We start from the raw sequence: 50,724 nt of genomic DNA, 5'->3' as shown, positions 1-50,724 counted from the left end.
CAGATCAATTACCAAGAAATTACCATTAAAAAAATGAAGAATTGGAGCTAAATGGAACCTTCTACCAGCTTTCTAAATATAGTTAAAGAATCAATAACTGCGAAATTTGCATTAAAACAAAAACGAGCTATTAGTAACTAAATATGATCTTCTAGCTTTTCCAGACCAAGCACCTCAAGGTAGTACCTATATAAATAACTCTCTCTGTATCATATATCACTCCCCCTTCCAGCATTTTAAACCCCTACGCTAAGTTGCACAAGATATCGTAGTCAACCCTGTAATACAGTAATTTTTCTTGGAACAATTTTTTTTTCAATTACTTTTTAAACTATGATACTCAAAAGTTCAGCCCTAAAATCCGCTTCACCAATTATACCTCATAACCTGCAGCATGTACATCAGAGTGATATTCGAAGCACAAAGACAAAGAAAACCATATTTTAACCTTTCAAAATACACACCTTAAAATCATGGAACAAATGTGGAAAAATACTTCATAATTAGAATTCTAACAATCTCATTTCTCCTTTTAACACTTACCTTAAATCCATGAAAAGAAAAGAGATTTGCATAATCATAATCTAGCTTAACTGTTCCAAATCATCTCACTTACAACTTCACTATAACAATTGAAAACATTTCGTAAGAATAATAATAATCATCAAAAATCAGAGAATTATACTTTCCTCTAATCATTAAATCATAAACATGTTAAAAAAAATTCAATCGGAAGATTAAAAAACAACAATAAAGTCTGTAAATGGGAGGTTACGGATCTTAGAGATAGAGAGAGAGAGAGAGAGCGAGTTAGGGTTTTCACCTGAGAATTTGCGGAAGAAATAGTAAGAATAATAGAGTGAAGAGAAATAGACGAATAAAGGGAGCCTGAGCCCTCGAGAGAAATTTCTGAAACGAACGCGAACTTTTTGAAGAACTGAATTGGCGAAGGAAGAAAACTGAAGCTTTCAGGGTGGCTCGGAATCGGATCGCGGGTCGAACTTGAACCCGTTTTGAAACGGAAGAATTTTGAGGATTTTGAGAATTTTATAGATTGAGATGATGCGTTTTGGCACGTCCGATTTGAAGATTTCTTTTTTTTTAGTACAATTAAGTAGTATTTCTCTTTTAAATTTTTTTTACTATTCATAAGGTTGCCATTTTTCATTAGATAATAATAATTAAATACTAATAAATTAATATAAATTATTAAATAAACATATCTCAATCACGTAAATTCTTTCTTAAAAAGCATAATTTTTAAAAAAATTTGTCAATTATTTTACAAAAAAAATCAAAAAAATTCTTATTTTTATTTTAAAGTCAATCAAACTTTTATTTATTTTGAACCAAATAAACTTTTATAACCAACAGTTCATTAACTACTATTAATCAAAATAATATTTATCATTTTATACCCATATAATATTAACGTGTCATTAAGTTAGCGAGTGAAAAATGTTTTGTGATTATATTATCATATATTATGTTTATGATTAATAAACATATATGTATTTGTATTAGAATTCTGACACATTTAATTAATCGTATCATAGTCGTATTTACGTATATAACTATTAATTTTTTATATTTACAAGATACGATCGAAACACATGAACAAAAAAAATTAGATTTCCGTATAAATTATTAAAAGTTTTTATACTTCTTTAGCATTTAAAATTTCTTTTATGATATTTTATATATTTTTCATAATCTAAAACTATTGAAATATTATATACAAGTTACCAAAATTTTAGATAATTTTTTAAATATATCATCCTTAAATATCTATATAATCATAGTAACCTAAATTATTGAAATATTATGTATATGTTACTTAAAGGTTATATTGTATAATCAACTTTAAATATGGTTTTATAATATATATATACATATATAACATATTTAAAAAAAAGTTTTAAATGGACTTTCTCGATTTTAGAGGGCGTTTAAAAACATTGAATAGCATTTTCAAAAAGAGTTTGAAATTGTTCACTTAAATTGTAGAAGTATGAACTTTACGTGCGTTACATACATAAGTGTTTATATTTGATCCATATAAAACGCACTTGTCATATTCTAATATATATATAATAACAAACTTAATATATGTAATAATAAATAAGTAAAAATAAAAAATTAACATATAAAGATACCTTGAAACTGAAAAAAAAAAAGTTTATGATATAGAATGGAATCTTTTTATTTAAAAATATATTTAATCAATTATTTTTACAATATTAAAAATCAATACGTATGGTAAATCTTGGGCCTGCATGAGATTCGACCCAAACCCGTTAGAGCTCGGTCCATGTAACTTTAAATACTGAGTCAAAGAAACAAATTGGGCTTTCGTGAGCCATTCAGTATTTGTAAATATGGGCTTAATGTCCAATATCACATTATTTTGGGTTTTCTTTCTTGTTAATAGGTAATTTTTTTATGATATATATATTTAATAAAAATTAGAGTAAAATAATTTGAAGACAACTTTATGAAAAAAAATAATAATTTGAAGACAAGGATACATATTATAAAATAAAAGTAAAATTCATAAAAACTTGACGATATCATTCAAAAATAAAAAATTAGGGATATTAACAAATAGGCTATTATTATTTTTTAGATATCTTAATTCGAATTTTATTATTTAATAAAATATTCTAACTATATATAGAACTGATTAATTTTTTTGAATTGTTATCTAATTTGTACTTGGATAGCTTAAATACTACCCGGTCAATACTCATATCTGTTAAAAATCATTTTTTACGTGTATTATTAATGGCAATAAAATTAATAAATTAAAATTGATTCATAAAAAACAAATTACAGTTTAAAATCATATTTACAACAATTAATGTAATGAATTTTATTAAGTATTATATTAATTATAAAAAAGTTATAAATAAATAATATAATATATATAATAAAAATTTAATATTAAAAATCATTATTTATAATAATTAGTTACATATTCTAAAATCATTAATGAAACTTAATTATAAAATAATTTAATCTTACTTAAATAGGTCAGATAATACAAAATATTCGATTGTAAGGTACCCAAACTACCCCTTAACATCGTTATTAAAAATAGTCCGTTAATTTAGAAATCCAAATCGGCCTAGCCTTAAAAGGAAAATAAAAATTTCCAACCATATCCAACAATAGAAAGTTAAAACAGCTGTATGTACTAAAAATTTATATACTAAAAATAGAAAGCAATATACCCAAAAAAATTGGCAATAATTGGTATAAAACCAAAGATCTTTTCCCCTTACTTATCTGCTTCCCAATTCCACCTTTCAATTCCATTTGTATGTCCAAAATCCTTAGGCTCAGAGATGGCTGCGGCTTCTTCTATTAAGAAAACCCCTGGAGGCTTCATGGCTATGTTCCTAGCGACCCTCATATTGTGCCAAGGGTTTGCAAATGCCGAAGATAAGCAACCAACCTTGATGGTTATGGGCAGCGAAATGCCCCACGTCGGAGAATCCACCGCAGGTATGCCTCTCTATAGGTCAAGGTCCGATCCCAGTGTTCTTATACCCGAATCTATGGTCCGGTCAACAAGCTTGCAGAGAAAGCGATCGCCATAAAAGCCTCAAGAGTCATACTATACACGTCTCATTCAGGAGTGGAACCAAGAATGATGTCATTATTGTCATCATGTCTAAAATTTAATATATATATATATATATATATAATATGATTATTTTTATAATTATTTTTTATGTGAAATTATGTCACATCAAAAAAAATAAAATATCGATGATTTATGTTTGCTTACTTTGTGTTCTTGACGAATTTAAGTGTGAATTAATAAATATTTACATGATAAGTTTAAAAAATTAGATTAAATTTGATGGGTCAAAGATGATTGCTTTAACAAATTCATCATGGATGTGTGGATGATGATTGTATTGATGAAATTGGTGGTGGGGTTTTATCAATGGTGTGTAAAGGGTGGACATGATTATGATGATGTATCAAGATTAGAGAAATTGGTTGGGGATTATTATTATTATTATGTATATGAAATTGTGCTTTGAGTTTTGTAATCTTGTTCATACCTTACCTTTGTAATGTACAAGAAATAGAATATCAAAATGCTTGGAAATAAATCGAAAGCATTGATTGAAGTTTAATTTCCAAGAGCAATGTTTGCAGGTACATGTTCAAGAAAAGATTCAGTCAAAAGACTAATTAATTGATGTTGAATGTTATGTCAAATATTTCAAAAGAAATAGGTAAGATATTTCAATCTTATATCAAATAATTAAGAGAATTTTGAAAAACTTATAAATATGGCGTTGGATATCTTAATCCATATTACGTTGATTTTTTAAAAAAATTAATGATCGGTGACAAAATAGTATCAGAAGAGACTTTACTTAATTTGACAGAGTTAGCCTATCCCTACTTTGTTTGATGCTGTTTCAGCTACTTGAACATGTAACCTCCATCTCCATGTCAGAATGGAGCAATTTTTTACCATTTACAGTCAAGTTAATGGTCACCCTCCTATCACATGCAGAAAAAATTTATCTGACATTTTGCTGCAAATGCATAATACATTCAGTCATTCACATCTACACAGTTGGCCTTCTAGAAAAAGTAGACTTTTCATCACCACCTTGCATTTGGGATTTGACCTGACCTTTCAAAAATGTTGAAATTTCCAATGCCAAATCAATATTTCAATCTCTTTGCATTCCCATGTTGTTTTTGAGGCAAGCCTGGACTCTCCACTTTTCTATTCTTGACTAATGACTAAAAAAGTGCAGAAAGCAGACAAAAAATAGTCAAAGATACCTCACTCTTAGGTAAAAAAAAAGGAAAGAAATGGTAATCATTAGTACAAAGGCTTATAAAGGTGAAGATTACTTAGCCAAAAAGAAAGCAAAGAACTACCTTTTTCTATTAAACCATATTCTGTACTATTGATTCACATGTAATTTTGAGCTTTTATTCTATTAATTACATCATTGCAGATGCCTTTCTCATTAAAAAAAAAAAAAAAAGAAAACTGGGTTTTGACCTCTGTCTCACATTGAATTTGTTAACTGATGAGTCTCAATCATAACATTTAGCTCTTGCCCTTTAACATATAGAAACAAGATTCCTTCCAGCTTTTAAACGAAAGGAAAATCCCATTTGTTTACTCAAATTCTGAAGGTTACCAAGGAGGTGTCTTTGTCAAAGAAACCATCCTATAAATGTAAATAAATGCAGCAAAAATTCCTCTTGCAGTTACCCTTAGTGTTATTTTTCAAGCACCAACAGGTTTATGTTTTTTGGGATAAAATTTCACAGAGATACTAAGCATATAGTTTCCACACGGCTCTAGTGGCCAACAATAATTGTGACAACTGGAATTGTAGTTATCCCTGGCTAGATATGGTAGGAGAAATTTACTTTAGATCTTTGAGGTTCAACCCTAGTAATTAGGGTCTATTTCTTTTACATTAGTTTACTATCTATTAACATCTGAACTAAGACTTTAAATTGTTTTATCCCTTTTAACTAAATTTTCCATATTTTTCCATGTGCCTATCACAGGCAGCAGTCAAGGGTTGTCATGCTGGCGTATTTGGGGTCTCATATTTCTCAAGCTTTCACATTTCCATTTTTATGAGTCACTGGCAGACTGGAGCAATTGTCGTTGTGAGGACTGAAAAAAAAAGGGGGGGTTAAGTAATACTTTTGGCATGGAAAAAGACCCTTTTCAGATATGCATGAACCTGTTAATTCCAAGGAAATAGCAGACTTTGACTCCCTTTGGGCTGTTCTTTTCAATCGACAATGAACTTCAAAATCTGCATTTTTTCCTCATTTCCTGAACAAATGTCCAGTTTTTCCACTTATATTCTCTTGGCAACTGATTAGGACACAAATGGTTCCGAAAGAAGAAAGAACAACAGCCTTAAAAAAAAAAATACAATTTGCTGAATGGCAATCAAAATTACGCTTTGTAGGCAGGGCATGATAAGGGGAAGATAGAAGATGGAATAGGGAGAAATATCATAAGCTAGTCACAATTTGGACTATACAGTTTCAGATTTTTGGACTCGGTATTGATAATGAATCAATGGACTTTAAGTATAGACATTAGATTAATACCTGGCATGACATATCTTAAGAAGGTCAGATCCCAGTTCCTGTACCAGTTCACCAAGGTGAAAGATCAATTTCTGGTAACTTTTTGACTAAGCCTTTTGGCCCCAGTCAGACCATAAAATATGAGAAAAATTATCCACATAATGATACTCACATATTACTAAATCACTACATCTTTAAATTAGGATAGCTGTCTTGACAGGTGCTTTTGATGTTTATTTAGTATTCAAACAGCCCCGTTCACACTATGACTGCATATGTAAAACCTTCTGACCACTACGGCTTGTTCTTTCATTGCACTATATATATGTTTGTTACCAGTCCCTTCTCCTAAATCTTCTCTTCTTATATTTTATAGTTAACTGTCAAACTCTTCCATTAGTTTCTCTTTCTGTAAGAAGCAAAGCAGATTTTTCCTCTGCTTTCTTCTGTACTTCTAAACAGCAATTCTTTAGCTTTCCAAGACAGTTTCAAAACCATGGAACATAAAAAGACCCCAGAAAGGAAGCCAGAAGTAAGGATCCCTCCAAAGAGGGGTCAGATTAAGGTTAAGATGTTTAGACAGCTGGCAGAGAAAGTAATTAGTTGTTTCACAGGGAAAAGAAGGTGATGGAAGTGGAAACTCAGCCTCAACAACACCCCCTCCTAGCACCAACCCATCAGAGGGGCATTCAGGTGCCTGACCAAGATGATAAAGTCATCCAATATCTTTATTTCTTGATTTCTGTAACAACTAAATGAAGCTTTTCTTGCATTCTTCCTTCCCTCTCTCGTATTACCCAAGCAGATAAGCTTAGTTGTTTAGCCTCAGAGTTCAGTGTTTCTTAGTTGGGGTATAGGTGGAAGGAGATTGACAATGGATTTAGTTAACTTAGTAAATTATTGTTTCTATGTATGTTATAGGATTTCATGGCTATGGTGGATATTGATATTTTGTAAATCATGGTTTGGTTGCTGGTCTTCCAGTTCTTTTCTCAGTGAAATCTACACTATTTCTTTAACTTGGCTTCTTTTCCCAGTTTTGCAGAAGATGACAACATTTTACGAGGATGCAATGTTGCAGAATCCAACTGTTTCTTTCTTTTCATGTGTTCTATAGCTATGCTCATTTAAATCATACAATGAACAATCATATCTGTTACTGGTGAATGTTTTCCGAAAGCTGCCGAAACTGAAAGATAAAATACTGTTGTTGGATTCTGATGAGTCCATTAATTTTTTCTCCCCTTTTTCTTATTCTTCTTTGTATGTTTGTGCTGCCTAGCGTGACGTTAAAGGCAAAGATAAACCTTTTCCTCCATTTTTCTGGTCATTAAATGGACAAATTAATATGTTATTGTTGGAGGCCGGAGGCTGGTAGTAAGAAGATTTAGAATGGGCCACAGACGTTGATTAGTGGTAGATATGAACCAACTCTTGTATCAAATCAATAAGGAATATATACTTGTTTCTTTTCTCTTTTTTTTTTTTTTTTTGGTTAAAGAAGAGAAAGAAACCATGACTACAATAGATGGTTATTCTACTAATCTGAATATAATATTTTAACTACTTGATGATTCTAGGAGGATGACAAGCTTGGTAGTATATGTGACGCGATTAACAAGCAAAAACCAGAATCAGATGAACATTGGGATTGAGATAATGAATGGAAAGATTATACTTCAGGAGAGTATTGTCTTATAGCTAGAATGGAGGTGAGTCAATGACGAATAGAAACTTGGAAAGGTTCAATGAGACTATTCAGTCAATGTTGATGAAGTGGAGCAAGGTGCAAATCTCACTCTTTTCAACAATGGTTTTGGAATGTTTCAAGGAAAATCAATGTGAAATTGCCTCAAATAGTGATGGGAATGAAAAACCAAAGCAATCAACAAGCACAAAGAATGAGATATTGAAGGGATGAGATGAAAGAAAATCTAGTCCCTTGTATGCTAATTTCAGCCCTGATTTAGTAGATATGTAGGGTTTGGGGGCTCACCTTTTGGCAGTTAATGGAAGTTTAGATTATACTAAACCCCCCACCCAACCCCACTTACATAGAAAAAAAACCTTGGAATTTTTCCCCTTTTTGTATCTCTGCACATTGCTTAAGGCAGTATATATTATCAAATTCAAACAACTTTTGGTTGTGGGCTGGAAATATATCAGTCCGGGTTCTATTTGGTTTTAGTGTTGGGTCATTCTAAATCTCTACAGCTAAGCAGCTAGGATTGAGTGGGGTAATGGTGTCAGAAAGAAAGTACCTTCAGTTCATGAGATAATGATGCCGGAGTCTCAAAGAAAGACTGTCTGTTCAAACTAACCTTGTACAGAATTTCAGTATAGTTTTCTCTACTATTATTATAACAATACTTTTGGTCTTTGCTTACCAACTTTGAAGATTCTATATTAGTGCATGGATTCTTATTGTCTGGATGAGAAAATAGATGGGGAAAACAAAACGACAAGGATAAATCTTCAATCAAAGTCCCCAACAGTGTGAACACTTCAGAAAGAGACAATATTTGGTCATCATCTGAACCAACCCATTCTGTTTTATAAATTTGTTAAGTAGTCATCAGCAGACAATGAATCTTATAGTGTTTTGAGCCTTCTGCTATTATATTGGGCTAAATAAATACTAAAAGATTGGTCTATGACAGTTTATGAGTAGGATGTGCTATGCTGCCAGCAAAAAATAAGAAAAACACCTTGTAAACATTGAGTTTTGCAGTGCCAGCCTGTGATAGTTGAACCTGTTCCTAATCATGATCCCAAAAACTTGCTATACCTCTGATGCAACCTTTTACAAGGTTCTGACTCTTCGTTTTTTGTGAAGTATCCATGTCTCGCACATAATCTATGGACATGAATATGGAGGTCCGACCCTCCATATATAAGGAAAAACTTAGAAAAAATTGCCTGGACCTGTACCAGACACATACATATCCAATACTCACCTCTGAATCCAAGTAACATAGACTAATATTACATAAGGATTAATATGCCAATGTTTTGTGGAATAAGTGGCCACTGTTTATATAGGTTTTTACATCAAATAAGGTACATGTATGTGCTTTGCAATGTTTTCTGTTTGCCTTCAGATAGAATTTATCTTGAATTGCTTTTATTCATGTGCTTTAGAGCTTCCTTTTTGGGTTCAATCCTGTCCCATTACTTATGTTAGAAGCAGTAATCAAAGCAAATTTACTAAGGAAGAACAATCCGATGAAAACCAAAATTATGAGCTGTCTATTGCTTGCTTTTTTGTCTGATTTTTTATAACCCCAACAAAAAGTAGTACCATCTGTCTATTTTAGAACTCTTTTTGCTTTTGCACTCACTTGCATGTGGTTCTGTCACTGCGTTGGCTCGTGAGTGTTGTGCTACCCCACTAGGATAATATTAGACCCCACTGAGTCCCTAAACTCCCGAGTCTCATCTGCACTTCTTTCTTATCTTTCTTCTTCCCATCTCTTCTGTTTCTCCCCTGACTTTGAAACTATTCTCATACCTTTCGCTTTAAGTTTCCACACCATCCAACTACTCTTTTTCATAGCAGAAAGCATGGATAGCAAAGTCACGAGGCCAGTGAAGCAAGAGAAATCCCTTCTTCCACCAAAGAGAGGAAGGATCAAAGAAAAAATATTTGGGGAAATTGTGGAGAGTCTGGGGACTATGATCACTGTCACAAAAGGAGGACAACGCTGGGCGAGTGAAGAAGGCAGCCAACAGAATCTCAGCAACCATGAATCCACCAGGAAATAGCAAATATTCTTATTAGAGAAGCTGCATATATTCAAGCAGGGTGATTAGGTAGTTGAGACATGGGGGAGGGAGAGAGAAAGAGAGAAGAGTAGTTAGCAATGGGCTGAAGAAAATATTCCTATATCTTCTTCTTTCTTTGTTGTTTCTTGACTTCATTGTAGAAAATGAGTATATGCATATATTAATTTTCCCTGTTTCTTAGTCTGAATGTTATCTCTATGTTGCATCTTAATGTTATTTGCTTCTGTGAAAAGAAAATAGCATAAACTTCCTCCTACTTGCTCTCTTTTTCTCTATCATTTGTTTCTTTTTTCTTTTCCACAAAGTTGGCTTGGCAGTTAGCATTAAAAACTTTGTTTTGTAATCATTAAAGGTCACATCAGTTATTCAAGGCTTGAATCTGCTTATCTGCAGTTCACAGTTTCATATGGTGGCAGGAAAAAGGATTTTAGGGGTGAAAATAAATGTAGAAAAGTGTACGGAAATACTCCTTAGCTCTGTTCTTTTCTGTCTTGATGGGATTCTTGCTTATCCATACAGGCAATTTCCTCTTAAACCCAGATAACTTCCCTGAAATAAAACAGTGAGGGAACAATTTCAACCACTGAAAAACAAGGGATTTCAGTCAAAATTCAACTCATTGCATTTATGACACCTGATTGATCTGCTCTATTTTGATTGGAATGGACCTTCAGGTTTTCACTTGGAATGACCACTTGAACATGTCTAACATGGTGAAAAAGGGTAGCTTAGGGGATAAGGACAAGACTCCCAATATTTTGAACCGAATTTTCTGGTTGAAATTAGGTCTTGTATTCAACTGTTATGCCTGCTTCTTTAATTTTGAGTAGTACACATGTTGAAGAAAAAAAACCCCAAAAATACACATGTAAAACACATGCATTTAAACAATAGTCCCTCATTTGTTGAGCCTGGAAATTTTATTGTGGAACAAAATGACAGAAAAAGTGACATTTGTTCCCTGTTGAAAAGAAATTCAATGAATCTGCTGCAAGTGGCCTCGTTGAATTAAATATTCCTTTTCTTAATAACTCATTTACATTTTCTGAACCAATCCTTAAGATACTACTCAATGATCGAATCTTGTTGACTAAATCCATTCATTTGTCCTGCATAACTCCATCCCCTTGCTTTCCCTATGGCTCAAAGATGGAAAAGGGTTGGATAAGAACAAAAGCTTTCAAAGAATTTGAATTTGACCAGCTTTCCTCCATGGCTAGAATGTGACCTCTCATCAAACTAGGATTATAAAAACAGTCTAGTGGGACCATTCATCTTTGTTCAGCTTAAACCCTGTGCACAGTTCTTCTCAAATGCTTGGAAAAGAACAGTAAAAACTCAGTCTCAAGGTTGAATGAGATGATTCTGGCCATTGGGAAAAGGTTAAATAACTTACTTCTTCATATTGAGTTGGATTATGGTAATGGAATCTGACATATGCAGCTCAATCAAATTCAAAGTGTTGGGGAAAGGAGAAAAGGAAAAAAAAAAAAGGGTTTGATCAAATCAGAGATCATTTTTTACATCAGTGTTCTTACATCATCATGCTTATATCATCAACATATCATGCATCCCAGCCCCACCTTCCTGGCAAAACATGGCATGTCTCCCGCTCTTTCCGCACATGATGAAATAATACGATGGTGACTGCAGCAACCTTTGACTGTAGTTCCTTCTTCTTTTGTTTCTTCACCTTTTTTTTCCCTACTCTTTGACTATTTTGGTTATGAATGGTGGGAAAGGTATAATCCTTTTAATTCTTTCCACAGTCAAAAACAGAAAAAGAATCATCAATGATGTCATAAATCATACATGCATAAGATTTCAGTTTTAGAGATAAACTATATGATTACTTAGGCTAAGGATTAATACATATATATATATACTGCTTAATCTTGTGCATTAGCATTAAGTAATGATAGAGCAAAGGGTGATAAAGAGAGGGTGCAAGTGGTAATGCTTTTTCTTCATTATTAGGTGATTGCTTGTTATTCTTTTCCACATAATTGGAATTTGAGAAACCCATAGTTTTCATATCTCACATCATAAACCTGCTTTTGATTTGAATGACTCCCAGAAGAGATTCAAATGATGGTTGAATTGACTGAATTTGATTTCCTTAGCTTGAATGCCAGTCCCATACATCCATTGGATCAGAAACGGACTTTTTCAGGCCATTTGTCTTTTTATATTCACTTTCTTCATCTGAATTTTCTTTGGAACTTTATGATAATAAAAAGCTAACCTACCCTGAAATACAAGCCAAGATTGTCTCTTATCTTTTTTGCTTAGTCTGTATCAGTACTTATAAACTATGTTAGCCTTAATCCAATTAATGAGACAATAATGAAGTAATTAATTGAAGAGTTTTTTTAATCAAAGATCGATGAACAAGCCGATTATCGAATACTTTAACATATCTCCTCGTCCAAATCTTACTTGTGTTATTAATTTATATAAAGGATATTCAACCTTATACCATACATAAACATATACTATATATTGGCCTTTGCTTGCCAACTATATATAATTAGTAGATTCCATGGTGGTGCATGCAGCATGTATGGATTCTTTCAGTCTAGATGGTAAAAAAGAGGAAAAAAATATATAAATCTACCTTAAAAAAAAAAACCCTAACAGTGTGAACTGATCATAAAGAAATATTATTTTTGGTCATCATCTTATAGACAAAACCCTCTTTTAAACTCTATTTGATGCTGTCACTGCTCTAGCAAAAACAACATGAATCTTATTATAGGGTTTCGAGTCTACTGCTTAATTAAGTATATGATTAACTTTTGGAATTATTTTACTATTATAATTTCATCAAAAACAAGCTGTATTATATATATATATATATATTAATTAATATTATTATTTTATGTAATAAGAGTGGGCTTTTAACTATTCTTAGAAGACGGTTTTAATCCATATACATTCAATCAAGTTCGCATATGAAATTTAAAAATTTTATTGTCGATTTGTGTATACGTATCCATAATTTAAATCCCACTTTTCTCTTTTTGAATCCCTCTTTTTCTCTTTTGAATAATTGGTCCAAGGCCTCCAAGCTGATTTAACATGCTATCTTTATTTTGGGGAAATGCCATGATCTTCCCTCATTGCAGCCTTGTCTTATTGGCTGTTTCAAACATCAAAGCTGGTCTTTGGGGGAAGAAGAAAAGGAGGAAAGAAGGGGTTAGCGAACTGCAACTTGCATGCAGACAATTGTGAAGAAAATTGCTTCCAGCTATATGTTCTCTCTTTTAGTTTTTGTTGTCGGTTGAGTTCTACTTTTATCCTTCTTCCCCATTGATTCTTCCTTATCCATACAAGTCAAACTCCCTATGCATTTGAAAACACATGTCTTAAAAGGCTAGTAATATTGCTTTACATTGAAGATAAGATCTTTGGGGTATATTTACTTAGCCAAAAAATACTTTGAAAAATCTATTGTCTATGTTCATTTTGATCTGAATTTTGCCATGGAATTTTCTTTAAGTTAAAAAAAAAAAAATTGTGAAAAGATACCTTTGGGATACTAGCAAAATAGCCCTCTTAATATGTAGTAACTATTATTATAGATAATTATTACCATCCTTAATCAACCAATCATATGTCTAGTCTGTTGTTTTTGGTAATTTTTTCAAAGGTTTAGACTGTCAAAATGTGAACAAAAAAAAAACATATGGTTAAATACAACACGTTGAGGGATGTGATGGGGTCCTTGAATTGATTAATCCAAGCTGTGGAATTTTGACAGGAAGAAAGCTGTGGAACGTTCTTTGTATTTATGGCCATGTCTCTTTGACTCAAATTCTAAGGAATAATACTGGGATCCTGTCAACAAGGTTACAACTCCTCCTCCTTTCTAAGACTCACCAAAAGGCCAAAGGTTTCAGTTAAAGGTTCAGTCTGTCTCAGTAATTTTAAAGTTTAATAAGGGGTCAAATGATTAGTTATAACATATTTTAATTCATTTTTTAATATTTTGTTTTATTCTTTTAATATAATTTATCAAGATGCTTACATGAGTTATTATTTTGATTTGAATATATGAAGAATATGTACATATATCATTAACTCAAATGCTTCAATGCGACAAATTTTTTTGATATATTAAAAGATTTGTTTCGATACGACAGATTTTCTTAATATACTTAAGGATTTGAAAACAAATGTGTTAATGGCTCTACTGAAATTTAAGATCAAACTCCATTTCTTAATCAGAGTCCCCCTGTTGCTTGCTGCAAACTTCCTTGTAATTTGACAAGAAACCACTTGTGAAGAGAACAATTAAAACTTGACCAAATAATTGTTTTACCTCCTTTTAGAGGGTAAAATCCAAATCCCAGAGTAGGGTTTAAGAGGAAGATGCATTACTGTTCAATTAGGCTTAGTCATAAGAGGAAAAAAAGCTTATACTATCTCATTTGAAAGTAGGAAATATGTACTGATTTCAATGACTTGACCAATTGAGTGTTCTACAAGTTGTAATCATGAAAGTAATTAAAAAAATGTGCTTAAAATGAGAAAGAAAATAACAAGGTTAGGTAGTCTTTACCAAATCTTTAAATTTGATTAGTCAGTGATTCTAGGCTCTAATGTTGTTTTAAATGATTGGACATGTACACTAACGTAGAAGTGGAAAACTTTGGTTTTGGGATTTGCTCATGCCTCATTGTCATGATTTGCTTATTGCTTGCATTTCTTTGACTTTGAAATTTTGAAAGGGTTGGATAAGAAATAGGAGTTCATGAGGGGATTGAAGTCTCTCAATGTATCAAAACAAGTTTTCAGTCAAAATTACACTCTCATCCCTTATACTACCAAAACCATGGGTCCAAAAATCCAAATAGAGACAAAAAAAAAAAGAAAAAAGAAAGATAAGATTCCCTTGGAGTTCAAATTGTTCCGAGTTATCAGATTGAAGAAGGGAGGAATGAAGAAAGAGATTATGGAAAAAGAGAAGAATAAGGAACATTAACTTTGGGGCTATTGTTGGATTATCAAGTCTTATTAGTTCAATGTGCAAGGAGGTAGCCCATCAACAATGATTGGGTGGTGCACATTGTGTCATAACTCATAAGCCTAAGATTTGATTAACTGTGGTATCAGATTCAATAAGAGGCAATTCTTCATGAAACCATTTCAGTCAATGTACTAGCAAAAACTTATATTTTCAAGTGAGAGTGTTTATAGCCTTTGATTGAACTATATCATGCAAGAAAAGCTCCAATTATGGGATAGACAAGTTGGCCACTATAGCCCAATGACTAGATTATGTGGCTCAACTAAGTTTTCTGCTAAAGACCACCATATATTAATCAGGAAAAGGCTACAAGAAGCAAAACTTGACACTGCCACATTAAAGAGCAGAAAAGGTGCGCAAGAGAACACTTACCAGCTTCAAACAAAAATATTTTCCATTGCCGGTTAAAAGCTAGGTTACAAACTCTTAATCCTTCAAGAATCTTACGGCTGTTTACCACATGTTTATCATTTCAATATGACGCTGGAATACCTGGCTCCTGAATATGAATAGATGTTCTAGACAAACTAGCTTCAAGCTCATTTAGCTCATCCATATCAAGCTCATCATCTTCATCATCAAGAAGGATGTCATCAGAATCAGCAACTGCACTAGTTGCATTACTTGGCCCAGCTGCTGTTGAATCATCCTTGACCTGAAATTGAAGACAATGAAAATGAGCTAAGAAAGCATAAATAAGATGTATTTTAAATTGTCATGATGCTTAACAGAAGAAAACCCCCATATACTATGAGTTTCTACCCACTGTAAATCAGATGATCGAAATAGCAGTGTTATCAGTTCAAACTCTAAGTTTGCAGATCCGATATAAATAACATATTCTGTTCCAATCCATATTCTCAAGCATTTCCAAAATCCAAAGAGCATCAAAGTGTAGGGCACCGATAATCAATACATGCATAGCCCACTACTGACTTCATGCCAGATGAGTGGAGCTTGTTTTTGATATGCTGTTCAACCATGTAGGATGTGAAGCAGTTTAATTTTTCTGTTCAAAGTCCTACTGCCAATGACCTTTCAAAAAAAAAAAAAAAAAGTCCTCCTGCCAATGTATGGTTAGAGTATGAATTATATACTAAAGGGTATCCAAGATTTCAATATGACGCACTACACTGTGAAACATGATAACTCCAGTACTCCACTCTACAAGTAACAACCCATGGTAATTAATGACCATGCATGTACGCATGAAAAAATCTATGATGCATGCTCTTCTGTTCTGTTCCAAAGCAAGCAGGTATACAGAAAGCAGAGGAGAAGGTAGGTGATCGAAAAAGCTAGAGATAAAGACAAGCATGAGTGGACAGCCCAACACTATCAGGAAAAAAAATTGATAGAGATCAGAGGAAGCATTCATGTACTGGTCAATGCATGCCAACCAAAAAAGAAAAGTGAGCTGATATCAAAGTAAAAAAATGTATAAGGAAGACTCAAATAGAAACTTGAGGCTCTAGATTGCTGTAAGTTGGAATCAGAAAATTTAACCCATGGGGGAATAAGAAGGCCTTTTTCGTTTTTCTTTTTTCTGTTTGTTTGTGGTGAGTGGGGGGACTGAAGAAGGATGTTGATTTACCAGAAAAACAAGTTTCCAACTGCCAGAGAGTTGTCAATGATACTGAAAATTAATAGTAGAAGAATTACCTTCTGCTCAGCAACCTCAGGTTCTTCTCTCTGGTATTCCTCATATGCCTCAGCATCATCCACAAACAAACTTGCATCCAAGAGAAACAACTCACGACCACTGAAATAGACGAACAAATATATAATAACATTCCAATGTAATATTTTTAATACAGAGCAACCTGCAGGAAGATAATACCTCATGCGATCATTCTTAGCCCTCTCTGCTCGTTGTGCAGCCAAACTAGCTTCTCTTTCTTCCATCTTTTTCGTCTTCCATAGCATAAATAGCTCAGGAGTCATTGGAGTGGATGCTGTTAATTTTGAGCGCTGAAATAAACAGACAAACAATTAGAACAAGAACGAATATAAGCACGGAAAACAAGAAAATATTTGCACATATAAGCTAAAATAGTCCATTTATTGAGGGAAGAAAGAAAAAGGAAACTAAATGGCCATTGTGAGTTGTGATACATAAAAAATAGAAGCAAACTACAACTAGGCAAACTTAAGTATGATTTTTTTACCTGGTTTTCAATCTCTTCCTCGATAGAAATCTTCTCACTCTCTTCCTCCAAAAGTGTCTTCATCTGAGACTTCAAAACATATCCTGGAGGAAGAGCATGTCTGTAGTGACAATCTTTGCCACCATTTGGGCATTCCCAGAACCAGCCATACTGTTTCTTTTCCACAGCTTCCAGAAAGTATTTGCAAACCTGCACAGAGGTATTATAAACAATCAACAAATAATGATACATCGCCACATGTATAACTGCAGAAAGTAGTTATCAGATCACAAACAATGAATCTTATTGAAGAACAGTAGACAAAATGTAATTTGTTAAGAATGGCTTGGGCAGAATAATGGCTGAACGTCACCTAAGGCTATTAAGCTCCAAGAATGATCTAGGGGATCTACTTTTCTTTCTTCCTATTGAAATCAGCCAATCATTATCAGCCAAAATTAAAATTAACACCTAATGATCATAATTAGTATAAAAATCTGAGCCCACTTGACAAAACCTAATTGCCAACATAATTTTCTACCTTCTAAGTTTTTGCCCTTAGTCACACTAATTCTTAGCGTCCAAAATCATTCTTTCATTGCTATCCTTCACCACAGGGAAAAAGACAGCAGAGCAGAAACTGTAAATGTCAAGATATGATTAGCCAAAATACCATCAACATCTTATGTCTATAATAAATTGAGCAGGAAAAAGATTACATACAATCTCAGTAGGCTTATTCTGGTTATACTCTGTTTTTTTTGATTCCACAACCTTCTCCAGTGTCTCCTGGTCCCAGTCCTCCATTGTTTCTTAAGATAAAAACACCGCAAAAAAATCATAATCCCATTGATACAGAAAAAGAGAAGAGAAAAAACAAACATGAAAAAAGGGTCAAAATATTGCATAATAACTAAATGTCTATCAGAATCAACTACCTTGATCACGCTTGTCACTGTAAATATCAATCTTCTCACCCTTCCGCTGAACGTTCAAATCGTGTGAAAACTTGCACTTAAAACCCTTCATACATTGTCCCACCTTAAAAAATTCACACACTATGGACTTGGGATCCACACCTATTCAACATGCAACTTCCATTATCAACAAAGCCAACCCAGTGTTTAAATAAGAAACATAAAAACAACAAATAACTCAGTTTGAAAAAACCATCATACATACCTACTGGTACTTTTGGTTGGGTAACAGCAATTTTGAACAAATCATTTAACTCTTTCTCTCTTGCTTTCTCTTCCTCTTTCTTTTTCTGCTCACAACATCCATAAAAGGAGTAACCCAGTTACTATAATTATCAGCTAATTCTTTTTCCTAAATCAAAAAGGAAGAAAAAAATCTGAGCTAATTTTTCATTCTACCAAGCACAACCTCCTAACTAAATTTCCAAGCTTTTCTCTAATCATAGCTAACAAATTTCCATCCAAATACACCCACTTTCAAAATCCTTACATTACAATTATAATTATAATTAATTATTCAGAATTGATTTCATTACTGTTTTTCCTACTTACTTTTTACTTCCTTGAAAGTTGCTAATAAATAAAACATAAATAATAAAAAACCAGAACTACATTTAGTAACGATGAAAACATTAACTAAAAAGCACTTTACATTCATATGTACTACTAATATTTACTTCAATATTCAATCTTCAAATAAGCAATTATTCCATATAAAAATAAAAATCACAAATTTTATTATTCAAAAAAGTTAAAATTTTCAAAACAAACAAGGAGAATTTAATTAAAAAAACTTTTTAAAAATAAAAATAAAAATAAAAAGAAGGGTACCTTAGCGGCGACTTTAGACGGGTCGGGTTTGGCTTGAACCGTTTGCTGGAGACTTTGGACATATTTCTGAACGTTTTTGCTTTTGTTTTTGTTCTTCAGACCGAAGGTTTTGTCTTCTACGATTTTTTGCTTCTTCGCCAAATCGGCTTTCGATTTCGCTTGCTGCTTCGGGGGCATTGTTTTGGGAATCGGCCAAAAAAAATAAATTAACTAATTAAAATCAAAACGAAAAATTGGTGAAAGCTTGAAGCTTTTTTATTTTGCAGGGAAGATTAGGAAATAGGGTTTTAAAGAGAGTTTAACAATGGCGTGGAGATGGAGAAGCGACACAGGACAGAGGGATTTTGTTTTATTTATCTGAAATGACGACTTTGTCCTCGCTCAAGGGTTATGTTAATGGTAACTGTTTGCTAATATGTGAAAAAAAAAAAAAACACACAAAATTGTTTATTAATCATTTTCATAAGTTTTTATTTGAAGTATATTTTTATGTATTTCAAATAGCGCTTATTATAGGTGTCACGAGATTATTATTTTTTTTTTCAAAAAACATCTACGATGTATAAATTTTTTAAAAAATTTTTATTTATTTCGTATGAAATTAAAACATCACACATATTTTTTTTGAAACACTTGATTTACATTCTTCTCTACTCAATTTAAACATGTTCACGTACCGTTGATCACTTTAGAGATGATTGGTGTGAATCGAATTTAAATCAAATTTATTTTAATATCAATCTTTTTAAAAAAAATTAACTTAACGAATCATATAATGTTTATACTTGTAAGCTTTTCGAAATCTAGCTTAAAACTCGACATAGGATTAAATATTTTATTTATTTCCTTTTAGGCGTCTGACATGACATAGGATTTTACCTATTTGAAAATTTAATAATAATGGAACACAAATTAAGACAAAAAAAAAAGAACTACAACAATTTTGGTAATTTTCACTTTTTAAGAAATAATATAATTAAACGATGTCGTTTTAATAAATCGTAAAATAACGGCCAAGAACTCCAGGGAGGATGAGAGAGAGAGAGAGAGCCACCGGCTTCAAGCTTCTGGTGACCACGAGAGTTTTCACTCTTCAGAGAAGGAAGGAAGGGGAGAGAGCTAGGTTTGGAAATGAGATTTCACGCAACGACGATTTCTAGGGTTTCCCAATTAAAAAACAGAGCTCCAGTTTTGTTTCAATCGTCTCAGCTTCGCTCCAACCACCAAAAAAGGTTCATTTTTTAGGGAAAAAAAAACGAAATTTTGTTTAAAATTCTTGTTTGGTTCCCTAGAAATTGCATGGAAAATGAGAATGAATCAGAAATTTTGAAAATTGAGGTTGTTTTTTCAATTTCAGGTGTAATTTTGGAATTGCATTTGATATCGATGGGGTTATTCTTCGCGGCCGTGTTCCTATTGGAGGTTCTCCGCAAGCTTTGAGAAGATTGTACGGAGATTCTGGTACTATAAAAGAATTTTATTTTTTTGACTTTCATTACTGTCATGAATTTTATTTTCTCTGTATTAAATTTGTTTGGTTGCCTTCCAATGCAAGAAAATTAAGAAAAAGAGGAAAAAATAACTGTTGATCAGTACGACTAATTACTAATATATAGTATATTTTTTAATGAATTCTTCAATAGGTGAATTGAAGGTTCCATACTTGTTCTTGACAAATGGTGAGTCATTTTAAAGTGAGTCTAGTTTATTATTAATATTGATGGAACCATACGGGTTTGCATTGATTATAATATTTTACATTTTTAGCTATAATTTTATAAAATGATGCTAAACATATATAATTAAAGGTCTAAATTGGTGTTCTGGTAGTTGGAAAACTGTGAACTTATTCAGCATTATGTGGCAATCCAACTGCAATGCCAAATTTAACCTACGGAATATTTATGTGAGAGTAGTATAAGGAGTATTATATTATGTCATTGGTAAAATGACAGGGCTGTTTGACTTAAATAGGAGGTGGTGTCCCAGAAACTAAGCGAGCCAAGGAGTTAAGTGAACTTTTGGGAGTAAATATTTTGCCTTCTCAGGTAGGGTGTAGGTGTTTTTATATGAATGTGGAGTTTTCCATGTTTTTAATGTTTGTGTGTTTGAAAAATGGATTGCTGACATTTACTTATGATGCAGGTTGTACAGGGTCACTCACCTTTTAGAAATTTATTGAAGAAGTGAGTAGATATTGATTCTGCATTGTATTTTGACTTACCACATGCTATCACTAGATTATCAATAAATGAGATCATGGTTACTTGAGGTGTTGTAATTGGATTTATGCAAGCTAACTTTGGATTGGTAAATATCAACATTTGCTTCTTCTGGGAATTGCAATGAGGATGACTTTGATCTCTTCCATATAACGTGTTGGAAGAAAGTAGTTGGATTAGAGGATCAACTGTGGAGTAGCTAAGTTTCCAAAAATCTTAAGATTTCATAATTGTATCAGACATTATAGGTTTTTGTTCTTGATATAATTATAGTAGATAAGACTTGGGTGAATTGCGCATCATCTTGTTTTCTGAAAGATATTCTATTTTAACAAGTTTAGCATGATCAGTCTAACTGAAAAGGAGGAGATTTATATTAATTTCTAGAATGTGGAATCCTTTTCTTTTGCTTCTAGAGTTCTTTTCTCTTGAATATTGACATCATTAACTTATAGTTAACATACAACCTATGTGCTACTCTAGTTCTTTCCAATTGCCTTGATTTATTTAGATGTTCATGATAGAGTTTGCTGATATTTGTTTTTTCCAAGTCAGATTTGAGAATGAACTCATTATTGCTACTGGGAAAGGGAACCCTGCTTTGGTGATGTCTGAGTATGGCTTCAAGTAAGGGCTCAGTTTCATGTTTAGGTCTGGAAAAGTCCTGATTTCTGTTGCATAGGTTTTTAATTTTTTTGGAAATATATACAGCTAAGTTATTTTGGTGCTAGAAAAGTTCTGTCCTTGGAAGAATATGCATCTTACTTTGAGAGCATTGATCCTGTATCTCAATATAAGAGATGGACAACTGCACCAGTGTCAGATAGGAAGACACCAGCAGTGCCAAGATATGATGTTTTCTCAGAAAGGATTAAGGCAGCATTTGTTGTCAGTGATCCTGTAGACTGGGGCAGGGACATTCAGGTATTTCTTATTCTACTTTTGAATTAGAACTGTAAGTCTATGTGCATCTTCAAATCTCAACCAAAAGTGCCCTTGAATGGTGTACTTTCAAACTCTTTATTAAGCGATTTTCTTGTTTGGTTAATTTGATATTGCACCATAACTTATTCTGGTGTTCATGATATTCAATGTGAAATGAAAGCAAGTTGTGAAATTGTTGAATTACATGCTTCTGTTTACTTTACTTTAGAGAAAGAAATCATTAACAGAAATGTTGGAAACATTTCAATGATAATGTCTTGTTCGTTGCTTGATGACATACCCTTGTCCCAAATTTGTGAAACAGTTTCATGAAATCATTTGCTTTAAGATTTGAAAATGTTGATTTCATGCAATAATGTGGCATTTTGAGTTTCACATTTTAGATTAGATTATAGTTTGAACTGCATTGCTTTATGAGGACTTGGATTGTGCTTTTCCTAAAAGTTCTAATTAACCTCTACTTGTGACAGTGGAAAAACTTTAATTACTCAACATTCTATTAGAAATGATCTTGTCCTTCCACAACATCTTATAAATTGATTGCTTCAGGTGCTATGTGACATTTTAAGATCTGGAGGCCTTCCTGGAGATGCAAATAGAAACCAACCACCTTTATATTTTGCCGCGGATGATCTTGAATATCAGGTTTGTTGTTGTGCTTATTTATGTATAAGAGAGTTTCATGGAATGTTTCATAGGGACTCAGCGTTGAACCACATTATGCAGATGGACAGAGAACAATCCTGAATTCAAGGGGCTCATAATAGAACCTCTTTTCTTTTGCTTACAAATATCTGTAAACCGGAGAGTTTGAGATTGAATACATAAGGTTACAGGCTTACAACTGCCTGTGCCTATGCTGTGCTCTTGGCATCAAGCATGTTGATAACTATATTATTGACTATTTTAATGTAGTTACTAGAACTTCCACTTCTTTTGACTTGGCCTTACCCTTAAGCAAACTTCTGCTCTCTGTTATGGGATAGGATTTAATTCTTTTAGTACTTCTCATTTTCCGTGAAGTGAATTTTGCACTAAACTTACTAGTGCCCTGAACAGGCTGCCTTTCCATCTGAGCGTCTTGGATTGGGTGCTTTTAGAATTGCACTGGAGAGCATCTTCAACATGTAAGGTTAATGTCTCATTGCATTAGATAGTTCACATCAAATTGAGAATTCAGCTTGAATCACCACCTGGGTTGTATATAACTCCGTTGGCTTTTTTAAATAGAAAAATGGAAATACATCTCCAGTATTTTGAAAAGAGAATTTTGTTTGAATATTTTCTGTTTGTTTACTACCCAAGTCAGGGAAGTGACTAAGACATTGTCATAGTAATACTTGTACTTTCTGGTGTGACTGTTTTTTCATTTCAATAAACTACGAGATCATTCTTTTTATCTAGTGAAATACTTATCCTTAGATTTATAAACTAAGTTGTAGATTTTCCAGTAAGAAGATCTGAAGAATGATCTCTTCACCTGCAGGCTTTCAATAAACTCCATATGGCAAAAGACTTGACGGATCATACATATAACCTCTTTGTAAACAGTTGTGTCCTCTATTACAACTTTTATGTTTGTACTTTTTGTAGAATCAACCCCAAAGGTCTAGAGTATGTATCTTATGGGAAACCAAATCCATTTGTCTTCAAGAATGCTGAAGCAATATTGAGCCAACTCCAGTCATCTTCTTGCATAGATCATTCTGAGAACAATGGAGTTTCTGGATCACATCCTTTTGAAACACTTTACATGATTGGTGATAATCCTTCAGTTGATGTCAAAGGCGCAAGGCAGGTTTGTCTACATACACCTTATAATTCCTCAATCGTGTGCACAAAACTCACAGACAGAAGAAGTCCATTCAGTTATACTTTTGTTTGAGCCTTGAGGATCAAAACTTTTGTACATCTTTTAATTTCCAGTCCGGGCATCCTTGGTTTTCTATCTTGACAAGGACAGGTGTTTTCCGAGGAAAAGATAATCATGCAGAATTTCCAGCAAACCTGGCAAGTTGACTAATCAATCTTAATGCTGTCAAAAAGAAATCTGTCATACTTCTTTGGTTTACCGTATTAGAGGCTTCCCTGTTTGCTGTGCAGGTTGTTGACACTGTTGAGGAGGCAGTAGACTATATTCTGAGAAGAGAGTATAATTCTTAGCAATCTGCCCTTCTTCCAAGTGTTTATTCATATTGTCCTTTGAAACATATTTTTGGTAGAACCAAAGCTCATTGTCCCAACGAAATTTTGTGGTTTATTTGAATGTAGTCATAGATACCACCATTGGTAATACTATTTTCTAGATCCAGTTTGACATTACAATGAGATCGAAGGGATTTTCTTTCGTAATTGAGATTAAATTTATCGTAATCGAGAGTTAATTGTAATTTATATCTTGTTTAACCATCGTAATCTGGATTTTCTCTTTTATTAATGGATATCTTGTTTTTAGAGGAATGTCATTTTATGGATAAATTTATTTGTTAAAAAGTAAATTTATTTAATTTAAAATAAAAATATAAAAATTTAGTTGAATATGAATTTTATATAAAAATATTATTTTAATAAAATTTTGACATATAATTAAAATTTTTTAATTACAACGACTTATCGATTTTGATTTTTAAATTATTTTTTATATAATCATATTTAAAAAAACATACTAACTTGCTCTAAAACAAAGGGTAAAGTGAATTCTGATAAGGTAAAAGTATTTTTGATTCGTATTAAACCAGTCATCTAAATATTTAGAAAAAAATAAAATAAAATTCTGAAGGTCTTAAAGGTAATTTTGCTTCTACCCTTGCGGTTTCAGTTCCTCGACTCTGCTAACTGGATAAGCCCCCTTAAAACTCCATTCCCCTTCTTACGACCAATCTCTCTCTCTCTCTACAATGGAAACCGCTCTCCTTTCCTTCCCTTCATCCAAGCCTCCACCTTCCCAAACCCAAACTCTGAAACCCACAAACCCATTTTTACACTCTTCCAAACCCAAGTTCCCTTCCTTCAAACCCACCACCCCTTTCCCTTCGATCAAAGCAGCCATTTCCCGTACCAAAAAGGAAGAAACGGTTGAAACGGTTAAAAGCCAATTAGAGAACTGTTACCTTATAGCAGCTGTAAAATACACTGGTTTCACTGTTAAGCAATTCCAGGAATTACGTAGATCACTTCCAGGGTCATCCAAGCTGCTCGTAGCTAAAAATACTTTGGTTTTCAAGGCTATTGAAGGAACTCCCTGGGAAGCCTTGAAACCTTGCATGAAAGGCATGAATGCTTGGCTTTTTGTTCACAGTGAAGAAATCCCAGATGCTATTAAGCCTTACAGGACGTTTCAGAAGGAAAAGAAGGTTGAAAATGACTTCACAGGGGCTGTTTTTGAAGGGAAGTTTTATGGGCCTGGAGAGTTTAAGCAGTTGGAAAATATGCCTACCAGGGCTGAGATTTATGCTAAGCTTCTGGGAAGTTTACAGAGTCCTGCTATTGGACTTGTTGGGACACTCCAGGCTCCTGCCAGGGATGTTGTAATGATTTTGCAGGCTTATGTGAAGAAGCTGGAGGAGGAAAGTGGTGGGCAATAGTGGGGTTTTCAAGATTCTTTGGTAGAGGATGGAGATTTCTTGTACTTGTAAGTGTAATTTAAGAACCCCTCCTTTTTTTTCTCCTTGTTGTATTTAAAGTGAGAATTGTGTCAATTGTGCTAATATGTTTTTATTTTTGTAGAATTATGTAAAATTGGGATTTGAATTGGTGATGTTGAACCTCATTGCAAGATAAACTATTTAGTGATTCTTTTGAATTTTGTCATCTTCTGGTGTGTTGGATTTATGGTTATTTCATTTCTCATTGTTAGTGCCTACATTTGATTTTGCATCTCTATCTTAGGAGCTCACATCTTTATCCCCAATGGAACATCCCGGTTGTTAGAAACTAGGACTTTTACCCTAGATATCTCTGGCTCAAATCTTGGAGATGGAAAGATGTGAGATTTATGAGATATAACAGAGAATTACTTCCTGTTTTTGTGTAGCTCAAACTTCATGGACTTCGATACGCACAGAAGAGAGAAAAATAAAACAACAATCAGCATTTCCTAGTGAATTTGGTTACTGCTGCAAATCTTGGTCTTGTCTAAACCAGCTCCCATGCATGACATTTCTTTAGAACTGAAGTTGAATGGTAAAGCTAAAAATTCAGTTACTTCATCTGAGGGTTCTTACTCCGGTATTTTTGGTCATTTATCATTGTATGCATAAATTAAGCTTGCTAGATTATGGGGAACTTGATCTTTTTCTCCTCATGAAGTCTATTTCTGTCCTGGATCTACATGTAAATGGATCTTTTGAGATGCTTGGGCTGTCTTTTAAGTTAGTTAGATTGGAGATAGGCAGGCCTGATTTTGATTGATACCTGTTTTGTTCCTGAAATTTGTATCTAACAATTAGTACTAGTTGTTTTCATCTAAGCTCTTACAAGCTGCAGAAAGGAAAGGTTTCATTTGATTGAATGACTTAAAAGCTGTGTATCAGAATAAGAGAGTAGAAGAAATGATTTTGTTACTGAGAGTTGTGTTTCCCATTGATGTCAAAAGTATTTCAATCTGTTAATGGGGGAGATTTTTTCCAAATCAAAAATAGAGCTTGCACTGAGCATTATATTGTGTTAAGATCCCTCGTACCAACTTTTGCACGGATGCTTTGTGAATTTAAATTGCTGAATTTTTTCCCTAAAATTGTCTCAGAGATAAAAATAAGACTTGAAGAGACTTTCCTCCACCCTACTCATCTATCAACAGATGCAAAGGAAACCAAAAATCCTTTCCCTGTTACAGCACTTGCCAACCTCAATTGGATCAGAAATGTAGAAACAACCCTGCACATAGAGCTTTTCACCAACACCCATTAACTCCCAAACAATTGCCTACCCCTTCTTGATGGTGAGGCTAGTACACCAGCGTCACAGAAGTAGCCATGTCAAGAATCATTCCATACTAACCTCAAAAAGGCATCACTAGCAACCTGCAAATGCTGGCATCTTCTTGAAACACAAGTCCAAAAATATAACTGCCATTATTTGTAATTGTTAATGCTAAAATCTGGCTCTGGAGTCAACATTTGTGCTTAGCTGAATACCTGCAAGACAGAGGCTGTTAGAAAGGCTGGAGCTTGGCTCAACTATCTGACAGTGAAGTCAGAAAATATCAAGAGTGTAGTAAGAGAATGTATTGAGAGTGTCTGAAAGAGAGAAACAGGAGCCTCCTTAGCGAGGCCTATAGAAAGGGGTATGGAGATTGGCATAATGCCTACAGTGTCTTTTTTTTTTCCCCCACAAAGGGTTGCTTTTACAATCATTTCTTAGCTCGGCAATGCAATTTGAATCCACAAACAATTCTTGCTATATTTTGGCAGTAACTTTCCAACAAAACGGCACAATTTCAACAGGGATGGCCAAACCACTCCTCTCCCCCTCTCCCTCCCCAAATACTTCACCAACTTGGGGTCATCAACAATAAGAACAAACTTCTGGCAAGCACCCTCCCTCCACCTTCTTCTATCTGAGAAGCAAAAGGGACTCTTGTTTCAAGAAAGATGAAAGGGACAGATATTCGTAGGGATGGTAGTTTTCATGGTAGAACACATTTATACAAAATAGTACAGCATAACAACAATTAGAATATAAAGCATTTCTTCATTATGTTTGCTGATAAGAGAACAACTACAGAACATTGGTGGTGAAAGTCGTGCAAGTATGTAATTGCAAAGAAAGTTGTTGAACAACCTTGACAGGAAACAACATGCACTTTCAGCATTCTAGCAATTTGGAGAGCTATGGCTCCAGAAAAAGGAAAGAGAGTGAGAGCTGCACTGACAGGTCCTTGCAACAAATTGAAGAATGTTGTAAACAGTGTATAAGTCAAACAAAGCTGGACCAAGTTTAAGGCTAAGGCTCAAGTTTTGCACAACCAAAAAAGAATTTAAAAAAGAAAAAGATCATGTTCATTTTTGGTAACATAGTATATGAAATTGACATTTACCAGCAAGCTAATTGGAAGGAAAAGAATCTTTGCTTAAAATGGGGTTATAAAAGAACTTGGTGGGTCAATTATTCTCTTCAAACAGAAATCAATGGGCAAATTTCTCCCTTTGCATTGCTTGAAAAAGACAAAAGTAAAAACCATGTTCATCTTTTAACATTTTGCTCTTTGATTTGCTTAAATTTTGCAACTTCTCAAAGCTAAAAGCTGTAATCAAATGCTTTTCCAGTGCCAGCGTGTAATAGCTGGACCTTCTCAAAACACAATACCTTCTAACTTTTGGAGATTTAATTCTCTCAAAAAGGTAAATTTAGATTCAAGTTGCTAATAATAAAAAAATTGGAGCTTTCAAATACAACTCATCAATTATACTACTAGTCAAACTCAGATGGAATTTCATATAATGATTCATTGGAACCATAGCTGGTGTGCAGATTGATGAAAGGGAAGGCCACTTCAATTTAAGCAATTGTTCTTTTTATTCTCTTGCAATGCAGAGCTGAAGATTCACATCTCATCTTCAATGAACTCAATGCCATTTCCTCAGTCCAATTCCAAATGCAGACCGATCTCATGAGGCTGACTAGAAAACTGCAAAAAACCTCCCTTTCAAATCCCCAGTTTCTGTTTTTAAAACCCACCACCAGTTGTCTCAACCTAATGAAAGCAAACGAGTGCCACTTCCATGGTGAGGAATGAAAACCATCTGATATGATACCTTACCTTGGCTGTGAAATTCAGAGGATATCCTAGATTATCCCTGTGACAAGTTATTATAGGCCAGCACCTTTAGATTGTGAAGGAACCACCCATGGAAAAATGTATAAGGAAAACTAGTATTCTAAAACTTCAAGGACAAACTTATGTAAATCATGAATTACGCCAAACAAAAATGGAAAGAAACATTACTATGTTAAAAAATTAGAGGTATAAAATAATTGAATGGCTTCAGACATGTCTTATAACATGTGACAAAGGACTTGCTTTAAGTATAGCTATACTAATCTTCCATTCCATATGGGAGATCTCATGTTTGAAATCCCTCTCCCTTGATAGCATAAAGTAGCAGGAAAAAAACCAAATCACAACCAAGTTTCACTGCTCACTAGGGCACCAGTGCAAACAAAATGAAGAAGTAATTGCCTCTCACCAGTTTAATCTTTGCCATCCTTAGTGTCTCACGAGATTGAAAATGTGAAAGAATAAAGAATAAAAGCACAACAGCTTGGCAAAGGACGTAGACACCAAGGATAGAATTATCACTTTTAAAGTAAAGTCATAAAGCTACGGATTCCCTTCAATCTTTAGATTAATTATGGTTAAAAGCATCAGAATAGAAACAACATTTGCCAGGCGTTGAAGCACATAACAGTAAACTTTAAGCATAGCATATTTCTCAAGCACTATCTAAAAGGCCATATCAGCCAAGCAAGAAGCATCTATCAACAAAATCAGCAGGCATGATAATGCCCACTAAATCTCCAATCTCAGCATTATAGGCCTCGATCATCTTTGATTAAGATTCTAATATACTATTTATTACATAGTGTTATGTACCATTCTAGAGGTGCTTGGCAAAGATTGACTCAACAACTCCTTGAGCTATGGGGTGATAACAGTCACGAGCCTCAGCAAACACCCTTTTGGCCAAAATCTTCTCTTCCTCTTTTCCAATACCTTGTACAAGAGCAGTATAAAGTGGACGAAGGTACTTCATCCTCCCAACTTCCTTCAAAGTTTTCTCCACCTCACCATAGAAATCTCTGCACTTGGACAAAATGGCTAGTTGAAGAAAAGCCACTTTTACCTCATAATCATTTGATTCTGATAGCCTGTAGCGTGCATCCAAGGCAAAGACCTGTATAATACACAAAACAGTATCATAAGCTAACAATTGAGAAGAGAGCAGAATACAATGACTTGAAGTTTGCAACTATGAAAAGTGGATCTCTCTTTATATGTTCTCCAAAGCTTAAAAATTCATACACACACACACATATGCCATAGGCTAAGGAAAGTAGAACATAACAGATCAAGTAATTTTATAACCTGAATTTCAAGAAAACATTATACAGTCAAGTCGTCTTAAAAAGCAGAAGAGAAAGAAGCTTCAAGAGAGAAACAGCACTACCTGGGAAGCCTCTACAACTTTAGGCAGGTTCTCTAAGTAGAGCTCCCATTCCTGCCCTTGCCAATCAGCAACTTCATCCTCCCTCGGCATCCTCCCAAGTTTGAATTCATTTGCCAATGACACAATTTTGGTGTAAAGGTTGGATACCGGTTCATATGCATCGGGTGGGATACCTGTCCCTTCAGTCCACAAGACCAGGTCAATCTCTTTTTCTATTCCAGGGGCATTTGCTTTCAGGAAGTCAAGAAATGTCTCAGTGTCAATTGATTTGAACTTGAAGGTGGCAATATATTTCTTGAGAAATTCATCAAAGGCTCGTCTTCCAATCTAAGCATTCCAGAAAAAACACATAACGGTGTACTAAAATTATTTACAAACAACATGAAAACTTAAAAAAGAAAAACATAAGAAGAACATTTCAACACACCTGACGTTCAATGCACCATAGGAACTGAAAACCTTTCTCATATGGAACTTGGGAATAAAATGTGTCCGGGTCCACTCCTTCCTGATTGGTTTTGAGCTTGGTGAATTCCAAGTTGTCCTGGAACCTCTTGATTTCATCATTTAAGCCCCTCCAACCAATCCCAATACTCAATACAGCTCTGTCTTCACCCTGCACAGCCTCAACAATTCTCCTCTCTGCATATGTTGTAAATCCCTATAACCACAAAGAGAAATAAGGTGAAATCAATTGCATCAAACTTGCAAAGATAACAAATCCCTCTCATTTCAAATATTTATCGCCAACAAGAACAATATCTGCTTGATGAACCATAAACCATTCAGGTGATCAATAAAACACAAAATCATTCTTTTACAGCATGCATGGACATACAAAGACACAAGCATGAGAAAGTAACTACCATAAAAAACCAGTATCCATCTCCAAACTTTTCAGTTTGTAAATAAGATGAGGGATGTTGAAATTGAAAGACAAAGGCAAACAATCAACCAATTCATCAGTGTTTCCATTTTCGATAGCAAAAACAACAAACCCTTCCCACTACCTCAGGTCAATTATATGGATAATACTGCGTCACTATTCCCTACTATACCCTCACTAAGCTCAGTTAACAAGAGACGCTTTTTTTTTCATACAATCAATCACATCATCAAAGTTTCCATACATAACCATTTCACAACAGCACAAAAACAACATTTTAAAGATATACATATAAATCAAACACCTACAAACAAAAAACCACCATATTACCTCATTCAACCAAAAATGTTCATTGTTCTTGTTAGTAATCAAATTCCCAGTCCAACTATGCGCGAGTTCATGGGCCACGACCTGAGCCCCACTAGCATCTCCTTTAATCACAGTTGGAGTCAAAAACACCATCCTCGGATTCTCCATTCCACCATAAGGAAAACTCGGCGGCAAAACAAGCAAATCAAACCTCTCCCACTCATAATCCCCAAACAGCTTCTCCCCTTGCCTTATCATATCCTCCGTCCCCGCAAACTCCTTAGCAGCAGCCTCCAAAACACCATCCGCCGCCTCTGAGTAAACCCTAGTCCTCGGCCCCACTTCCCTGAATCCTAACTCCCCAACTGCAAACGCGAACAAATAAGGCGGAATCGGCTGGTTCATATCAAATTCCTCGACTACCCTCGTTTCAGAACACCATAAAGAATTAAACCCATTGGGTAACAAATTCGAATACCCTTCACCGGAAACCGGTAACCGCCTGTCGACGTGGCGAGCGGACATAACGGCGGATAATTCTCGGGGAACATTGAGTAAAGCAGAATAACGGATTCGGGCTGCGGGGGTGTCTTGGCAAGGGAAAACGGAGCGCGCGTGGATGGATTGGCATTGAGTGTAAACGAAAGGGTGTTTTTTGTTGAACGTCTGCGGCGGAGAGAGCCACTGGAGGGCGGAGGAGGAAGGGGAAGTGGAGAAAGTGATCAGGAAAGAAGAGAGGGCGGCGTCGTTTGGGAGTGAAAGGGAGAGGTGGGTTCCTTTGATGGGGTCGCAAAAAGGCGAGAGGGAGTAAGGGAGAGGGGAAAGGGTGGAAGGGGAGAGGACTCGGTGGATGGAAAGGGAGCGCGTGTCAAGGCAGAGCGGGCCGGAGTGAGGGGAAGAGAGAGTGAAGAGAGCAGCGCCGTGGATGGTGGCGGAAGGGAAGTCGAAGTAGAGGGAAAGGGCGATGTGGGTTGTCAAAGTGTGGGTCGAATCGGTGAAGGAGTGAGGGTCTAAGGGTGCCATCGGAGGTAAAAATAAAGGGAAGACAAGGTTAGGGTTAGCAACGAAATGGGGGAGAATGGAGACATCAAAATGGAGGATTTGGGAGTGCGTGCTGTGTGTATTTTAAAAATGGAGGGAGAATCAAACATCGGAATCTACATATAAAAGGTCAAATTTGGATCTACCCCCATTTTTTGCACCTATTTTCGATGTCTTATTCTTGTCTCATGTCCCAGGGCTAGGAATATTTGCTATCTGCTCCTCCAAAATTAATCTAATAGAGTTTAAACCCTTTGCATTCTTCCTAAGATTGAAATATTCTATTTATTGTTTTAATCGCTTGCTTGACGTTATATATACACCTAATTTTCACATAACAGTTTATAAAATTATCAAATGTCAATTAAAAAATTATATAAATTGATTTTTTTAATATAATTTATTGGTTTTGTGGCAATCCTTGTATCTACTTTATATATATATATATATTGTGAAAACATAATGGGATTTTATATAGTGACATGGGGAAATTGCAAGTATACGGGCCAATGCACGATCCATTAAGGTCATGGGCCTTGACCCATGTTGGACTAAAGAAGAAAGTTTTTTTTTTACTTTCTTTTACTTGTGTAATAGATATTAACTATAAGGAAGTATTTAATTTAAAAATATATAAAAATTTGAAAAAATATAATTAAAAATAAAAATTTATTTTAATTTTTTAAAGTATTATTCTGTGTAAAAATAATTTCAAATTTGATTATTTTTTATATCATTTGTTGAGAGGAAAAAAAATAATTCTTTCTTTGTTTGTCATCAATTTGTTGGCACACTAGAGTTCAAAAAGGCATCATTATAATAAAATTTGAAACTGAAAATCCCCTGTGGGATCCACTCTCATTATACCTGATCAGGAAATTGAAGGGTTCAGATCACACTTTCTATCTGTGGGATCCAGTCCTAAAGGACCATAATCAAGAAAATAAACGGCCAAGATAATCCCTTACCCGCCAGTGGATCCCACATTCACCAGAAAAAAAAAACAATTTTTATTATAATTTGCTGCACCCATTTCCAGCACCAGCGGCAAGCAGCTTCATTTTTTGTTTCTTCGAACACAAAAAGAAGAAGAAAAAGAAAGCTCGTATTTTTTCTGAAAAGTTTCTTGGGAAACAAAAAAGCGATGGATGATTACACGAGAGAGATGATGGATTTGAAAACCCTAGTTACACGAACCCTAGAGAAGAAAGGTGTTCTAGCTAAGATCAGGGTAAGAAAAATTTTCAACTTTAGTTTCAGTTTTTTTCCTTTTTTTTTTTGGAATTTCTTGTTTGGTTCTCGAGAATGTGAAAGAGAAGAGAAATGGGTTGAAGAATTTGGCTAAGTTAAGCTAGATAGTTGAGTAAAGAGATCTTCTTTTGGCTTTGGATCTCGTGTTAAGAATAAAAACCTAACATTTTTTGTTTATTTTTTAGTTTTAGTAATAAATTGAAGCGGTGAATTGGGTTTTTAGGGTAGATCTTTAGCTGTTAATTTCAAACCTACGAATTAAAATTCATGATTTCAAAGCACTGAGGTGTGAGTTTTTTCTTTTTTTTTTTTTGGGGGGGGGGGGGGGGAGAAATTAGATAAATTGGATAAATTTATGTATTTTTTGCTAATGTATTGAGGTGGAATACTTGAAATTTTCTGGAAGAATGATGTTTAATGTGGTATACTGGAAATTTTGAATTTTTGGTATGGAGTGAGATGCTGGACTTTTTTTTTTTTTTTAATTTTGTTGGATTGCAAGTTAGAATCTTCGAATTAGCTGTGGCTTTTAGTATGGGGAATTTCTGGTATTTATTGTTGTGCACTTCAATGCTTGGAAATTTACTGATAACCTAAAAACTTCTTAATTGGCTTCAGCTTTTAGTCTGGGGATGTTTTGGTTTATAGGGAAGTAGTGGGGTTGCAGAGGGAAAGCTAATATTGGGATTTGTGCACCACTTAGTTGCCAAGGAAAAGGGCAACTCATTTTAAGTGATAGATAGCGGAGTATCTACTACTTGGTATTTATGCATTTTATTTTCTTAAATCTGTAAGTGAGCTGTTTCTAAAGGAAATAGAAGAGAAATTTGTGTCTTGATTTTTCAGAAATGTGGAGCCTAGTTAGTGGTGAGTGCCAAATTCTCTTTTGAACTTAAACAGGACTCCCGGAAAATCATTTTTCTTGTCTGCCTCCTTTTATCCTTTTAGGGCTTCGAGGTGTGGTGAAGAAAAGGGACGGGGGTTATAACAAGTGTCTAGCGAGGTCATCATTAAGTTTTGTATGCGGTGGTAGTATTACTTTTACCTATTTGGGCAGAAGCGGATCAGTAGTGTTATTATCTTTGAATAATTGCTGCTTGTGAAGTGTTCAGATCAATAAAGGTGTTTTTCATATGGTTTTAGTTTTCTCTTTTCTCACTTGGATTTTTAATGTTAACATACTTGATATTTCATTTTCCAAATGAATTAGGCACTTTAATTATTTTTGTTTTACCATTTTTTTCCCTCTTCCATCTTTCTTGCTAGGCTGAACTCAGGGCAAGTGTCTTTGAAGCAATAGAAGAAGAGGATCGAGTAATTGAAAAAGAAGAAGGTTTACCTCCTGCATTATTGGGCAGCTGCAATGATCGTGCTAAACAACTTCATGCTTCTCCTTCTGGTCAGTCTATAAATTTGAGCATTGTCTTCTTTGTATTTTTATATGGAAGTTATAAAAGTAGCCTGCATTTGCTGCTGACTCTCCTTTTATTGCCAAAAAATGAACTAGTATCTAGTTTTCCTTTTCTTTTTTCTTCCTCAGGAGTGTTCCTACCTTTTATTGGCTTGTTAATCTTGCTTTTTGGGGGCTATTGTTTGATCCTCTAATGGTGTTTCTGCATCCACTAGGGTTGGTAGTGTATTTAGTTCTGTGAGAAAAGTATAACTAAATTACTCTAGTTGTGCTTTGAGTTATAATAGAGCTTAGTGGCATGGTGAAACAACTAACAAGTCCCAGATTGTTTTGATGCTGATTTTTGTGCTTCTTGAGATAACATTTTTTTTAAAAAAAATTCTTTTTGTTATTGCATCTGTAATCTTTAGAATCCATATCCATCATTTTATATTGTTGTTCCTCGAGTGTATTCTTTAAATAGTTCATTTCAAAATTTTGAACTCATGCTCATGTTGCATTTTCATCTTCAAAATCTTCTTTACATCTGCCTTTCCTGATCTCCTTTATAATGTGCACCTTGAAATGCAGGAAGACTATTAACTGCACTAATATGCGAGTACTTAGACTGGGCGCAGCTAAACCACACACTAAAAGTTTATCTGCCAGAATGTAATATGGTAATCAAGGAATTTTCAATGTATCATAGTTCTGATCATTGCTTTAATAGTTTATTTCTATATTTTGCTTTTCTTTTTTCTTTTGAAGCTTACATGTGAATCATTGGATATCTTTTCTTCTTTTACGTTGTAGCAAAAAGATTTTTGGAAAGCTGAGTTGAAAGACTTTAGTGGCAAAAATGCTTATGATCTTAACAGAAACGGGGATAGTGGTCCTTTGCTTTTGGATGTTCTTGAAGGCTTCTTGAAATTTGAGGTTAGTTAATCTTTGTTGCATATATTTTCATACTACACATGAAGTTTTTGGCTTATGAAGTTCAGGCCAGTACAGTGTTTCTGTCATCTGAAGCTCATCTGTTCTTTTGTTTGCTTTTGAGCAGCGATCAGTGTTATCTGGAATCTTACATGTTGGATTGAGAATGATGATAATTCTTTTCAGCTAAGCTGTAGCTTGCAATATTATTTGAATATTTTTGTATCACAGTGTTTCAACTGTGGTTTGATGTCATGGATACATCAACTTATTGGACAGAATAGAACATTAAGTGCTCTTGGATATCCATACATCAACTTATTGATACCTTTAGTTTGTGCATACATCAACTTATAGGACGGAATAGTAAAACATGTAGTTGTCTTTTGCTTTATGCTGGTTGAACTCCTAAATGAACCAAGGGAAGGGTTCCTAGCTAAGAAAAAAGCCATGATAAATGCTGAAAGTACTGGAGACTAGGGGAATAAGTGTTGTGTATCTTCAGGACAGAACATGATCATTGATGTGTAATGTGGTGAGAAAAATAAATCCATGATGCTAATTTAAGGCTGTGATGAGTATAGGTGAAAGACTAGGTTGCATCATGTTGTAAGGAGATCCTAGTTGTCTTGAGTGGGAAGAAAATGCTCTCAAGGTCCTTGAACCCTTTAATTGGATGAGTTGGACGCGTCAAGCTGAGGTTGATATTAAATGGTAAAACATTAGACTTATCCTAGCAGTTGGGTTTGAGGGGTTGTTTTCTAGGTCCGAATACAAGCCTTTGGTAAGAACTAGTCATTTTCATATATTGTTTTTCAATTTACTTTCTGCTTTCATTATACAAGGGAATTTGAGTTGTATTGAAGACGAGATGTTATTTGTTTTATCAAGTTTTGGGTGTTGTGTTAGATGCAATGTTATCCCACATTGCAATGGCATCTTTCATTATTTAAATGTTCTTTATATAATTTATATGTTGTGAAAAATAATGCTCCCTGTGTTCGATCACGTTTTGTCAGAACTTATCCCAAGCAAAGGGAACTGGAAGGAGGCCACAGGAAATTGAGTCGTCATCTAGTTTAGAGTCTCGAAACACAAGAAGACCCTCATCATCAACTGTTGCTGGTGGCTTGCCCCCATTAGGAAGGTGCTGGACTATTGTCACCTCCTGAAATCATATTGTTATCTTTCTTGTTTCCCTCTTTTCCTCCCTAAGGCTGCTAAAAGCTGACTAGTTTTGTTATTTTATACAATAGGCCTGTTCCTGTTTCGCAGTCATCTGGTAAGTGATTATCTTATTTATATTTTAACATTCATACATATCTACCTTTTTGCTGTTTCCATCGCCTGATACCTTTGGCCAATTAGATAGGAGAGCAGGATCCTCCATGTCTGGCTACAGGAAAGATGAGTACAGTTGGAGATATGACAATGATGATATCCCAGAAGATGTGATCCGAGCTTCATCTGCCCTGGAAAATCTTCAATTGGACAGAAAAGCTAGGAATCTAACTACTTCTTGGCGGTTTGTTTCTCAACCCTGCTAAAATCCTTGCCTCCTGGTTCAATGTTTACTAGGAAAAATTAAATTTGTGATTTGGCTCAATAAACATGATTTTTAATATTAAATATAGTTTACTTGTGTTGACCTTGTTCCTTGGAATGCTGCCGGCTAATTTGCATTATGGTTGCGATGCATCCAGCACATTTCTTTTTCTTCCATAGTTATGACCACTTTATCATCCACTAGTTGCAAAATTTTATGGCATCCTTCTGTCTCTTCAGAATTCATAATCATGAGAATGGATAAATGAATCTGCATTTCATGCAATTTTGGATTAGTGGCTGCATCACCATTTAAGCTTTTTTATGACACTTCCATCGTACTGAGATTGTTCTGATATTTTGGCATGAAGACCAATGCATCTCTGTCCATTTACTGGTTTTGTAAATGATTGATTTTAGATCCAGAGCAGTAAGATGAATGCCTGTCACATATTCATTAGTCTAATAACTGTAGAAATAGACTATCAGTATATGCTTAGCCAGTAAATATCTGAAGTCATATCTGCTTAATTTGGTCACAGGCATGCCGGGGATGGAATCAGCGAGGATGATGGCAGACCCGATCATATGTAGCTGAATGACATCTGTTGAATTACGGCACGTGTAGTTTAGTGTGTATTTCAAGGTTTCAACAATCCAAGTTTTTTTTTTTTTTTTTTTTTAAGTTTCAACCATAAAAGAAGGATATGTAAGTTCTATATGTAATTGTGATGTGATTTTAGTGTTTCTCTTTGAGCTTTCTCTCCTCTCTTTCACTTCTTATCTTTCGGATCCATTTTAGTCTTTTTAAATCAGTTACTTCTTTATTCGAAGACCTTTCAGTGTATCAGCTGTTTTCAGGTTTTGAATTGGATGCTTAGATCAATTATTGTTCTTTCAGGCTGAAAAATCTATGGCTGTTATCATTGTTGAACTTTACTTTTCTCTTTTCAGTGAGAACCAAAAGGGTATATTGCTGAAACTTACAAGTTACCAAAACTGTCTTGAAATGGTCATTAAACCATTTTAAAAAATATGTTTTGCTTCTCTTCTCAGAGTGGATCTTAGTCAGCATTCTTTGTTTTTACTTTGTTGCTTTGCACTAAAGAGAGGGCAATAAAATAATAATTGAAATTCCTATAACTAGTCGTGGTTAGTTAAATTGTTTCGTGTTATTTTATATTTACGTGGTATTAATAATGTGTTAATATGAAAGGTTAAAAATTGTCATCGGGTTTAGTTATTATGACATACATCTATTACAATATGTTAGCGTATTACGGGATATAAAAATAGTAAATGAAGTTTAAATTAATAACAATTAGTTGGTTAAAATAAACATATAAAAATTTAGTCAAATGTAATAAAAAATTAAAAATTTATTTGAATTTTCTTAATTTAGAATTTTTAAGTATTATGCATTTTATTTTGTTTGCTTTATGTGGGTAGTCTAAAAACTAGTGGTTCAAACATTATTGATTCTAATAATTGAATACAAACATTATTAATTCCAATAATTGAATAACCTATAATAAGACAAGTTCTTTTTTTTTTAATATTTTTTTCTTTTTGAAAAAAAGGGAAAAATAATACATGTTTACGTGTTACCATAAATTACAACTATTTTGTTTATAAAGACTATTGAATTTTGGTTTTTGTATTTTATTCCCTTGATTATTTTTCTTCAAAAAGAGACCTTGTGTTGTGATGCACAAATATTCTTTATTTATTTGTTTGTGAATGAATATTCAACTTTAAATATAGAATTAATAAAACCATTAGTCAAAATTCTTATTTTCTTAGTTTTTTTTTTTTTTTTTGAAGAGAAGTTGAGGCAACAACACGTAAACAATCAATAAAATAATTTTGGGTATTAGAAAAAACTAATTGTCAATAAGAGTTTTTGTTTATGCTCTACTTAATCTAATCAACAAAGAGTTAGTTGACAAAAATCTATTAAAAAGCAAGTATTTAATTAAAAAGCCAACTTCCATCCAGAACATGTCATAAGCTAACTTAATTTCTGATTTTTCTCAATAAAGAAACCAAAAGTATAATGTTTTAATTTTTTCATTATGTTCAATCACATTTTTGTTTCAAATGAGTTTTATAATTAATTATTAATTCATTTTTATTAATTAAAATATCATTCGTTACTTTATATCCACGTGATGTTGATGTATATTGATGTAAACAGTAAAAAATATTACATAACAATATCATTATTCACATCATTATATCACGTCATTGTTAATAAAAAAATAAATTTTGTTAAATATAAATTTTCTATCGTTTCTTAAAATAAGTAATGTTTGCAAACTTAAAGATAATTAAATTACTTTTATATTAAAATGTAACTTTTGAAAATTATTTCTTTCATTAAATAATATAAAATCTTAAGGTAAAATTCAAATTCAAAATCACTTTCATGAATGAAATTTGAATTCTAAATCATTGAATTAAAAAATCTATTATTACTTCCACTTTGCAAGTACTAATAAATATAATCATAAGGTCATTTAAAAATAAATACAATAATTTCAAAAAAAAAAGTCGGCAGATATGCATAAAAATATCAAAGTCCTTAGAATTAATTATTTATAATTTATTAAAACAAAATAAAAAAGGAAAACTCCCTCGTGGCAAAATTTAAAACGTCAAACCCTCGCACATTCTCCACGTTCCCTCACTTTAAGGAACCCAAAACAGGAGTTTAATTTTCAAAGACATTATTTTGTGTGTTCTTTTGCCAAACAATCCCTTCCCCTGCCCTTTTTACCATGGCGGTTCTCAGCCGTTGTTCCAGAGCTGCTACGGCGGCGACAACGCGTACGCAAACCGCCACCGCCACATTTTCTTGCATACTTCGAGCTCTCTCTCCTTCTTTTTGTTCTTCTTCCGCGTTAAATTCCGAAACTGACCTCAGCAATAAAAAACCCGCCGTGTTGGGGACTTTGAAGAGAGAGCCGACTGGTCGAAATGTCCAGTGGGTTTTCTTAGGGTGTCCCGGCGTTGGCAAAGGTACGTACGCTTCACGGTTGTCGAATCTTCTCGGCGTTCCTCACATCGCCACCGGTGATCTTGTCCGTGATGAGCTCGCTTCATCTGGTCCCCTTTCTTCTCAGGTCCAATATTTTTTGGTTAGGGTTTTGTTTTTCAGCTCTTTAAAAGAATTAGAAATTTGATTCTTTTAACCGTTTTCAGATTAAAAAAATGATTTTTTTTACCACATCTATTACTTTTTTTAACTGAATGCATGTTGGAAAGAAGAATTTATTGCCAATTAGCTTAAATATTTATGATTTGTTGCTGTTAATGAGTAAGTGAAAGTAATATTTAGAGAATTTGAGGTTCTGTTTAGTATCTTAGTTTGAGTAGTAAATGATGTTTGGATATTAAAGCAGATATTATTTTTGAATGAGTAAAGTTAAAAGCTTTGGTTTTGTGGAACCATTATATTTGAATGTGTGTTACATTTTAACTTAATTATTTTCTTTCCATATTAAATCAAATTGATTTTTCCATTTTTACTAATGACTTTGAAAAAAGCAAGGAGAAAAACCAATAAGCAAATGGATCCTTAATAAATTCATAACCTCTAAATTTTGTGCTGTTTTTAGCTATAACTAATTTTGGTTTTTGTGGGAATTTGGAAATCATGGTACTTGCGTGTTCTGGAGAAAGACATTGAAATTGAAGCATCGTGAGGTTTTTTTTTTTTTTTTTTGGTTTGGATATTGTTGTTTTTCTTGGATTTACTTGTTTCTTACTTGTATTATATTTACCCTTGGCAGTTAAAGGAGATTGTTAACCAGGGCAAATTAGTTTCAGATGAAATTATAATTGAGCTACTGTCAAAACGCCTTGAAGCGGGAGAAGCTAAGGGTGAATCTGGGTTCATTCTTGATGGTTTCCCTCGGACAATAAGACAGGCAGTAAGTGCTTCATTTTGACCATTTGCTGGAATATCTTAGGTTGAACTTGATTTTACTTACAAGGAAATGTGAATATTAGGAAAGGCAGTGGTAAAAAGACTGGTATTCTGGACAGAAAAATTTATGCATTAGATACTGAATCAATCCCTTGCACCCGAGCATTTGGCTTATTGGTTGGTGCATGATTTCCTGCATAAAGAGCAGGGTTTGAATCCCCCTTTCCCTAAATCCAAAAAAAAAAAAAATCAATCCCTTTGTTTGATTATATGCTGAAGAGTTCACTAGAAGCATGTATAGATTCCATCATAGTGTTTGAGATTAAAGTTTTCTGATAGCTTCTTGGTAATTTAATATATGCAACTTAGATTGCAACTCCTATCTATCTTCTCAATGATTTATAGAATTGCCACTGATCATAAGTTGGATGGTTAAGCACTAGAAACTTTTCAAAACTTATTTTTGTTTGCCATGTGCACTGTAAAGAATAGCGTTTTATCATGATAGGACTGAAAACTATTATATCATAGCTGGTGATTTCATGTGGTCAAAGTTGTTATATTATTAGCTACCTTTGTTTCATCAATAGTAAAATCTTGATTCCATGATAATCTGAAACTGCATCAGACATAATGTCACTTTCGCTGCAGGTAATTTACTTTTCATATGGTCAAAGTTGTTATAATATTAGCAACTTTTGTTTCATCAAAAGTAACATCTTGATTCCATTATGATCTGAAATTGCATCAGAAATTTTTTTACTTTCCCTGCAGGTGATTTACTTATATATGCAGGTTTTTTCTAAAACTTTTTATTAATTAATACAAAAGAGAATGAAATAGTATTACAATACTAATTATTTTGGCACATGAATTCATTGTACTGCTATCTGTCATGGAATCCATTGCAGGCTGCATAAAGGTGAGATTTCGCTTTTTAATGGAAAGCTGTGCATTCATTGTTCCCCCCCCCCCCCCCCATTTGGAGGAGGTGTTTGAGGGCATTGTTTAAATGTTAGGGACATTATTAGGAAACTTAAACTGTTGAATTATTGAATATGTTTAGCATTTACAATAGCTCCATCCCTTGTCGTGCCAATTATCATAATTTAAGTCTTCTGTAAAATCTCTAAACCTGTAGTTACTATTTTGTTATGCTTATATCCCAGGAAATATTAGAGGGGGTGACAGACATTGAGTTAGTGGTTAACCTGAAGCTTCGGGAAGAGGCATTGCTTGCAAAATGCCTTGGAAGAAGGATTTGTAGTGAGTGTGGAGGAAACTATAATGTTGCCTGTATTGATATCAAGGCTGAGAATGGGAGGCCTGGAATGTACATGGCTCCACTTCCTCCTCCTCCTCAATGTGCAACGAAGCTTATTACTCGAGCTGATGATACTGAGGAAGTTGTTAAGGAACGGCTCCGCATATACCATGAGATGGTAATTTTCTATATTCCTGTATATTTTTCTCTATCGCATTCTAAAGATTTTAAATTGCAGGGAATGCTTTGGTATACTCTATTGAGGTTGGATGCACCTGACCTTTTGATACATAACCTTGTGATCTGGCCATTGTATTTACTGGGGGAAGTTTATTCACTTTATTGACTGGTGCATTGCCAATTTTGTTGTTCATGCAGACTCAACCTGTAGAGGAGTTCTACCGAAGTCGCGGGAAGTTGTTAGAATTTGATCTTCCAGGAGGAATCCCAGAATCCTGGCCAAAGCTGCTTCGAGCTTTGAATCTTGAATACCACGAGGACAAACAGTCTGCAGCTGCATGATGTCTTACATCTCTGTAGCATGTGAACTATTTGCAAGGTAAGATAGGTCATTCTTTGCATGCACAACTTGTGTATGCATATTGATTTTAGAACAGAAAAGGAAGAGAGAAACATTAAATCTGCAATAAAGCTAGACATGCATAAAGCCCTAAACTACAAAACAAGGTAGTTGTGTACTGGTATTCCAGAGAATGTGTAAAGTGGATACGTTATTGTTTGGGGAGATGGGGAGGGCATTGTGTTTTTTAAGTTGGCTACTGATGGTTTGCTTCAAAAAGAGTATACATCTGCTTGATGCCAGTGCCATTGTCATTTTGCTGTATATTTTGTGTTATGTCAAGTGCATTAAAGCCGAATTTATCATTGTTAAATTTGGCATTATTCTCCGAGAAGGCAACTAGAACCAAACTTTGTTTTGACAAATATAGAAATATTGGTTAAAAAGCTTTATCTTTTATTGGTTACCCGGATTCGGGGATGAGTATTTGATACGGGTATTTGAAGAAAAATCTGTGTCAGATACGGGTATTTGAAGAGAAATGAAAAGTCAGAGCAACATAGTATATGCATATAGTTGTTCTTCTGCAATGGACTCAGAATGCAAACAAAAACTTGGGGGATGCTGAATCTATGGAGTAACTTTCTGCAGAGTTTCATTGGACAATGAAAGGATGTTCTTTTCAAAGAAGAGGAGGGTAAGGTCTGGTGTAAAACAATGGCTCTAGACCACATTGATATATCTCACAATCTTACACCCAACATGAAAAGAAAAGAATGGGTAGCTATTTCCATCTAAAAGTAATAGCATATAAAATCAATTCTTCTTAATTTGCATTGAAAAGAATTTAATAATCTGATTTATTTGTTGCGCTACTTTGATAATTTGGGTTTGATATTATTTAAACTTTGGGTTATTATTTTATATATAGAAGATAGTTTTTGTATATTTAATGGCTCATTATTTAAACCATTTTGTTATAGATAGTTAAAAAAAGAAAAAAAATTATACGTTTTATTCTTTTTTTAAAAAAGTTAATTATTTATTAAGAAATTAACATGAATATACACAAGGTTCATCAATGTATTTGATTTTTTTTTTTGGTTGATATTTTTAGTTTTTGCTTTTTGTCTAAAAAATAAAAAAAAATACAAAAGAATCAATCAATCTCATAAAAAGTAAAAAATAAAAAACTCTTTAAACTAAGTAATAATATCTGATCGGGAAAGGAGAGGGATTCTTCCTAGAAACACCATGCACGTAAGCCAGCGTTTGGACGGGCGGGAGTTTTATGATTCCCACAGGATATGAGTGAGGGTTCAAATTCACTGTCTTTGGCGTCGTCGGCGATCTCCTCCGGCAAGGCACCGTTTCAAAAGATCCAATATTTGCTTGCCCATATGGCTGTAGAAGCGAAAATTCACTGTCTTTTCATTATCGCTGTCGACCCACTCAGGAGGAAGCGTCAATAAAGGCCATGACTTTCCCTGCCACTGAAGGTGACGGCATCGACGCCGCTGGTACGGCGGCCGAGGAGGTGGAGAAGTTTCATTTGTCATAACGGTACAGACGAAAGAATAAAAGAAAAAAGCTTGAAGAAGTAGTCCTCTCAAATCCCCACACAATTAGCACCAATGCCAGGCCTCAACCGCTCGGCCTCCGTCTTCAAAACCAAACCTACCCTCAGAAAAGAAGCCATTACTAACAACTCTCTCGCTCGCTTTTTTTTATAACATAAAATGACAACAATGCCTACTGCTAAATTGTATGGTAGTAGTAATGTTTATTCCATGAACACCCTCAAGACAGCTTCAATCTTTGATTTCCCCCCCAAGCACCGTCGTCGGCGTATCAGCTTTCACTGTCAGGGCGTCTGCTCCGAACCATGACTCGAACCACCTTGCCTGGGTGAAGCGACCACCGAAGCAGCGCTTCCTGGTCCTACCTATGAGGCCACATTGGGGCTAATGGGGGTTCATACCAATGCTAAAAGGCTACGAAAGGCTATGGCCCAAGCTCAAATCAGGGCCGACAACAGTGCAGAACTGACGCAAATATGTAAGTCAAGGGGCTGAAGAAAACCCTTTTTACATTTTTTTTCCCTTCTTTCTTGTACAATATTGAGATTAATTATCACTTGGTTCTCTTCTCTTAATCTGAGCAAATCAGTTTATAATAGAAAAATTTTCAGAACCCATTGTTTGCATTTGACTAATAATCATGTGTTCTAAATTTTGAGTTCTTTTTTTTTCTTCTGTTAACAGGATTGACTGACTCCATGCATAGATGAACGTTGTTTTGCTTTTCCAAGACATTATTTTTTTTCATAACTTCTACTTATATAAGAGAAGTGTTCCATCATTAGACTATAGAAACAAAACTTGTCTTTTAGTCATATTCATGAAGAACATCCCCTTATCCACTAAAATTTAGTCCCCATCATGCCTTTGCTCAGCATTTGTTCATATGGGGATCCCGCATGTTAGACTAACTCCCTTACCCTTTGCTGAGAAATTAGCCTTTCTTTTCCAGGCTCGATCATTAAGTGGCATATGTCTTTCAAAGAAGACAGGTTGATCAGACTATTATATCATCATTATAGCTTGTTGGGGATGCATTGATGAATTGGCTCTGGGAAAACCTGCCTTGTTTCCTTGCTTTGTAGGGTTTAGGGGTGAACCAAAATTTAAGGATGACTTTTCTATTGCCTTCTGGAAAAGGGGAAACAAAGGCAATAAAGGCCAAATGAAAGAATGAAAGACAACTCTCTTTTCTTATCTCTCCCTTCTTGCGTCATGGCATTGATCCTTAGGCCAAAAGGTGCATTTGTTGGGTGTTTTCAGATTATACTTTTGATCATTTGCATATACGTAGGTCTTTGAGAAAATAATTTTTTTTAATTAAACATATTTTTAAAGAAGTGAAATTTAAAGATAATTACGTATTTTTATGCTTATTTTCAATCATAATATGACATTTTAAAGATAAAATGTAATGTTATATGTTTTTTTTAAATTATTCTATACCCTGATAATAAAATTTGTAAACGAGTTCTTGATAAATTATTGATATAATTACCAGATATATGTGATAATTTTATAAAAACACTTGTAAAATTTAAAAGTTTTATATTCGATATATAAATTAATAATTTATTTTTATTTTACATCTTTATTTGAGTTAAATAATAATTTTAAATATATATGAACAATATTTTTGAAAAATGTTTTAAAATTATATATATGTTGTGTACTTGTGTGTATGTGTGTTTGTTTGTTTTCAATGAGATTGGCCGTGATCATGCTGTTCCCTTTTTTTTCTTTTTCTTTTACAATGTAAAAATAAACTTTAAGGGACCGTTTGGTAATAGACAAATAAATCATTTTTTTTAAATTTAATTGATGAAAAAGATATGCTACGTTCTTGGGAAGGTAGCTTTAGATGGACATCACACGTTTGGTAGGCTACACTCATGAGAAAGTAGCTTTCCCATGAGTACCACATTACCACAAATTTTGGGAATGTCATTCCCATATGGAGACAGTAAGGTGACTTTTCTAGGTTGAGAGAAGATAAAAATAAATTTTCATTTATTTAAAATTTTTTAATATATTTAAAAAGATTAAAATATTACTATAAAATAAAAATTTATAATTTTAATAAATAAAATTATAATCATTCGGGCGAACTAGACATAGCTCAAGCTTGATAACTTGAAAAAATAAAGCCTAATAACTAAAAATTAAAATTAACTAGGTCAAGGAAGATCAAACTTACTATTTCTCATCATCAATCACAAAGGCAAAGGGAGCCTCCAAAAGTTTTTAAATTTTATAATTGTTTTGTTTTTTTTATTTTATAGTTTTACCCTTATAATATTGAAAATATTATTTTTCATCTTTACAAACTTGAAATCTTGATTCCATCAATGATTCATGACATTATTTGATGACTTAATTCAATTTCTTAACTAAGAAAAAGAAAAAGAAAATAAAATTGTGGGCATTAGCCCTTTTGGCATATATGCTTATGAACCTCGATATAAAGCAAGAGAGAATCCTCAAAATAAAGCAAAAGAATGACTGTCACATGTACTGTAAAAGGATCAATTCAAAGTTATTTGTTCATGTTACCTTATTAAAGGAAAGTGAAATCCCTTTCTACCTAATCTGTTATTAGGTAATTTGACTACATTGAAAAAATTATCTGTCTGACTCCCTCTTTGCCACACAAAAGTTGTCGGTGGAGAGTAATACTTTAGATCCAAACATGTGTATTTGTTAAAGAATATTAAAGACCTGCTCCTACGAAATTAAAATTGTAAAATATTTCACATATCTCGTGAAACGAATCAATGTGCTAATTGAATGACCATATATCATGATAATTTACTTTCGAGATTTAGTGTTTTTGAATCTTTTCTTATTGGCATTGTTTTTTATTTACTAGTTGATGTTCTAAGAGTTACTTGATCTAAAAGAATGTAATAAGCTATTTTATTTCCACTATATATAAAAAAAAAATTATGTGTCACGACATAAATAGTTAAACAATATTACGAATTTATCTTTTTGGATATTCCATTGGATGGGATTGGAATAGGATGGATGGATGATATTAAGTCTACTCCCATTATATTCCATGTTTGCCCAAAAACAGGTTATATGTTGCCTACCCATCAATTCAGCCATAAAATATAAATAAATAAAGGGCTAGTCATGCGAAGGGATATTCCTAAAAGCCAATGTCCCTATCCCTTGTTGGAAGAATTTTTATTGGGACTATGGCCTTGGAGTTTTCTTAAAGTTTTTTTTTTTAAAATATTTTTAAAAAACTTTTCAAAATCTTGTTTAATCCGATTTATATTTTTAAAATATAAATAAATTAAAAAAAAATCAAACTAAACAGGTACTTAACCTCATTTGCTCTTCAACCTCTCAATTAGGAAAGATGAAATCCTTTTTTTTTTTTATCAAATTCTCACTTATTTGGTCAAAATATATGTATATATATAGATAGATAAATAGATAAATGTTGACAAAAAACCCAACCAAATATTGAGTTGAATGGGTGTGGCAAGCTTGTGTCTTTTTTGTGAACAAAATTGCCCACATCACAAACCACATAAAAAGATATACCCAACTTGCACTTACTTTGCTATAAAGTTTCGTCGTCACCTTTTGAAAATTTGATGGGTCTTTTCCATGCACTCATGCAAATAATAAATCAAATCTTTAATTAATTGACTACTAATAATGATTTGGGTCCAAAATTAAGATTGTAGTTGGCAACATTAAGGATTCTTGGCTCTCCCTTGCATATTTGAGAAAGTTTTGTATAGCTTATAATTAATACGACGAAAAGGGTAATATTTTTCAAAAAACTTATCGTCGAAAGCTAAAAGTTGATACGCAAATAAAAAAGTTAAGAGGGACAAAATAAACAAAGGCCACAACCTAGGGAAGAAGTAAAGCAAGAATGGATAGAGATGGGGTAGCTGTTAAGAGGATTCCAAGGACAAGGAGGAGGAAAATGATAAGGAATGAGCAAAGAAAGGGGGAGGAGGAAGAAAGAAAACGTTTAAACACCACAAAGAAGGAATGAGATGCAAAGATGAATTAAAGGAGGAATAGTATAACATTTGAAAAAAAAAAAAAAACAATGGCAAAGTCGCAGCATCACAGGTCTTATTCCTTCCACATGGGAACCAATATAGGGTGGATAGGAGTAATTACATCGCACCCCAAAAATACCAACAAAAACGGAAGCTACCAGAAGTTAAAAAAATATATTATAAAAAGACATAAAAGGATTTTTTTTTTTATATAATTTTGAGTATAATTTTTATATAACTTAAGAAAAAAATTATAAATTAAATTGAGTATAGTTTAATATAGTTTTGGAATAACATACTTAGAAATGTAAAATTATATTTTTTTCATTTTTTTGTTGAAAATAGGAGAAATATGTACAATAATAATAAATAAAATAATAATAATTGACTCTCTCTCTCTCTCTCTCTCTCTCTCTCTCTACACACAGGCACGCACACTTTCTCTACTCTCTCACATTGCTTTTGTTATTTGTTTGTTTATTTATAAAAGGTGATTTTTAAACTAGTATTAATTAATTATGTAATTAGATTGATTTTCGTTAAATTAAGTTTTTAGAAATTAAATTAAATTATAATATGAATATATTAGTATCAAAGATCAAATAAAAAAAATCTTGTGGAATTCACATCAAACATATTTCACTTTTTGAGATTGTTTATTCTTTTGACAATATATTTTTTTAAATAAAAATTACAATTACAATGCTTCTAATTCTTTTAATTGAAACATCGCTGGATTTACTAATTTTTATATTAAGAGCTTTTTATAAATAATTACAGTGTATGTGCGCGCACATACACGCACACACACACATATATATATATATATATTATGAACTTTACAAACTAATAATGTAAGGCACCAATTTAGTTTTTATTTAGTTGTTTTGGTCCAATAGTAATGCTATTTCTCTACGGTTTTAAATATACTTAAACATTTATTGCGACGGTTAATGTGTGTGTATAAATATATATTCAAAAGATCCGGTTCAAATATAAAAAAAGTTCAACACTTTTTTTAAATAAAAAAATATAATTTAAAATTATTTTTATAATATAAGGCTTTTTTATTAATATAGTATATTCAAGAACACTGAAAAGGGGCTCCATGTTGAATTCAGTAGTTTAAGTTTTGATATAATCAATTGAAGATGTGATCAAACCCTCCTAAGCGTTATTTTCTATTTTTATAAATAACTCTTCACCATCAAAAATCATTTTTTTATTAATTATACATGCGATCATACCAACAATAGTACATTAGATTGCAATTTCTTATTAATGTGCCAAGTAAGTGCTAATGTGCTAATAAAAGTTAAGATTAATTAAGATTAATTGTACAAATAAAAGGTACAATTACAATAAAATCACTTCAAGATATATTATATAACTTTTATGTTTGCCCTTCTTAAGATTGTAATTATTTCAATATTAACCTTTGAATATTTATGGTTGGCTAGGCATCCCAAACTATATATCATATCATAACACTATAACATTTATAGTAAGTTAGGCGTTGTCCAGAACAAGTATTTTATCGATTAAGAATTTGAGATTTTAATTTAAAAATCTAAAAACTCGAAATAATAATATTATAAGAAAGTAAGTTAGACAAATAAAGCTATCAATATTGGCTTTGGTCATGCATTTGATTTTGGTATATTTATGATAGTTAAAATGTCACATAAGATTTTTGGTTTTAACTTCAATATTATCTTTGACTATTAGATATTAGTGTACATACATTTCTTTATATTATAATAAAATGTTTTAATTGTTATAAAATAGATAGTAGTTTAGATTTGATTTGGTAATTGTTAATTTTTT

The 50,724-nt window shown here is 33.4% G+C and overlaps 7 protein-coding genes across 15 annotated transcripts in view; 4 read left to right on the top strand and 3 right to left on the bottom strand.

Annotated features, from left to right (window-relative positions):
- Positions 1-1,024, bottom strand: part of LOC18586320 (regulator of nonsense transcripts UPF2) — a 15,348-nt gene extending 14,324 nt beyond the window's left edge. For 3 of the 4 annotated variants that reach the window (XM_007009632.3, XM_007009633.3, XM_018129334.2), the window contains exon 1: positions 824-1,024. The gene's annotated coding sequence lies outside the window, so the exon portion shown is untranslated. Of the gene's footprint in view, positions 1-543; positions 624-823 lie in introns of all 4 variants that reach the window. The other variant, XM_088802442.1, reaches the window with a different exon arrangement.
- A 14,166-nt stretch (positions 1,025-15,190) lies between these two features.
- Positions 15,191-19,222, bottom strand: LOC18586316 (zinc finger CCCH domain-containing protein 11-like). Its single transcript, XM_018128610.2, has 8 exons — positions 18,879-19,222; positions 18,253-18,337; positions 18,009-18,149; positions 17,794-17,882; positions 17,092-17,280; positions 16,764-16,894; positions 16,586-16,685; positions 15,191-15,578 (listed from the first exon to the last, which is right to left on the bottom strand). The coding sequence occupies exons 1-8, from the start codon at positions 19,053-19,055 to the stop codon at positions 15,396-15,398; spliced, it is 1,095 nt and encodes a 364-aa protein (XP_017984099.2). The 5' UTR covers positions 19,056-19,222; the 3' UTR covers positions 15,191-15,395.
- A 676-nt stretch (positions 19,223-19,898) lies between these two features.
- Positions 19,899-24,429, top strand: LOC18586315 (mitochondrial hydrolase YKR070W-like). Of its 5 annotated transcripts, none has more exons than XR_016023198.1 (12): positions 19,899-20,110; positions 20,236-20,339; positions 20,522-20,557; positions 20,853-20,926; positions 21,024-21,064; positions 21,656-21,727; positions 21,832-22,024; positions 22,595-22,690; positions 23,105-23,172; positions 23,639-23,839; positions 23,972-24,055; positions 24,149-24,429. XR_016023198.1 is itself a non-coding variant. In XM_088802709.1 (12 exons), exons 1-11 carry the CDS (start codon positions 20,010-20,012, stop codon positions 24,028-24,030), a joined length of 1,008 nt encoding a protein of 335 aa, XP_088658835.1. In that variant the 5' UTR covers positions 19,899-20,009; the 3' UTR covers positions 24,031-24,055; positions 24,149-24,429. The 5 variants fall into 5 exon arrangements, 4 of the variants coding, with proteins under 4 accessions (XP_088658835.1, XP_007009686.3, XP_007009685.3 ...); XM_088802709.1 differs by having other exon boundaries at positions 24,009-24,055; XM_007009624.3 differs by having other exon boundaries at positions 23,639-23,843; positions 24,009-24,055.
- Positions 24,430-24,874: 445 nt separating this feature from the next.
- Positions 24,875-26,550, top strand: EMB3136 (Ribosomal protein L10 family protein). The gene is made up of 2 exons (XM_018129722.2): positions 24,875-25,676; positions 26,079-26,550. The coding sequence occupies exon 1, from the start codon at positions 24,943-24,945 to the stop codon at positions 25,627-25,629; it is 687 nt and encodes a 228-aa protein (XP_017985211.1). The 5' UTR covers positions 24,875-24,942; the 3' UTR covers positions 25,630-25,676; positions 26,079-26,550.
- A 2,823-nt stretch (positions 26,551-29,373) lies between these two features.
- Positions 29,374-32,544, bottom strand: LOC18586312 (peptidase M1 family protein). Its single transcript, XM_018129579.2, has 4 exons — positions 31,430-32,544; positions 30,641-30,874; positions 30,214-30,540; positions 29,374-29,940 (listed from the first exon to the last, which is right to left on the bottom strand). The coding sequence occupies exons 1-4, from the start codon at positions 32,429-32,431 to the stop codon at positions 29,644-29,646; spliced, it is 1,860 nt and encodes a 619-aa protein (XP_017985068.2). The 5' UTR covers positions 32,432-32,544; the 3' UTR covers positions 29,374-29,643.
- A 934-nt stretch (positions 32,545-33,478) lies between these two features.
- Positions 33,479-38,478, top strand: LOC18586311 (protein TONNEAU 1a-like). The gene is made up of 8 exons (XM_007009615.3): positions 33,479-33,680; positions 34,967-35,099; positions 35,682-35,770; positions 35,904-36,026; positions 37,043-37,170; positions 37,280-37,305; positions 37,392-37,548; positions 38,111-38,478. The coding sequence occupies exons 1-8, from the start codon at positions 33,594-33,596 to the stop codon at positions 38,160-38,162; spliced, it is 795 nt and encodes a 264-aa protein (XP_007009677.1). The 5' UTR covers positions 33,479-33,593; the 3' UTR covers positions 38,163-38,478.
- Positions 38,479-40,256: 1,778 nt separating this feature from the next.
- On the top strand, positions 40,257-43,585 carry LOC18586310 (P-loop containing nucleoside triphosphate hydrolases superfamily protein). Of its 2 annotated transcripts, none has more exons than XM_018129679.2 (4): positions 40,257-40,708; positions 41,363-41,503; positions 42,669-42,941; positions 43,142-43,585. In XM_018129679.2, exons 1-4 carry the CDS (start codon positions 40,349-40,351, stop codon positions 43,283-43,285), a joined length of 918 nt encoding a protein of 305 aa, XP_017985168.2. In that variant the 5' UTR covers positions 40,257-40,348; the 3' UTR covers positions 43,286-43,585. The 2 variants fall into 2 exon arrangements, with proteins under 2 accessions (XP_017985168.2, XP_007009676.2); XM_007009614.3 differs by having other exon boundaries at positions 40,259-40,693.
- Positions 43,586-50,724: the final 7,139 nt, after the last annotated feature.

This window comes from Theobroma cacao, chromosome 10 (genome assembly GCF_053813885.1).
Source record: "Theobroma cacao isolate CCN51 chromosome 10, ASM5381388v1, whole genome shotgun sequence".
Taxonomy (NCBI): Eukaryota; Viridiplantae; Streptophyta; class Magnoliopsida; order Malvales; family Malvaceae; genus Theobroma; species Theobroma cacao.
This window is presented reverse-complemented; position numbering and strand designations above follow the sequence as displayed.

Bases quoted from the DNA above. Each gene is read 5' to 3' on its own strand.
- LOC18586311 (XM_007009615.3), top strand. From the start codon at position 33,594: ATGGATGATTACACGAGAGAGATGATGGATTTGAAAACCCTAGTTACA. The intron at 35,771-35,903 runs GTAATCAAGGAA...TTTACGTTGTAG, and splicing joins ATCTGCCAGAATGTAATATG to CAAAAAGATTTTTGGAAAGC. The intron at 37,171-37,279 runs GTGCTGGACTAT...TTTATACAATAG, and splicing joins GGCTTGCCCCCATTAGGAAG to GCCTGTTCCTGTTTCGCAGT.
- LOC18586315 (XM_007009623.3), top strand. From the start codon at position 20,010: ATGAGATTTCACGCAACGACGATTTCTAGGGTTTCCCAATTAAAAAAC. The intron at 20,558-20,852 runs GTGAGTCATTTT...TGACTTAAATAG, and splicing joins ATACTTGTTCTTGACAAATG to GAGGTGGTGTCCCAGAAACT. The intron at 23,844-23,971 runs GTTTGTCTACAT...TTTAATTTCCAG, and splicing joins ATGTCAAAGGCGCAAGGCAG to TCCGGGCATCCTTGGTTTTC.
- LOC18586316 (XM_018128610.2), bottom strand. From the start codon at position 19,055: ATGCCCCCGAAGCAGCAAGCGAAATCGAAAGCCGATTTGGCGAAGAAG. The intron at 18,150-18,252 runs GTATGTATGATG...CATGTTGAATAG, and splicing joins CCAACCAAAAGTACCAGTAG to GTGTGGATCCCAAGTCCATA. The intron at 16,686-16,763 runs GTATTATCTTCC...CGTCTATTTCAG, and splicing joins GCTAAGAATGATCGCATGAG to TGGTCGTGAGTTGTTTCTCT.
- LOC18586312 (XM_018129579.2), bottom strand. From the start codon at position 32,431: ATGGCACCCTTAGACCCTCACTCCTTCACCGATTCGACCCACACTTTG. The intron at 30,875-31,429 runs GTAATATGGTGG...TTGTGGTTATAG, and splicing joins AACATTTTTGGTTGAATGAG to GGATTTACAACATATGCAGA. The intron at 29,941-30,213 runs GTAGTGCTGTTT...TGTATTATACAG, and splicing joins AAGTTGTAGAGGCTTCCCAG to GTCTTTGCCTTGGATGCACG.
- EMB3136 (XM_018129722.2), top strand. From the start codon at position 24,943: ATGGAAACCGCTCTCCTTTCCTTCCCTTCATCCAAGCCTCCACCTTCC.
- LOC18586310 (XM_018129679.2), top strand. From the start codon at position 40,349: ATGGCGGTTCTCAGCCGTTGTTCCAGAGCTGCTACGGCGGCGACAACG. The intron at 40,709-41,362 runs GTTAGGGTTTTG...TACCCTTGGCAG, and splicing joins CTCAGGTCCAATATTTTTTG to TTAAAGGAGATTGTTAACCA. The intron at 41,504-42,668 runs GTAAGTGCTTCA...CTTATATCCCAG, and splicing joins CTCGGACAATAAGACAGGCA to GAAATATTAGAGGGGGTGAC.